A 72,089-nucleotide genomic window follows, 5' to 3' on the forward strand; every position below is an offset into this window, starting at 1 on the left:
ATTTAGAGGAGGAAGACCAAGAACGCGCACAAAATTCACAAAGTTCAATCTCGGGCCTTTCAATATTTTCATCGTTGGAATAACTATCCAACGGAAAAATATACAACTTGGATTATTGCGATCAAAAGAGGTCACATTCATACATTTTAAAAAATTGTCCTGAAGAAAAAAAGTTTAAATGTAAGATTTAATATTTATTTGTTAGTACGTCTTATAAATTAGCATTAAAGAGTATGTTATTTAATATTCAACACATGTGCAACAAGTATATGCAAGATTTCGATAACAATAAATCCCATGAAGAAACGTATGCCACCTATTTTAAGCATAGAGTGAGTAGATTCATAACCATATGTAATAAATTTATTTTGATCTTACAATTTACGAATGAATTTTTGGAATGTATATATAGGTCGCACAATTAGTAGAAGATAACGATATATCAAAAGACCTTAAGATCTTAGGCTCGGGTCCAACTATGTACTCATGTATGTATGCTTAATGTAAAATAAACGGATACAAATTCTATACAGAAAAACATGATGAAGGTTTGACCACTCAAAACAACGTAGTGGTTGTTGAAGGGTACAACGAGTCAAATACTATGTCATATTACGGAGTTTTAACGGACATAATCCTAGTATAATACTTTTCTCACAAACGAGTTGTCATTTTCAAGTGTAAGTGGTTTGATGCACATTTTGGGGAACGAGGAGTGAAAGTGGATAAATATGGCTTCGTAAGTATAAATATATATTGGATTTTGAAAACTCAAAGTCAGGAACCAAATATATTAGCGAGCCAAACAAAACAAGTATTATACGCACCTAATATGACATCATGACCCGGTTGGAAGATTATGACAAAAATATATCAACGGTTTATAAATATCTAGTTAAGATTAATTAGATTAATGTTTTTACTTAATTCTTCCCCAAATTATTAATGGTATGTATTTACAGGATGGATGGTCATCGCGGGGATAGTTTGATGAGTTTACGGAAAACTCCAAAGATACTAAAGAAGTCATTCCAAAACCTGCTTGCGCAGGAAGATGACCTTATAATCCAAGGAGACTCTTCTAGGGACAGAGTGTATGTTGTGGACCCGTTAGCTAGTGTTGGCCCAGCAGGTGGTACAAATAAGGATGAGGGTGAAGATTTTATTGAGAGTACACTTGCGGAGGTTGAGCATCAAGAGGATTAGGAGAATCTGGAGGATCGTGAGGATCAATAGCACCAATCCACTCAGGACAATAATGCATCAGCAGGTAACATTTTTACACATATTTATTGCTTATATTGATTTACACCTAATTTTGAATTTGCTACTTTTGCAGGTTCTTCCTCCAGTTAGAGACGGGGGAAGAACAAGAATATTGCCCTATCGAGGAGGCCACATGGATCGAAGATTTCTTTGAGTTTCAGAGATGTAGATGGGAGGCCAATTGGTGATTCTAGACGTTGGTGGTCTAGACATTTGGGGTCAGTGGCGCGAGACCCCGTAGCCATCTCACACCGTCAGCTTATATGGAAGGCATTAAGTTCTAATCAATTGGATCAACTTTGGTGTGCTATGACAGTGAATAAATTATTATACATTTAGCATTAAAATGAAATTTTATAACATTTGAATGTTTTAATTTTCAGGATCCATTCGAGAGTATAGATGGTTCTATCGATCAACATCGAGCAACCAAATTGGCACACGCCAGACAGATATGGGATATGTGACACTTCGATATGAACAAGGATTACATCCGGGTTCATCACGGAGATGAGGCAACGGTACTGGCTAATCTCCCACCGGGCTACGATCTAGACGATTGGGAGTTCGTGTGTAGACACCATTACTTCACTGATAAATTTAAGGTAATGTTTAATAATTAAAATAAAAACTGAAGACACTAGTTCTAACTTCATTTTTTATTTTAAATGTAGAAAAACAGTGGTATAAATGTTGAGAACATGAATAAATTGAAATTTTCGCACCATACGAGCAGTAAGCTTTTTTCATAAGTGGAGAAGATTTAGTATGTACATTATTTCAAATAAATTAATATGAAGAATGTTACTAATTTGATCAATCATTTATTTCAACAGGCGAGTGAAATAGGAAGGACAACCACTGTCATTGAATTTTTTAAGTGGACCCGTACCCCGAAAGCTACTAAAGAAAACCCCAACCTGATCCTAGACGTACGAGCACAAGAGAATATCGTAAGTGAAATGACTTTAAATAAAAATTTAATAAAACTATATAGCCTATATAAATGAAAATGAATTTAAAATGTGCAGATGAAGATGAAAGAAGTAAGAAGCAACTCACATTAACTATTACTCGTTTATTAATGCATTCAAATATTGTGAGAAATCTACCAAGTTTAAATATTCAGGTGGATTCTAAACAAATTCAAATAATTGAAGAACTAATTTAGTCAAATTGAAAAGTACTAAATTAAACAAAAATAATAATAAATTCATGGATTATAGTGCAGCAATTGAAAAAAATTAATATGAAAATTGATAAGAAAGAAAAAAAAAATCCAATGCTTCTTAATCCTCACTAAAGTACTAAATTAAACAAAAATAATAATAAATTCATGGATTATATTGCAGCAATTGAAAAAAATTAATATGAAAATTGATAAGAAAGAAAAAAAAATCCAATGCTTCTTAATCCTCACTATGATTCTTAAAAATCATTGGTTAGAATGTTAGTTTTTTTAATTTATAAAATTAAATATATTTTCTCTTCTTCTCAAGCTACCCTCTTCCTAATGATTTTTTCCTTGTTTTAGGTCAGTAAAAATGTTTTTATCTTACTTTTTCATCGAATTCTACTTTTGATCAAACTTATTTATTTATTTTTTTCACATTATATATGTTAAACTTAAGAAAAATATTATATTAAATTGTTATTCATGGTTATATAGATTATATTTATCATATAGACATTATATAATTGACATATAAGAAAACTAAATAATATAATATTGATATTATCACAATTTATAATATTGTGATAATAGCTTACAAATATATTATATTATACTCTAACATCCTCACTGAAACTCACGATGCAACAATAATAAGCATTGAGATTTTAACCGTCAGAAAACGAAAACGCGAATAATAAGAAGTTATACATTATTCTTAATCTTCTTCTCTTTATTCTCTTCTCTCTTTTGCTCAATCCATTGACTATCCACACAAAAAAACAGCTATTTTTCGATTCAAGCCAACCAAAATTAACAACCAAACTAAAACCAAGTTTCACAAACTCCTCCAAAAAAAACAAACTGAAATCAACAACTCACACCAATCAAACCAAACTTTACAAACTTATGAAAAAATCAAATCAAATTCAACTCTCTATTCTCAACAACAACCAAAACCAAAACCAATCAAACCAAGTTTCACAAACTTAGGGAAACACCAAACCAAAACCAATCAAACAAAAATCAATCTAACCAAGCTTAAAAAACTCACTTTCGATTTCCTCTTCTCCAAGACTAATAATAAAACATGTTGAGTTATGGAGCCTACACTTATAATAAACTCTACATTGTTAATTAGAGTTTATTGGGTTTATTTTTTTTTGTTTTGGGTTTGGGCTTGGGCTTGGGCCTGACCAAAGTTATTTAGGTTTATTATCTGAATGTTTACCCTATAAATATGTAATTATTAAGGGTTTACATTATATAGACTGAATTCTAGAGAGATAAAGTGTGAGGCAAAAAACTCTGTATTCATTCTTCTTCATAGTAAATCTGGTGGTGGTTGAAGTGGATGTAGCTCAATTTGAGTGAACCACTATAAATCTGTGTGTTCTTGTGTTCTTCTTTCTTGTGTTTTTACAGATTGTTTTCAAACAGGTCGGATTTGGGAGATACAAATCCTAACAACTAGTATCAGAGCAGCTGGTCTAGATCTGAGCATTGGAAACAATGGCAAGTGAGAACAATATAGGACATGGAATTGGAAGATTTGATGGGACAGATTATGCCTTTTGGAGAATGCAGATTGAAGATTATCTCTATGGAAAGAAGCTTCATGTTCCTTTGAGTGAAAACCAGAGAAGATGGATGGAGCTGAATGGAAACTCCTTGATAGACAGGTTTTGGGAGTTGTACGATTGACGCTAGCCAAGACAGTTGCTCACAATGTAGCAAAGGAGAAGACCACCATGGGTCTGATGAAAGCTCTTTCTGATATGTATGAGAAACCATCTGCTAACAACAAGGTACACTTAATGAAAAGACTCTTTTACTTAAGAATGGTTGATGGTACTTCTGTCACTACTCATTTGAATGAATTCAATACAATTGTGAATCAATTACTATCTGCTGAGATTGATTTTGGGGATGAAGTTAGTGTCCTGATTTTGTTAGCATCTCTACCAAATAGTTGGGAACCTATGAGGGCAGCAATTAGTAATTCAGTTGGAAATGCTAAACTGAAATTTGTTGAAGTTAGAGATCGTATTCTTGCTGAAGAGGTTCGTAAAATTGATTCTGGTGAAACATTCAAAGGTTCTGCTCTGAATGTGGAAAACAGGGGAAGAGGTAATGATAGAAATTTCAACCGAGGTAAGAGCAGATCTATGTCAAGGAGCAGGAGGAGTCAGTCCAAGTCTGGGCGGACATTTGAGTGTTGGAATTGCGGTAAACAAGGTCATTTAAAGAGGAACTGCAAAGCACCGAAGAAAAATGGTGATGATAAAAATGATGCAGCCAACGTTGTTTCAGAATATGTCACTGATGCGTTACTTCTGTCTGTTGATAGCCCGATAGATTCATGGGTTTTAGACTCAGGAGCGTCTTTCCACACCACTGCTCACAAAGAATTAATGGAGAATTATGTGGCTGGAAACTGTGGGAAAGTATATCTTGCAGATGGTGAGCCACTGAATATTGTTGGCATGGGGGACATCAAATTGAAGATGACAAATGGTTCTGTTTGGAAGATTAATAAGGTGAGACACATTCCAGGTTTAATGCGCAATTTGATCTCTGTTACACAACTTGATGAAGAAGGTCACAATTTCAGTTGTGGAAATGGTGCATGGAAGGTGACTAAAGGAGCAATTGTTGTTGCTCGAGGTCACAAAACTGGAATGTTATACACGACTTCAACTTGCAGAGAAACAGTTGTTGCTGTAGTTGATGACTCGAAGAACAATGAATTGTGGCATTGCAGGTTGGGCCATATGAGCGAAAAAGGGATGAAAATTCTTTTGAAGAATGGACAGATTCCAGAACTGAAGTCTGTTGAACATCAGTTATGTGAAAATTGCATTCTTGGAAAATAGAAATGGGTGAGTTTCTTAAAGATTGGGAAGGAGCTCAAGAAAGAAAAACTAGAGTTGGTACACACTGATGTGTGGGGACGTGCACCTGTTTCTTCTATTGGCGGATCATACTACTATGTGAATTTTATAGATGATTCAACAAGAAAAGTATGGGTTTATTTTATGAAGTACAAGTCTGAAGTATATGTTATTTTCAAGAAGTGGAAGGCTTTGGTTGAAAATAAAACAAATCAGAAAGTTAAGTGCTTGAGATCCGACAATGGAGGTGAATATATCAATCTAGATTTCAAAGAATATTGTGTTGTGAATGGGATCAGTATGGTGAAGACTATTCCCCGAACGCCTCAAGAGAATGGAGTAGCTGAACGAATGAATCGAACATTGAACGAGCGTGCTAGAAGCATGAGATTGCATGCAGGGCTGCCTAAAACCTTCTGGGCAGAAGCTATTAATATTGCTGCCTATTTGATAAACAGGGGACCCTCTGTTCCTCTTGAATTTAGAATTCCTGAAGAAGCTTGGAGCAATAAAAAAGTAAATCTTTCTTATTTGAAAGTGTTTGGTTGTTTATCATATGTTCATATTAATGAATGTGATAAGAGCAAGCTTGATCCAAAGTCTAATAAATGTTTTTTCATTGGTTATGGTGATATCGAGTTTGGCTATCGTTTCTGGGATAATCAAAATCTGAAGATCATTCGTAGCAGAAATGTTATCTTCAATGAACAGGTTCTCTACAAAGATTGTGTTGGGAATACATCAGATGGTGATTCCAAGTTGGAAGAGACTGGTACAGTCGATTTGAGAGAATTTTCAGCTGAATATATACCGGTTGTCGAAGAAGAACAATGTGTTGTTGAAGATGAAATCGTTGAGAACGTGGCCCCAGAGGTAAATCAGCAAACACCGGTTATACAGTTGAGAAGATCGTCAAAGAATCGAAAACCAGTTGAGAGGTGGTCTCCATCTCTAAACTATATCTTGTTGACAGATAGAGGTGAACATGAATGTTATGAGGAAGCAAAACAGTGTGATGAATCAGTTAAGTGGGAGTCTGCAATGAAGGATTTGGGTGCTGCAAAACAAATCATTGGGATGAGAATTTTCAGGGATGAAGAAGTTCTCAAGCTTTCACAAGAAGAATATGTGAAGAAAGTTCTTAGCAGGTTCAACTTGTATGATGCAAAACCAGTTACTACCCCCTTAGCTAGTCACTTCACACTATCTAAAGATCAGTCGCCTTCAACAGAGGAGGAGAAAAATTACATGGCAATTGTTCCGTATGCCTCTGTCATTGGTTGTATTATGTATGTGATGGTTTGCACAAGACCAGACATAACATATGCAGTGGGAGTTGTTAGCAGATTCATGAGCAATCCGGGTAGACAACATTGAGAAGCAGTAAAGTGGATACTACGATACTTAATAGGAAGTACGAGTCTTGCTTTGTGTTTTCAAAAGTCTAATATGGGTTTGGAAGGATATGTTGATGCTGACAATGGTGGTGATGTTGATAGTAGGAAGATCACAACAGGGTACATTTATACTCTGGGAGGTACTGCAATCAGTTGGGTTTCAAAATTACAGAATATTGTTGCTCTTTCTAGTTGTGAGGCAGAGTATGTTGCTGTGATAGAAGCTGCTAAGGAAATGATGTGGTTACAACCCTTTTTGCGAGAATTGGGTCAAGACTACGAGGGAAGTGTGTTGTGATACGACAGTCAGAGTTCCATTCATTTGGCAAAGAATCTTGTTTATCATGGCAGGACGAAGCATACACAGGTTCGTTATCATTTTATCCGGTCAGCTTTAGAAGATGGAGTATTAGCTCTTGAGAAGATTCCCGGAAGTGAGAATCCAGCTGATATGTTGATGAAAACTGTGACAAATGAGAAACTGAAGTTGTGTGCAACTTCAGTTGGTCTTCTTCGTTAAGAAACCGAATGAAAAGCCACTACCGATTGAGAGATGATGAAGTTAGTCTCCAAGTGGGAGATTGTTGAGTTATGGAGCCTACACTTATAATAAACTCTACATTGTTAATTAGAGTTTATTGGGTTGTAATTATTAAGGGTTTACATTATATAGACTGAATTCTAGAGAGATAAAGTGTGAGGCAAAAAACTCTGTATTCCTTCTTCTTCATAGTAAATCTGGTGGTGGTTGAAGTGGATGTAGCTCAATTTGAGTGAACCACTATAAATCTGTGTGTTCTTGTGTTCTTCTTTCTTGTGTTTTTACATTATTCTTAATCTTCTTCTCTTTATTCTCTTCTCTCCTTTGCTCAATCCATTGACTATCCACAAAAAAAACAGCTATTTTTCGATTCAAGCCAACCAAAATTAACAACCAAACTAAAACCAATAAAACCAAGTTTCACAAACTCCTCCAAAAAAAACAAACTGAAATCAACAACTCACACCAACCAAACCAAAACCAATCAAACCAAACTTTACAAACTTATGAAAAAATCAAACCAAATTCAACTCTCTATTCTCAACAACAACCAAAACCAAAACCAATCAAATCAAGTTTCACAAACTTAGGGAAACACCAAACCAAAACCAATCAAACAAAAATCAATCTAACCAATCTTCAAAAATTCACTTCCGATTTCCTCTTCTCCAAGACTAATAATAAAACCAACATTTTTCTAAACCAACTAATTCAACCAAATCAACCTTCAATTCCGTCCAAGTTACCCTCCTCACTTAAGAACAAAACAAACAAATCATTCTTCTAAACCAACTAATTCAACCAAATCAACCTTCGATCCGTCCAAGTTACCCTCCTAACTTAAGAACAACAACCAAACTCATTTCCACCAAGCTACCAAAATCCCTAATCCAACTAGACAAAAACAAATCTACTTAAATGAAATCCAAAACCCCAGATAAGCTGCTTAAAACCACCGACAAAAAATAATATTAATAATAAATTATTAGAGTTCTCCATCAATGGCTAAGGTAACCATTAACGGAAGCAACGAAGATTATCACTTGATTGTCTCAAGAACAATAATAAAACTCTAATACCATGTTCAATTTAAGAAAAAAAAAATTATATTAAATTGTTATTCATGATTACATATATTATATTTATTATATATACATTATAAAAAAATTAAATAATATAATATTTACAAATATATTATATTATAATGTAATAATATTATCTATAGCTCCTTATACTCATTTGGCTTCTCTTCTCTATATTATATAAGAAATTCATTGACAAATTAGAAGACGTGGCCCTGTATTATCTACTTTTGCGCTTCGAATTTTTCACTCAATCTCGCTTCGTAGGCCACAGATTTTCCGATCTCACAAGTTTGTTTCAATCAAAGGTACAGTCCATCGTCTGAGTTGATCTCTTCCTTTTCGCGCACTTCAGTTAATGTTTCTCTGCTAGATATCTAATATATGTATTTGTGTGTATATATATATATATATATATATATATCTTATGGTCGAACATGTCACATGATTTCATCGGCAGGTGTATATGAAATTATCATGGTTAGATCAGTAGATCTCAATAGTTGTTATTATCAAAAGCTGATGTATTGTTGAGCACGAAACACCTAGGGTTTGATTAGGGAGGAAACTAAAAAGATTGAAGAATTGTTTGTTTCAAATTAGATTTTCCTGTGTCTGCTGAAATTTCATACATCATTTAATGGTATGTTGTCCAATCCATAGCAAAAAGGATTGGCTTTATGGTTTCTATAAGTTATTGAAGCATTCAGAAACCCTTGGCTTCAATTTGTTTGTAGGTATTGAAGAATGGGTTATGCTTTTGTTACATGATTAGGGTATTTTTAGTAATAATCTATACTTGTGGGCTAAATATCATTAAGCCAAGCCTAATTGATGAATCAAAATGGGTCTTTCTTAATTTATCAAACTCTATTTATTATGTATACGATAATGTTGGTATTTCCATGGAAGGATTATCCTTTTTTGTGTACTTATGCTGATTGATATTCATGTCTCTTCTCAACATAGGTGGAGAGATGGCATCTGGAAGTAATATTGAAAAAGAACCACTAAGGCAAAAGTGGGAATCAGAAAAAGGGAATGGATTTGATTGCAACATTTGCCTTGACTCAGCAAATGAACCAGTAATCACCCTTTGTGGACATCTATATTGTTGGCCTTGCATTTACAAGTGGCTACATGTCCAAACCTCATCACCTGACCTAATTGAACTGCCCAAATGCCCAGTCTGTAAATCAGACATCTCTGAATCATCGTTAGTCCCATTATATGGGCGTGGCACTTCTTCCCCCAATTTCGACAGAAAAAGATCTCAAGCAGACCAGATCATACCTCGCCGGCCACAGGCAATTGGTACCCACAGCCTAATAACCCCTGCCCCAGTACCAAATCATGAGGCAGATACTTCCAACACTTTTCAATCTCGACATCAGCAGTTACATCATCACCAAGAATACTTACCCCATGCATACAGTCAGTTAGCATCTTCTGATTTTGGGCCACCAGCAATGGCTAGCTTCTTCAGCCCGACAGTTGGGATGTTCAGAGAGATGGTGTTAACTAGAATATTTGGGGGCTTAGATCATGTGAGTATGTTAGCCTACCATCACCCTAATTCTGTTGTTTTGGGCACACCAAGTCCGAGAATGAGGAGACATGAAATGCAGCTAGATAAGTCTCTTAACAGGGTATCCATCTTTCTATTCTGCTGCTTTATCTTGTGTCTTCTCCTGTTTTGAAAGATTCATATTTATCTCATTTGATATAAGGGGTGGATTTAGTTCTATAAATATTTTTTGTGTATAGTACATTGTGTTACATTGTGTATTCATGCATGTGAGGAACATACTTGAAAAACATATCCAATAAAGTTGCCAATGGATTGCTGTTTATGAGTTCTAATGATTTGCTATGTAAGCTGAAAATCAGCAGTATTTAAACCTTCATGGCTAATACTTTAGCTGATTTATGTTGATTTGAATGTACATTATCTTGCATTCTTTATACACTCCTGTCTTTCACTCATGGGAACATAGCAGGTTGGTAACCGACAATAGGAAACGCCTTGACGAGAAATTGATCTTGAGTACACAGAATCAAACTACCATAATTGATCATATGGGTGGTTTTGTATTGTCTCCCTTGAGATCTTCTATATGGGACCCAAATGCAATCCTGGAATCTTATGTTATCTAGCTTGATTGAGGTGAATTATTTAATATGGATTACACAGAATCAAACTATCAAATTGATCATATATGGGTGGTTTCCAATTGTCTTCCTTGAAATCCTCTATATGTTAGCAATTTCAGTCTTGAAATCATATGTTATTTAGATAGTCTCCCTTGAGATCCTCTATATAGGACCCAAATGCAATCTTGAAATCATATGTTATCTAGTTTGATTTATGTGAATTATTTAATGATAACCCATTATGGTACATTTTTTTATAAAAAAATTAATGTCATTTTAGGCTTTAAAAACTTATATAAATATTATTTGGGCTTAGTTTATTAATAAATTTTAACACATAATAATAATAATAATAAATAGTTTTGAATTATTTTCTAATTTTTTTTTTTAACAGAATGCACTAACAAAAGACCATTTTACAACGTACTAAACGAACATTTTCGAAAAGGATTTTCGATATTCTTGCCCAATAACTTATATTTGTCTTGAGTGAGAAAATGAACCAAATAATAGGCGCAACTAGAGTGTTCTCAAAGTCGTCAATTAATTTACTTCTCGAGAAATTATAAAAAAAATTATTTTGCGTATTCTTAGTTCGACGCTTGTTTACCCCTGAAAAAATAATAAAATGCATTGACGCTACATCTCATGTTCATTAATTGATTGTCTTTACTTCAACTTTTGATCATTTAAAATAACATTATTTTATTGTTTTATTTATTTATCATATTATAAATCATAAATCATGTTATTAAAGATAAATTTAAAAATAAACATGTAACTAAAATTATATTATTTTATTTATAAAACATGTGTTTAGGTTATAGTTACGTCATTGTGCAATTTTGCATCAAACAAAAATGAGAAATACAAACCCACTTGATATCAGAAATGCCAATAAACCTGTAATCTTGAATATGTGTTTCGGATAAAAATAAATTCCTAAGAATAATTGTTTATATTATTATTATTATTATTATTATTATTAGAAGGTAAAAAATAATAGTTTATATATCTATTTATACTTTTATAAAATAAACTTATTATATTAAATATTAATGAGTTGATATTTTTTTTTAATAAACATTTAATAATTGGTTAATAATTGGAATGTTTGTTTAATATAAAAAAAAAAAAAAAAAAAAAAAAAAAAAAAAAACTTTAATTTGAAATAAGAATAATACATTGAGGAACATTTAAATTCAAAATCAACTCACTTAATCTATTTAATCATTTAGTTACACATTCTAAATCACAAACTCATTTGTAGTTATTTTATATAAACCATTTTACACATCAACTTTACAAGTTACCAATATAATAAAAATAGATCCAAGAAAAATTATAAATAATAAGATCTTTTGGAAGCACAAATATATTTTAAGAAAAACATTTGGTAAATAAATGTTCTTAAAGGAAATCATTTTGAACTTAAAATTGTCAATATAATATCACCACACACAACTTCATAATGTAAATGTGTGATTTGTGGTCAATCTATGTAAGCAAATGTTGAGAAATTAAGGAATTGATGATTTTATTTACGAATGAAATCTCTAATTAAGATGTGTTTTGTTTATGAAAAATAAAACTATGATTAACTGAAAATTTTGTTCTCAAGTGAAGAAGAGTGAAATGAGATATTTACGTGATTATTACCATTTTTTATCATCATAAAAGAAAATGATTATCATCATATAAGGGTAACGATAGAAGCATAACCTTACATTATTATTGTTATTATATGTACTATTATATAAAAAAAAATGATAAATCAACAATGTCACGTAGACCTTTTGAGAAGTTAAAGAAAATCAAGTGCCGATCCCACGTTTCCGCTAGGCAAATATCCTTTTCATCTTCACAAAATACATGATCAAATAGTTGTTTGTTAACCCCTTCCACTGCGGCAACCAGCCAAAGTCAGAGACAAACCCACAGCCTCGATCTGACTAATCTAATATAATACAAAAAAAATAAGAATAAAATGACTGGGAAAGGAAAGTACGATTGGAGATAAAGTGTCGATCGTTTTTTATAGCTGCATCTCATTCATAGTCAGTTATTGAAGGATCAATTGAATTGTACCCTTTAAAATATAAAGGGCTTCTAACCACTCTTTACACAACCTAACAACAAATCACTAAAGATAAATCAATTTGACATTGATCTTAATTTCTATTGCCATGAGTTTGTCCTTATGTTATCTTATCCTCATGGAATATTAAAAAATATTTTAAAAAATGATCTATAGCAGAAACGAAAATGATTAAAAGAGATACTAGACTGAGATATCAACCGAAGATTCGATTTTATTTACTATCATAACCACATTCGATAATCATAATATGAACCATCGTTGAAATCGGAACAGAATATGCAAAAATATCAAACTAATCAATAATGGAGACAGTTAAGCAAAATGAAATATGAAAATCAATTGTATTGAGAATTAACAAATAAGGCTTGATTACATGACCATAAACCTCCAGCCAACCCTTGTCATTCTCTCCACTCTAAAAACGAAAAAGGCAAACACTCGGACCAATTCTTAATTCTCTCTTTCTCATTGTTAGAATATAAGATAATACCATGTTACAATCTTTTTTTCTGTTCTAACATAAATATTATGTTATATTTTAACACTTATCTTTGTGTAGACCTACCACCCAAAAAAAAAACTCACTTATTATTAAGAAGTTAAGTATTAAAAATTGGGTTAGTTGGCTTCTATCTTCTTTCTTTTTTTCATTTTCTTTTTCACTTAACCTACAAAAATACATTACAAAATTAATTTAATACATAAAATTCATCTTAAATCCATTTTAATTCATTCAATTTATTGGTACGGTTTATTTTATTAAAATAGTCCAAATTTTAATTATAAATATGGTGTAAAATATGAATATCTACAAAATGTCTCTTGTGAAAAAAGTTTAGAAATTACGATCGAGTTTTAATAAATGTATTTTCAAGTTTGATACTATACACACTAAATTTGCAAACAACTTAATTTATAATTTACTTAGACTCATTTAAATTTATTTAGATAAGCATTGAAAGGATGGAAAGATAAAACATTATTATCAAATGATCAATGATACCCTAACTTTGGTGTCTGTTGGGCGCCTTGTCATAAGATTCGGATAATGATAGATGTTCGTTTTCCTTCATCCTGAAATGTGATACAACTGGCTTTAACTTTGGCCAATGTGTGGTTGGTGACACTAGTGTCTCCTCCGGGCTTGAATATCGAAACATTACGAAACGATGTACGAGGTTTGCTTCAATGAAAATGACGTATTAATCTCATGCTACTATTGTCCAAGGACCATTTACGTGAGATAGCCAAAACATTTCCATTATTTTGCAGATCGATGAATGCGGTGTACTGATATCATGTTACTATAGTCCAAAGACTAGCCACATGAGATAATCAAATATTTTGCGTGCGGGTGGACATCTTACATACATTAATTTCATGTTTAAAATAATTCGAAGACCAACTACATGGAATAGCAAAGGGGTTTTGAATGGATTAAAAATTGTACATTATTCTCACGCTATTATAATTTGTAGACTGGATACGCGGATAATTAGAGTGTTGACGCCCTTCTTCAGGTAGACAACTACATCATCTTAATCTCACGATCATTCACTAATGAAAAAGGGACATTTACCAATAGAGTTTATCGAGAGTATTAAGGAACTTTCGGTATTGGTCCCGAGAGGAAGAAATCTTTCGTTATTAAAAATAAATTTCGAGAGTTGTGTAAAACCTTCGGTGATACAAGTTTTTACCTAAAATTTTCAAATAAACCTTCGGTTTTGACTCTTCCAAAAAACAAAAAATAATTCTTAGTGTTGGGAAGAAGGTAATTGCGAAGGTTTTTCAATAAACCTTCGGTTTTGACTTTCCCCAAATTGGTAATTGCAAATAGATTTCAATAACCTTCGGTTTTGACCATTCCCCAAAAATAATAGTATGTGTTAATTGCGAAAGTTTTCCAACAATCTTCGGTTTTAACTCTTTCCAAAAAAAACTGGAAGGGGTAATTGTGAAAGTTTTTAAATAAACCTTCGATTTTCTTGGGAAGGGTCAAAACCGAAAGTTATATAAAAACTTTCGGTAATGATCTTTTTAAATAAAAAAAACCCTACTTCATCTCTTCTTCTCTCCCCCGATTTATTTTCCCCTCTCTCTCCCCGATTCCTCCTTCTGCCCGTGCCGCCTCCCGCCCGCTGCCATCTGAAGACGTTTTTCGTTCTTCCGCCCGCGCCACCGACCGAACCCACCTTCGTCTCGCCTTCAACTACCGCCCCCGCCAATTCTAGGTTAGATTTTGTTTTATTTGGTTAGGTTAGAATCTTCGTTTAGTTATATGGTTAAATTTAGGTTTGTTATTGGTTAATTTTAGGTTTTATTTAGGTTAGTTTATATTATATTTTGTTTGATATATGTTTGGATTAGATTATAATTTGTTTGATATATTTAGGATTAGGTTATGGTGTTTGATTTAAGTTATATTACATTTGGATTAAGGTTGTTTCGTTTGATTTAAGTTTGATTAGTATGATTTATGTTAAATTTGGTTTGATATATATTATATTTGGATTAATGTTAAATTAAGTTTATTAATGTTATATATATTTTGGTTAGATTCATAAATTTATGAATGAAATGCATTCAGGATGAGTAATTGGAAGCGTATTCGGAACACACTAGAGAAATTGCCCCTGTCATTCCAGAACTTGCTAACACAATCAAATTATAATTCAGGGTCTGTAACGGCGAACCCAATGACTACTGTTGATGTTAAATGTGAGGAGGATGCGAGACACATAGCATTGACATTGGAACAAATTCAATTGAGGGATGCGAAAAGAGCTCAATTGATTACTGAAGAACAAGTTAAATTCTTCATGAGGCAGAATCAACCACCCTCTCCTCCACCTAACTACTAAGTAGATTAAAGTTTTCTCCCCCAACTATTAAGTAGATTAAAGTTTTTGAATAATTATTTGTAAACGTTTTCGTTCGACCGATAACATGTTTTTTAGTGTGTTTTAACTTTGGTTTAGAATTATGAATTATAATTATCTTTTGATTTATGAATGTAATTTATGAATGTAGTCCAAAGTGTGTATCTATTAATCTGAATGTACATGTCTAATTAGTCCAAGTCAATTTGGTAGATTCACATTTGTGAAGATTTACCGGTCTTGTGATTGCGTAGTTTGGTTTGGGTTGGGTTGAATCATTTATACTATTAGTAACTTAATACTTAATCTTTCTAACTAATTCATGCATCAGAGGGCATTTCTATGCAAATACATTTTTTATTGTTATTAGCATACAAAGCTCACAAAGGCCTACTGTTGATGTTAAATATGAGGAGGATGTGAGACACATAGCATTGACATTGGAACAAATTTAATTGAGAGATACAGAAAAAGCTCAATTGATTACTGAAATTAAAATGGTGAGCAAATGACACAAAAATTGGAGAATCTTGAACAACAAATTAAATTCTTCATGAGGCAGAATCAACCACCCCCTCCTCCCCCCAACTACTAATTAGATTAAAGTTTCCTCCCCCAACTATTAAGTAGATTAAAGTTTTCTCCCCCAACTATTAGGTAGATTAAAGTTTTTGAATAATTATTTGTAAACGTTTTCGTTCGACAGATAACATGTTTTTTAGTGTGTTTTGACTTGGTTTAGAATTATGAATTATAATTATGTTTTGATTATGAATTTAATTTATGAATGTAATCCAAAGTGTGTATCTATTAATCTGAATGTACATGTCTAATTAGTCCAAGTCAATTTGGTAGATTCACGTCTGTGAAGGTTTACCGGTCTTGTGATTGCGTAGTTTGGTTTGGGTTGAGTCATTTATACTATTAGTAACTTAATACTTAATCTTTCTAACTAATTCATGCATCAGAGGGCATTTCTGTGCAAATACATTTTTGATTGTTATTAGCATACAAAGCTCACAAAGGCCTACTGTTGATGTTAAATGTGAGGAGGATGTGAGACACATAACATTGACATTGGAACAAATTCAATTGAGGGATACAGAAAAAGCTCAATTGATTACTGAAATTAAATGGTGAGCAAATGACACAAAAATTGGAGAATCTTGAACAACAAATTAAATTTTTCATGAGGCAGAATCAACCACCCCCTCCTCCCCCTAACTACTAATTAGATTAAAGTTTTCTCTCCCAACTATTAAGTAGATTAAAGTTTTCTCCCCCAACTATTAGGTAGATTAAAGTTTTTGAATAATTATTTGTAAACGTTTTCGTTCGACCGATAACATGTTTTTTAGTGTGTTTTGACTTGGTTTAGAATTATTAATTATAATTATGTTTTGATTATGAATTTAATTTATGAATGTAGTCCAAAGTGTTTATCTATTAATCTGAATGTACATGTCTAATTAGTCCAAGTCAATTTGGTAGATTCACGTCTGTGAAGGTTTACCGGTCTTGTGATTGCGTAATTTGGTTTGGGTTGAGTCATTTATACTATTAGTAACTTAATACTTAATCTTTCTAACTAATTCATGCATCAGAGGGCATTTCTGTGCAAATACATTTGTGATTGTTATTAGCATACAAAGCTCACAAAGGCCTACTGTTGATGTTAAATGTGAGGAGGATGTGAGACACATAGCATTGACATTGGAACAAATTCAATTGAGGGATGCAGAAAAAGCTCAATTGATTACTGAAATTAAAACGATGAGCAAATGACACAAAAATTGGAGAATCTTGAACAACAAGTTAAATTCTTCATGAGGCAGAATCAACCACCCCCTACTCCCCCCAACTAGGGCTGAAAACGAGTCGAGTCGAGCTCGAGTAGAGGTCTACTAGAGCTCGAGCTCGAAAAAATTTCAACGGCTCGAACTCGAGCTCGAGCTCGATCGAGTATCAAAATTAAAGCTCGAGCTCGAACTCAAAACAAGTACTCAAGCTCGACTCGAACTCGACTCGATTAGCTTGAATTTTACCGAGCTCAAGAGCTCGGCTCGAGCTCGACTCGATTAGTTCGATTTATAGCTCGAGCTCGAGCTCGAACTCGACTCGAAACATACAAAATTAAAACATATCAACTAAATAGTTTCACACTTTCAATATATCAAAAGATCACAACAAAATAAATAAACATATAGAATTATTCATTTCACCTAAAACATAAACATTCCATCAAAATCAAATAGAACACACAACATTACACATTAAAACATTCAACTTAAAACATAACCATTCTAACTAAAAATATCTAAAATCCAAAGTCCAAACATACAATATATTAAATTAGTCCAACATAAAACAATTAAAGTATATTGGACTTTGGAGGAGAACTGGAGAAGAATGAAGAAGAGGGAGGGTGCCCGTTAGGGATTTAGCCATTTAAGGTATAAATTTATATTTTATATTTTAATACTCATATTTTATATTTAATTAAAGTATTACAATTTTTTATATTATAAAAAGTAAATATAAAATATAAAATATAAAATATAAAATATAAAATATAAAATATAAAATATAAAATATAAAATATAAAATATAAAATATAAAATATAAAATATAAAATATAAAATATAAAATATAAAATATAAAATATAAAATATAAAATATAAAATATAAAATATAAAATATAAAATATAAAATATAAAATATAAAATATAAAATATAAAATATAAAATATAAAATATAAAATAAAAAATATAAAATATAAATTAAAAAATATATATAAAATATAAATTATAAATTAAATATAAAATATATTAATATAAATTATATATATTCGAGTAGCTCGTCGAGTACTCGAGCCGAGTATATAACTACTCGAACTCGACTCGATTATATAACGAGTCGAGCTCGAGCATGCTCAAGCTCGAGTTTGACCGAGCTCGAGTCGAGCTTTGACCGAGCTACTCGCGAGCAGCTCACGAGCAGCTCGTCTCATTTTCAGCCCTACTCCCAACTACTAATTGGATTAAAGTTTTCTCCCCCAACTATTAGGTAGATTAAAGTTTTTGAATAATTATTTGTAAACGTTTTCGTTCGACCGATAACATGTTTTTTTAGTGTGTTTTGACTTGGTTTAGAATTATGAATTATAATTATGTTTTGATTATGAATTTAATTTATGAATGTAGTCTAAAGTGTGTATCTATTAATCTGAATGTACATGTCTAATTAGTCCAAGTCAATTTGGTAGATTCACGTCTGTGAAGTTTTACCGGTCTTGTGATTGCGTAGTTTGGTTTGGGTTGAGTCATTTATACTATTAGTAACTTAATACTTAATCTTTCTAACTAATTCATGCATCAGTGGGGGCATTTCTGTGCAAATACATTTTTGATTGTTATTAGCGTACAAAGCTCACAAAGGCCTGCTGCTGATGTTAAATGTGAAGAGCATGCAAGACACATAGCATTGACATTGGAACAAATTCAATTGAGGGTTACGGAAAGAGTTCAATTGATTACTGAAATTAAAACGATGAGCAAATGACACAAAAATTAGAAAATATTGAACAACAAGTTAAATTCTTCATAAGGCAGAATCAACCACCCCTCCTCCCCAAGTACAAGTAGATTTAAGTTTCCTCCCCCAACTATTAAATAGATTAAAGTTTCCTCCCCCCAACTACTAAGTAGATTAAAGTTTTTGAATAATTATTTGTAAACATTTTCGTTCGACCGATAACATGTTTTTTAGTGTGTTTTGACTTGGTTTAGAATTATGAATTATAATTATCTTTCGATTTATAAATGTAGTACAAAGTGTGTACCTAATCTGAAAGTACATGTATAATTAGTATGAATGTAGTCCAAAGTGTGCACCTATTAATCTGAAAGTACATGTCTAATTACCGGTCTTGTGATTGTGTAGTTTGGTTTGGGTTGAGTCATTTATACTATTAGTAACTTAACACTTAATCTTTCTAACTAATTCATGCATCAGTGGGGTATTTCTGTGCAAATACATTTTTGATTGTTATTAGATACAAAGCTCACAAAGGCCTACGTACAAATAAATAAGCTTAGACCAAATTAAAACCCAACTACAAATAAATAAAAATATTAAGAAGCTCAATCCACATTTACATGTTAGATAGTCTGATTTCTCTTCACAAATAAAGTTAGATTTTTTTTAAGTAATTATTCATTTTCTTGAAACTATTACATCAAGATTTTAGGTTTGCTACCTTGAAGCCTGACGAAAACACTGCCCATGTATTATTTCTGACCATGGTTTGTGTTGCAATTTTCATTAAAATGGGTGGTAAAAATGAAGTCAACTTAATAATAAAAACATAGAGAATTAAAGTGAAAAAACAATCATTTTGAATAATCAAAAACAATTTAATTTAGAACCATCAGAAACCAAAGTTTATCCGCAGCAGCCAATTAATGACTATACAGTCCGCATCATGGTACAGTCTGAAGAACAGACAGCATCATTTGATTCCAACTTCTAAATACCAAACATATTTTCAAAAACAAAACATTGAATTCAAAACAAATCATAATAAAGAAAGAACTTTGGTTGAAAAGGGGCTCAGAAACAATATGGGTAGAGTGTATTATCAGCATACTCACAAGAGTCAGAGTGGTGCATGACAAACATTTCTCATCACTGCCCAAAACAAGATTATTAAATCCTAAACCTCGGATAGTAGATCTGAAGAAATGTAATCGCACAAAACGGCTCCGTGGACGAACCAAGAACAATCGATCCACAGATTCCTATCAAGATACGAAACATGAAATTGATATTGGTCCAATATGACATCATCGGTCAATGCTCAATCAGCTACCGTAGACGTGGCATCGGACCTTCAAAAACTAAACAATCTACAGCAGAGACGGCAATATGAATCGATACAGATCGGCGATTCAAAGGACATGAGGAATAGCGAATCGGAATTCAGTCATCAATTATATAAAACAAAAGAACACTTTGAAGACGGGATGAGGTTGAAGATTAAAGAGGCGAGGGTTATTTATATATACAAATGAATTAGCCGCTGAAAGAAACCCTAATTTGATTAAGAAGATATTAAGGCAGAGGTTTCAATTTAATCCAGCAAAATTCAATTTTTTAAATCAACAATTTTATTATCAAATAAATCCTTTAAATTATTTTTTAAATACTAAAATACTTTTTTAATTTTAAATTTAATTTTTATACTATATATTTTAATATTAAATTATTATTTAAAATAAATATTTTCATTTAAATTATTTTTTACTCGTCCTAATTTGTCTTATATTTTACTATATTTATTATTTAAACAAATTATAATTTATTTATTTAGTATTTTTTTAATTATTATATTTGCTAAATAAATTAAAAATAAAACAAAGTCTTCCAAAAAAAAAGTCATAAAGAAATTATTTTAATTATTAAAAATTGTTCATTATTATTTTAAGTATTTAAATAATTTTATTTATTATATTTAATGAAATTTTGTTTTTATTTAAACATTAATTTTTTTTTTTATCAGAACAAGTTATAAAAAAATTATAAAAAGTTTTCATTCATTAATATAATCATAAATTTTTGTGATAATTTTATCTATCATTATTTTTTAGATAAAATTATGTAATTTTATATTGGTATAAACTAAAAATCTAAAAACACAATTTATAAAAATAAAATAATTATTTTAATTTATTTTCAAATAAATAAAATCAAAATAATTAACAAGTCCACAAACATAATTAATTAATTAAATTAGTTAATGTGGTAATTAAAACCTGGATAACTGTAAAATCAAGAAAACAAAATTATTTAAGATAAATATTTACTCAATTTATCTTAAATAATTTTAAAAAATTTAAAGGATTAAAAATAAATAATTTAGGATTAAATATAATACCCATTTCATTTCCAAAAATTATTTATTTAACTCAAAAAAAATTAATTGAAAAAATATTTGTTACATTTATTTTAACATTTTATGTATTTAAAATATTAAAATTAAAGGCAAAAGAGTGAAAAAAATTAATTTAAAATAAACCCTTAAAGTTTTAAATTAAAAAAATAAATTCGTAATCGGGTGTAGCCAAAATTATGTGAAAATGCTATAGTAGAAATCGCGTCCATCGAATAGGCACTAGATTTTTATCCAACGCCTTAGACGCGCCCGCTGCAACGGATGGAACGCGCACTCGCGTCACACCCTATCAATTAACACTCCGTGAGCTGAATAGCAAAGGAACGCCCAACGTTGGACGGAACATGTACGTAACGCTCTGTGTCCGTGTTTATACCCAAAACGATGTTGTTTTAAACCCTGATTGTCTTCTTCTTCGTGATCGCTATAGGATAAGAACGTGTTTCATCCTTGATTTCTCAAAGATGGAACTTTGCCTACAGACTACAGTCAACAATTTCGCTGATTCAAATGCTGAAATGATCACCCTACTTCAGTGATCATTTCCCCTACATCAATTGACATCAATTATGGATATTCCGGCAAGTTGGGTGAAGAACAACCAAAATACCATAAATGAATTTTGGCTAATTAAGTCCACTTGAAGCCCTCAACCGACTTTGGGAGGCTATAAATAGCCACCATCAACAATTCCAAAGCCAAGAGATAAGTCTCTAGCTTCCAATCGAAATTTTCAGAAAATTTGCCATTAAATTTTCAAGTTTTTGGATTTTTCGAAATCTTTGCATAAGGCCTTAAAATTTGAATCTGAACACTCTAAAGTTCCATAAGGTCTAAGGATTGTTCTCCAATCCTTGGTAAGGTTCCGAACATCCTTTAATTCATACTTTCAGTTTGAATTTGAAATTTTTATATTTTAGTTTTCATAAGTTTGTATGTTACCTAGTTGTTGAATATTTTGATTGGAAATTCATCCTAAGATTATTTATGAGCTTTCTGTGAAAGTCAAGATCGATCAATCGATCTAAAAAAACCCAAATTTGAATTTGGAAAATTGAAAAATTGAAAAATCGAGTTTTTTGTTCTTTAATAATCCTTAAGAATAACAACCCAAAAATCTTTCCAAAATGTTTCTAAAAATGTTGAACACTATTTGGATAATGTTTGATCCATCCCAATAATGTTTGAATAAAATCAAACTTTTCAAAATAATTGAAAATTTTGAGTTCTTGAATTGATCCAAATGAATAATTAGTGTTCATGTTTTGGTATCAGTTAAGTATATGAAGTGTAAAGAAGTTATTAGCAAGCTCATTACATTTCAATACAGCTTTAAAACCGAAAACCAGATTTTTTTGCTACAAACTGTTTTGAACAAATTGATCATCACCTAGGTCGATTGATATATTAGGATGATGTTCTAAATGTTTTGCGAGCTTTGTGAAGTTATCCATGACCTGGATCCATGAATCCAAGCCACCGTCAAAATTGCAAAACATGCAATTTTGATGTTATTGAGGACCAACAAGTCCGACCTAGGACCGAGAATCATCAGTCAGGACTGGGAGGTATGACCGAAAAATTCGAACCAGGACCGAAGGGTCCGACCGAAAATTTCAACTAGGACCGAGAAGTTCGACCGATTTCTTCAACTTTGACTAAGAGGTCCGACTGGTGTTCTTCACCTAGGACCGAGAGATTCAACCGAAGATTTTTAAATCCGACCGAGAAGTTAGACCTAAGATCGAGGAGTCTCACACCCGACCATGAACTCCCGAACCCAAACCGATGACTTTCACTTGGGACTGAGAATTCTCGAACCCGACCGAGAATTATAGCCAAGGACTGAGTGTCCTTAACACCCCGACCGAGGTTATTTAGCCAGGACCGATAGGTCCAACCGAGGGGCTTAAGCCCCGATCGATAAAAACAAACTCAGGACCTAGGACACTGGACCTAAGGCCTGTTTGGTTATCATTTTCAAAATCCAAAAATATTTTTATAATTTTTGAACCCCAAACCATTTAGAATCTTTATGAGCGGATTTCGAATTTCTTTGATTTAAGGAAGATGTGTTGATTGGTTGTCTTCGGAATGACATTATGGGATGTATTTATACTATTTTAAGGTCGAATAAAGCTCCTAGTGGCTTGAATCAGCCAAAAATCATTAATGGCTTTTGGTTGTTCTTGACAAATCGTCGTCGGAATAGCCCTTGACTGTCTACTCTTGTAGAGGAAATAATCATCATCTTAGGGTGATTATTTCAAGCTTTAAATGAGTTGATTTGGTGGACCAACGAGGGAGTTCCAAAAATCCAAAATCAACATGATTGTTCAAGTTTATCTAGACGGCGGTCGCGATGAAGACGAAGACTGGAGAAAAAACGATGTCATTTGATGGAATTTGGCGTTCCGTTGGAGTTCCTTTAGCGTTTTGTTGATGTTTCATTAGGAATAGGCATTCTGTTAGCGCTCCGACTAACGAGCGTCTCTTGATCTATTGCGATCTGGTCGCGATTCTACTCGACTACAACCGACTGTGTGGAAGCGTCGGGGAGTTGGATGACAATCCAATACGGATATGATGGATGCAATTCCTGATGCAGCGAATCCTCCGGATTTCGGCTGGACTGGATTATTGATTTTTTTATTAAAACCTTAAAAGTTTGTTTGAAATTAATTTATTAAAACATTAAAAGTTTGTTTGAAATTAATTTTTCTTTTATTCTTTTGATTCTAATTTTAATCTTTTTAAATACACAAAATATTAAAATAAATATAGTAATATTTTATCAATTTTTTTAATATTTTTAAAGTTTAAATAAAGAATTCTTTTTAGATAAAATAGATACAACAATTCATCAAAATTATTCATTTTTGTCTTTTAATTTTTTTTAAATTATTTTAAGAAAAAATAAGTACAACATTTATCCCAAATATTTTTTTTTTAACCTTTAATTAATTTGATTAATTAATACGATAATTAATCATAATTAATTGTTTTAAATTAGTTTTTGGTCACGTGGTTAATTATTTAATTTTATTTATTTAAAAATAAATCAAAATAATTATTTTAATATTATAAATTGGTTTATTAATTTTTAGTGCTTAAAATATATAACTATTTTTTATTTTGTTTTCGTTAAGTTTTGATTAGTTTTGATGTAATTAATAAATAAAATGTTTTTGGAGTATAAGACAAAGTCTATAGCTTTTCAACTTAGTCATTTCTTTTATTAAAACATTTGTTTAAATTAAAAAGTTAGTTAGTTTTCTTCTTTTGGAAAATTAGTTAACATTTCTTTAAAAAAAAATTAGTTAGATTAGTAAAAGTTAATTAGTTATATTCATTATTTTATCCTATTTTGTAGGTAAATAAAGGGAATAACCAAAAATTGTGAAGATGGTGAGGCTTCATGGGTAAATATTTATCAAAAACAAGTTCATGTCCATAAAAATTCTCCAAGAATGGGCCAAGTTCCACAAAGAAGGGTCAAGAACTTAAAAGAATAAACAGATCCATCAAGGGAAATGCCTAATTTTGAAATCAAGAGAGTCCAAGCCCATGTCAAGCTCAAGATCAAGGTGAAGATCGAGTCAAAGTCAAGTAGGCATAAGCCCAACCGAGGGAGGCCCAACCCGTGACCCGACCCAACATCCGACCTAAGAGCCATCCATGAAGAAGCATGTGGAACCTCCTAGAATCTTCTAATCATGTCATGACGAGTGACGAGAAGATAGGAATAACTTGGATATTGAAATTCAAATAAAAAGTTCATGAGGTGTAAACTAAGTGCATCAAGTCATGACATTAAGACCACAAATAATTTTAATTTTATTGCATGAAAATTGACATATCATTTCATTTAATGATATATCAAGAGGAGAAGGTGTCCACCTCATGATCATTACATCAAAAAGAGTACAGGGATTTTGAAAATTATACAAATGATCTGCACTTTTATTCATCAGCCCAATTTCTCAAATATAAATCTCGTTTTCCTTTAAAATTGGCTTGGACTTGCATCCAAGGTAATCGAACTATGATGAGTACTTAACGTGTCAAAACTTGAGCGATAAAATTTGAAAACAAATCCTTCCAACTATTTTAAAAAGAATTTTATCCATTGAGGGAATATTTGTTTGACCAAGTGAATTCAACCCTTTAAACTTAATTTTTAAAAAAAATAAACTTGTTCATAAATCAATAAAATGACATTCATTCTTCCTCCACCATATCTAATATTATTCAAAGAAAAATGATTGGAAGAGAAAATTTAAAAGAGGAAATTTGAAAAAAAAATTACGTGGCGTAATTTGATTTGCTAAAAAATTAATAATTTTTTCTCTCTTCTCTCTCCTCACCTTTTACGTGGTGAGAAAATTTTTCCAACCACACGTGATGACACGTCATTCTTTCCTTCATTTTTTTCCCTATCATTCCTCTTATTGAAATCGGTGAAACTACCACCTTCATTAAAATCCCTCATAATGATCCACGGGTCGTTATAACTCTTATATTTTTCAATTATAAAGTCTCATGGTATAAGGGGAGACTTAAATCAAAAATAAAAAGAAATTTATGCAATTTTCATTATTTATAATAAAACCATCACATTAGAATTGAGATGATATCTTAAAAACAAAAAAACTCTTTGATTTGAACACATACACCTTCTATGAGTGGAATACATATGATATTATTAAAACTTTCCTAATGAAATCACCACTCTGTCTTGTTTCATTAAGAGAAACAATATTATATTTGTGTTTACAAACTAGATTCATTATAATTATAATTGGAATTGTCCTGAAGGTTCTCAGCCCTTGACAATTCCAAACTAATGTCTTCATTTATAGACTTGGAGTTGTTTGAGAACAACCACCAAAATAATTTTAAAATCCTCATTTTAAATCTCCTCAATTCTATTTTCACTTGTCAAGCCACAATGTCATTTTTCTCCTCCCCAATCATAATTTTTTTTCCTTGAGCCTTCCTTGTGTATTTCTTGACTCTTCTCCAAGGCTCTAATAGAGAAATTCAAATCATTTTTAATTGACAATTATCTTCAAGTTTTTTAATTGTTCATCTCCTATTTGTCCAGATTTACTCAATTTTAAGTCAAAATGTGTTACTAAAACTTTTAAAAAAGATTTTTTTGAGTATATTCTCCTTGATTTGTGAAACATTCGTGCAAGGTTATACTCATATAGATGCCCCTATGTTAAAATTTTCCTACCTATTATTCTTTACCTCAATCGATCTCTCCACACCTGTTTGCCCTTACTTAAGTCTCTTTCCTTCTCAATTATCTTCTATACATTTAAGTTTTTTTACCCTTGCTATACTGCACTCTATTCGTTAACTCTATATATTTTACTCATCAATCACCATTATTGGAAGTTCAACTCCATATCGAAGATCAACTCACTCACTTGAGCATATTCAGGGGTAGACAATTTCTTCCTTGTCCTCAACAAAGGACCAAAAGGTAGCTCTCATCAACTCCATGTCTATTTGCCCATTTCCTTACCAAAAACATGTTTCCTTCACCATTCATGGTTGCCAGATTTCCTTGAGGGTTTTTTAGTGTGCTTCTACCTGAGCATGGGCCCTTACATGAAGGATAAACTCTCTCGCAAATCTATCTATCCGTTTGCATATAAAAAAAGAAATATGTTGTGTTCTCTAATCTTGTAGCTTTCATGATTTTGCATCATTTTCAACAAAATTCACTTAGCTGATATTATTTTCCTCAAGACCATAAATTATTTATCTTCACCACTTAGTCATCTTAGACATTTTTGGATCAATTAGAATAATCTAACTTAGGCCATCCACAAAAGGCAAAAAAAATTCTCACTTATTCAGAAAGAACAAATCTTCATTACGAGAACAGGATTTAGATGTAGTCTAGTTGGACTAAACGCCAAAGTCAAACTCAAGTGTAAAAAAATAAAAATATTAAGAAGCTCAATACATATTTACAACCCATATTTTGGGGGATGATTCAATATTTCTGATGTTTCTCTTCTCATGCTAATGATCTTCATGTTAGTTGGCTTGATCACTCTTAACATTGTACAAGCTAGCTAGTTTGATTTCTCTTAACAAATCAAGCTAATTTTTATTCAAGTAATTATTCATTTTCTTAGTTTTTTATTTATTACATCAAGATATCAAGTTTTCTATTATGCAAACGCACATCAATTGCAACCTGAAGCCTAACAAGAACATTGCCCATGTATTATTTCTGACAATGGTTTGTGTTACAATTTTCATTAAAATGGGTGGTAAAAATAAAGTCATCTTAATAATATTATCAAAGTAAAACATAAAGAATTATAGTGAAAAAACAATCATCTTGAATAATCAATAACAATTTAAGTTAGAACCATCAGAAACCAAAGTTTATCCGCAGCAGCCAATTAATGACTATACAGTCCGCATCATGGTACAGTCTGAAGAACAGACAGCATCATTTGGTTCCAACTTCTAAATACCAAACATGTTTTCAAATACAAAACATTGAATTCAACACAAATCATAATAAAGAAAGAAGTTTGGTTGAAAGAGGGCTCAGAAATAATATGGGTAGAGTGTATTATCAGCATACTAACAAGAGTAAGAGTGGTGCATGACAAACATTTCTCATCACTGCCCAAAACAAAAGTAATTAATCGTAAGCCTCATATAGTAGACCACATCATTTGGTTCCAATTTCAAAATACCAAACATATTTTCAAATATAAAACATTGAATTCAAAACAAATCTAAAGAAAGAATGAACTTTGGTTGAAAAAGGGCTCAGAAACAATATGGGTAGAGTGTATTATCAGCATACTCACAAGAGTCAGAGTGGTGCATGACAAACATTTCTCATCACTGCCCAAAACAAGATTAATAAATTGTAAACCTCGGATAGTAGATCTGACATCAAAGTTAACACATTGGCAATCTAGTATTTTTCACAACTAAGAAGAAATGTAATCGCATAAAACGGCTCCGTGGACGAACCAAGAACAATCGATCCACAGATTCCTATCAAGATGCGAAACATGAAATTGATGTTGGTCCAATCATAGCATCTCCGGTCAATGCTCTATTAGCTACCGTAGACGTGGCATCGGACCTTCAAAAACTAAACAATCTACGGAGGAGACGGCAATACGAATTGATACAGATCGGCGATCCAAAAGACATGAGGAATAGCGAATCGGAATTCACTTATGAATTATATAAAACAAAATTACAGTTAGAACACTTGTATCCCTATTGAGCAGCAGTGAAGACGGGATGAGGTTGAAGATTAAAGAGGCGAGGGTTATTTATATATACAAATGAATTAGCCGCTGAATGAAACCCTACTTTGATATAAGGCAGAGGTTTTAATTTAATCCAGCAAAATTCAATTTTTAAATCAACAATTTTATTATCAAATAAATCCTTTAAACTATTTTTTTTAAATACTAAAATACTTTTTTAATTTTAAATTTAACTTTTATACTATATATTTTAATTTTAAATTATTATTTAAAAAAATTCTTTTCATTCAAATTATATTTTACTAATCCTAATTTGTCTTATATTTTACTATATTTATTATTTAAATAAATTATAATTTATTTTTTTAGTATATTTTTTTAGTTATTATATTTGCTAAATAAATTAAAAATTAAACAAAGTCTTACAAACAAACAAAATTCATAAAGAAATAATTTTAATTATTAAAAATTGTTCATTATTATTTATTTTAAATAATTTTAGAAAAATTAAGGGATTAAAAATAAATAATTTAGGATTAAATATAATACTCATTTTATTTTCAAAAATTATTTATTTAACCCAAAAATATACCAAAAAAAAATTTAATTAAAAAAATATTTGTCACATTTATTTTAACATTTTTTGTATTTAAAATATTAAAATTAAAGGTAAAAAAATGGTGAAAAAAAAATCAATTTCAAATAAATCCTTAAAGTTTTAAATTAAAAAAATAAATTCGTAATCGTTAGTAGCCAAAATTATGTGAAAATGTTATAGTTGAAACCGCGTCCATCGAATAGGCACTAGATTTTTATCCAACACCTTAGACGCGCTCGCTGCAACGGATGGAACGCGCACTCGCGCCACACCCTATCAGTTAACGCTCCGTTAGCCGAATCACAAAGGAACGCCCAACGTTGGATGGAACACATACGTAACGCTCTGCGTCCGTTTTTATACCCAAAACGATGTCGTTTTGAACCCCGGTTGTCTTCTTCTTCGTGATCGTTGTAGGATAAAAAGGTATTTCATCCTTGATTTCTCAAAGATGGAACTTTGCCTACAGTCAACCATTTCGGCTGATTCAAATGCTGAAATGATCACCCTACTTCGGTGATCATTTCCCCTACATCAATTGACATCAATTATGGATATTCCGGCAAGTTGGGTAAAGAACATCCTTGGTAAGGTTCTGAACATCCTTTAATTCATACTTTCAGTTTGAATTTGAAATTTTTATATTTTAGTTTTCATAAGTTTGTATGTTACCTAGTTGTTGAATATTTTGATTGGAAATTGATCCTAAGATTATTTATGAGCTTTCTGTGGAAGTCAAGATCGATAAATCGATCTAAAAAAACCCAAATTTGAATTTGAAAAATTGAAAAATTGAGTTTTCTATTCTTTAATAATCCTAAGAATAACAACCCAAAAATCTTTACAACAAGTTTCTAAAGATGTTGAACACTATTTGGATAATGTTTGATCCATCCCGATCACGTTTGATCAAAATCAAACTTTTCAAAATAATTGAAAATTTTGAGTTCTTGAAATTGTCCAAATGAATAATTAGTGTTCATGTTTTGGTACCAATCAAGTATATGAAGTGTAAGGAAACTATTAGAGAGCTCATTATATTTATAAACAACTTTAAAACCGAAAACCAAAATTTTTACTACAAACTGTTTTGAACAAATTGATCATCACCTGGGTCGATTAATATATTGGGATGATGTTCTAAATGTTTTGCGAGCTTTGTGAAGTTATCCACGACCTGGATCCATGAATCCAAGCCTCTGTCAAAATTGCAAAACATGCAATTTTGATATTCTTGAGGACCAACAAGTCCGACCTAGGACCGAGAATCATTAGTCTTGACTAGGAGGTTTGACCAGAAAAGTCCAACTAGGACCGATAGGTCCGATCGAAAATTTCAACTAGGACCAAGAAGTCCGACCGATGTTCTTCAACTATGACTGAGAGGTCCGACCAGTATTCTTCACCTAAGATCGAAAGATTCAACCGAAGATTTTTACTTCCGACCGAGAAGTCAGACCTAGGATCGAGGAGTCTCACACCCGACCATGAACTCCCGAACCCAAGTCGATGACTTTCACCTAGGACTGAGAATTCTCAAACCCGATCGAGAATTATAGCCAAGGACCGAGTGTCCTTAACACCCCGACTAAGGTTATTCAGCCATGATCAATAGGTCTGACCGAGGGCCTTAAGCCCAGATCGATAAAAACAAACTCAGGACCTAGGACACTAGACCTAAGGCATGTTTGGTTATCATTTTCAAAATCCAAAAATATTTTTATAATCTTGGAACCCCAAACTATTTTGAAGCTTTATAAGCGAATTTCGAATTTCTTTGATTTAAGGGAGATGTGTTGATTGATTGTCTTCGGAATGACATTATGGGATGTATTTATACTATTTTAAGGTCGGTTGAAGCTCCTAGTGGCTTGAATCAGCCAAAAATCATTAATGGCTTTTGGTTGTTCTTGACAAATCGTCGTCGGAATAGCCTTGACTGTCTACTCTTGTAGGGGAAATAATCATCATCTTAGGGTGATCATTTCAAGCTTTAAATGAGTTGATTTGGTGGACCAACGAGGGAGTTCCAAAAATCCAAAATTAACATGACTGTTCAAGCTTATCTAGACGACAGTCGCGATGAAGACGAAGTCTGGAGCCAAAAACGGTGTCATTTGATGGCATTTGGCGTTCCGTTGAATTCCTTTAGCGTTTTGTTGATGTTTCATTAGGAATAGGCATTCCGTTAGCGCTCCGACTAACGATAGTCTATTGATCTATTACGATCTGGTCGCACTTCTACTCGGCTACAACCGGCTGCGTGGAAGCGCTTGGGGAGTTGGATGACAATCCAATCCGGATATGATGGATGCAATTCCTGCTGCAGCGAATCCTCCGGATTTCGGCTAGACTAGTTTATTAATTTTTTTTATTAAAACCTTAAAAGTTTGTTTGAAATTAATTTTTCTTTCACCCTTTTGACTCTAATTTTAATCTTTTTAAATACACAAAATATTAAAATAAATATAGTAAATATTTTATCAATTTTTTTTTATATTTTTAAGGTTTAAATAAAGAATTCTTTTTAGATAAAATAGATACAACAGTTCATCAAAATTATTCATTTTTGTCTTTTAATTTTTTTTAAATTATTTTAAGATAAAATAAGTACAAAATTTATCCCAAATATTTTTTTTGGCTTTAAACTTTAATTAATTTGATTAATTAATACGATAATTAATCATAATTAATTATTTTAAATTAGTATTTGGTCACGTGGTTAATAATTTTGATTTTATTTATTTAATAATAAATTAAAATAATTATTTTAATATTATAAATTGGGTTGTTGATTTTTAGTGCTTACAATATATAACTATTTTTTAATTTAGTTTATGTTAAATTTTGATTAATTTTGATGTAATTAATAAATAAAATATTTTTGGAGTATAAGACTAAGTCTATTGCTTTTCAACTTAGTCATTTCTTTTATTAAAACATTTGTTTAAATTAGAAAGTTAGTTAGTTTTCTTCTTTTAAAAAATTAGTTAACATTTTTTTTTAAAAAGTAGTTAGATTAGTAAAAGCTAGTTAGTTATATTCATTATTTTATTTTATTTTATTTTATTCTATTTTGTAGGTAAATAAAGGGAATAACAAAAAAATTGTGAAGATTGTGAGGCTTCATGGGTAAATATTTATCAAAAACAAGTTAATGTCCATAAAAATTCTCCAAAAATGGGCCAAGTTCCACAAAGAAGGGTCAAGAACTTAAAAGAATACACAGATCCATCAAGGGGAATGCCTAATTTTGAAATCAAGAGAGTCCAAGTCCATGTGAAGCTCAAGATCAAGGTGAAGATCAAGTCAAAGTCAAGTAAGCATGAGCTCAACCGAGGGAGGCCCAACCTGTGACCCGGCCCAACATCCGACCCAAGATCCAACCATGAAGAAGCATGTGGAACCCCCAGAATCTTCTAATCATGTCATGACGAGAAGAGAGGGAAGACTTGGATATTGAAATTCAAATAAAAAGTTCAGGTGTAAACTAAGTGCATCAAGTCATGACATTAAGACCTGATAAAGTATTAAATAAATAAGAGAAATTATTTATTTATCTCCTATATTAATTAGGCTAAATATAATAACCAAATCCTATATTTTATCTCCTATTAATTAGGCTAAATATAATAACCAAATCCTATATTTTCTTAATTTAGTTATTTCTCTATTACTATTATAAATAGATAAACTATTGTAAAGATTATTCATTCAATCAATAATATTATTTCAATCTTTCTCTTCAAGAACTCAATCAAATAGTTCTTGTTTATTTTATCAATTCAAGAAATCTAACTTGGTATCAGAGCGTATAAGGGTTTCCCCCCGAAAACGATTTCAATGGAAGAACAATATCACTCCTCAATTCTACCAATAATATCTGGAAGCGTAAAGCTTGATAAATATAATTATATCTATTGGAAATCACAAGTTACTCCAATCATGATAGGTTATGATTTTATGGATATAGTAGAAGGAAATCTTGAAACTCCTCCCAAATTTCTTCAAGAAACAGATGGTCAAAATAATACAATTCAAATCAAGAATCCAAAGTTTAAACAATGGCGTATCCAAGATCAAAGGGTACTTGCATGGCTCTTTTCAACATTGACCGACGAGATTCGTCAACAAGTCTCAAAATCATCTTCGGCACAAGAACTTTGGAAAACCTTAGAGAAAATTTATGTTTCTCAATCAAAGAGCCGACTATTTGAGTTACGGAGTCAACTCCTAAACGCACACAAAGGTAGTGGTTCTCTTCTTAACTTCATTCAACACATCAAAAATCTATCAGATGCACTTATCGCTGCCGGACAATATGTTTCTGATCAAGATCTGCAACTAACTCTACTCAACGGGCTTGGAGACGAGTTTGAGCCGATGATATGTGCTCTAACTTCCGGACAAGATCTATTGTTTAATGAGATGACAGACATCCTTCTAAATTATGAACAACGACTCATATTCAAGAAAAGAAAATTCCATTATAAAAATATTTCGCGCTCAAACGTTTCAGCGAATGTTGCTTATATTTAAAGGCATGGAGGCGGAAAGAACCAAAGACAGAACCGAGACAATAATCGTCCGCAATGTAATTTTTGTCATAAAATTGGTCATCGCTCCGAAAGTTGTTTTTATAATCCATCTTGTCAAATATGTAATGTACAAGGACATAGTGCTCTCGAGTGCCCTCGTTTTAATCCTTCTACAAATTCTACGACAATGTTAGTTACATCGTCTACTATTGTAAACCAAAGACAGAATCGAGACAATAATCGTCCGCAATGTAATTTTTGTCATAAAATTGGTCATCGCTCCGAAAGTTGTTTTTATAATCCATCTTGTCAAATATGTAATGTACAAGGACATAGTGCTCTCGAGTGCCCTCGTTTTAATCCTTCTACAAATCCTACGACAATGTTAGTTACATCGTCTACTATTGTAGATCCCACTTTGTGTCCAGATTCAGGTGTTACCGACCATATTACTTCCGATCTTAATAATCTACATGTACATGCTCCTTATACAGACACTCAAACTATCAAAGTCGGAAACGACCGAGATACGAAGATAGTGCTTCTTAAAGGATTACTCAAGGACGGACTTTATTGCATTGAACCTACTGAAAGTTCGTTTTCAACATGTTCTAATAAACAAGCATTTATTGGTATTAGATCTCCGGCTCAAATTTGGCATTCACGACTTGGACATCCTTCTAGCGCTACTACATCTTTAGTTATATCACACTTTAAATTACCAGTTTCAGGTAGTAATACTATTTCTTTTTGTGGATCATGTCAATATGGGAAAGCACATAAACTCCCTTTTTTTAGCTTCAAAATCTACATCTATGGCTCCTTTAAACCTAATTCATTTAGATGTTTGGGGACCTGCTCCTGAATTTTCATCTAATGGTCGTTATTTCGTACATTTTGTGGATGATTTTAGCAAATTCACGTGGATATATCCGCTAAAGAAAAAGTCGGATGTCTTGAATACGTTTATCAACTTTCTTCGACTTATTGAAAATTTATTTAGTCGTAAAATCAAAATATTGCAAACTGATTGGGGAGGAAAATATAGAAATTTCAAATCATTAACAGATAATCATGGTATTTTACATCGTTTATCTTGCCCACATACTAGTGAGCAAAATGGCATTGCTGAACGAAAAATTCGTCATATTACGGAAACTGGTCTCACTTTATTGGCTCATGCATCTATGCCACTACATTATTGGAGTGAAGCTTTTGAAACAGCCACATATCTAGTACTGAATCTGAATATTGTGCTCTTGCATATACAATTGCTGATCTTTGTTGGATTTAATCTCTATGGTGTGATTAGTGAACTTCGAGTTTCACTTTCTTCTTCTCCGGTTCTATGATGTGATAATATTGGTGCCGCATTCTTATCAGCACACCCGGTATTTCATGCTCGCACAAAACATATTGAAATCGATTTTCACTTTGTTCGGGAAAAAGTTGCTCGTAAACAACTACTCATCCAATATATTCCTACTGAAGATCAAGTGGCTGATATCTTCACCAAAGGTCTTTCTTCTCATCGATTTGCTCTTTTACGTAGCAAGCTCACGGTTTGTGTCTCACCTTTTCGCTTGAAGGGGATGATAAAGTATTAAATAAATAAGAGAAATTATTTATTTATCTCCTATTAATTAGGCTAAATATAATAACCAAATCCTATATTTTATCTCCTATTAATTAGGCTAAATATAATAACCAAATCCTATATTTTCTTAATTTAGTTATTTCTCTATTACTATTATAAATATTATAAATAGATAAACTATTGTAAAGATTATTCATTCAATCAATAATATTATTTCAATCTTTCTCTTCAAGAACTCAATCAAATAGTTCTTATTTATTTTATCAATTCAAGAAATCTAACTAGACCATAAATAGTTTTCATTTTATTGCATGAAAATTGACATATCATTTCATTTAATGATATATCAAGGGGAGAAGGAGAAGGTGTCCACCTCATGATCATTACATCAAAAAGAAGTGATTTTGAAAATTATACAAATGATCTGCACTTTTATTCATCAGCCAAATTTCTCAAAAATAAATCTTGTTTTCCTTTAAAATTGGCTTGGCCTTGTATCCAAGGTAATCGAACTATGATTAGTACTTAAGTGTCAAAACTTGAGCGATAAAATTTGGAAACAAACCCTTCCAACTATTTTAAAAAGAATTTTATCCATTGACGGAATATTTGTTTGACCAAGTGAATTCAACCCTTTAAACTTAATTTCAAAAAAATTACACTCGTTCATAAATGAATAAAATGACATTCATTCTTCCTCCACCAATTCTTTTATTATCAGGACCACCGGCCATGAAAACCCTGAAATTTTGGGGCCCTATCCAAATTTAAATTTTGGGACCCTAAAATAGTAATTTTTTTTAATTTTAATTAATAAAATAAAATATAAATAATTAATATATTATAATACGAGACTAAAAAGAAGATAAAAAAAATTATTTTTATAATATATATTTAATATTAAAGGAGAAAAAAAGAAAAAAAATAATATTAATAATATAATATTATTAAATATAAAAAAATGGGGCCCTATAAAAGTGGGGGCCCCTATGCAAATGCATTGGTTGTCTTACCTTAGGGTCGGTTCTTTATATTATTTAAAAGAAATGATTTGAAAAAAGAATTTAGAAAAGAAAATTTGAAAGAAAAATTATGTGGCGCAATTTCAATTTGATTCGCTAAAAATTTAATAAATTTTTTTCTTTTCTCTCTCCTCACCTTTTATGTGGTGATGAAATTTTTCCAACCAGTGATGTGTTGACACGTCATTCATTCCTTCATTCTCTGTCTCTATCAATCCTCTTATTCAAATCGGTGAAACTAGCACCTTCATTAAACTCTTATATTTTTCAATTATAAAGTCTCATGGTATAAGGGGAGACTTAAATTAAAAATAAAAAGAAATTTATGCAATTTTCATTATTTATAATAAAACCATCACATTAGAATTGAGATGATATCTTACAAACAAAAGAAACTCTTTGATTTGAACACATACATCTTCTATGAGTGGAATACATAAGATATTAATATATTATTAAAACTTTCCTAATGAAATCATCACTCTGTCTTGTTTCATTAAGAGAAACAATATTATATTTGTGTTTACAAACTAGATTCATTATAATTGGAATTGTCATGAAGGTTTTCAGCCTTGACAATTCCAAACTAATGTCTTCATTTATAGACTTGAGTTGTTTGGGAACAAACACCAAAATAATTTTAAAATCTCATTTTAAACCTCCTCAATTCTATTTTCACTTGTCAAGCCACAATGTCATTTCTTTCCTCCCCAATTATAATTTTTTTTTCCTTAAGCCTTCCTTGTGTATTTCTTGACACTTTTCTCCAAGGCTCTAATTGAGAAATTCAAATCATTTTTGCTTGACAATTATCTTCAAGTTTTTTTATTGTTCATCTCCTATTTGTCCAAGTCTACTCAATTTTAAGTCAAAATGTGTTAAAACTCTTAAAAAAGATCTTTTTCAGTATATTCTCCTTGATTCGTGAAACATTCTTTTGAGTGCAAGGTTATACTCATATAGATGCACCTATGTTAAAATTTTCCTACCTACCTATTATTCTTTACCACAATCGATCTCTCGACATCTGTTTGCCCTTACTTAATTAAGTCTATTTCCTTCTCAATTATCTTCTATACATTTCTTCACTCATAAGATTTTATACCCTATGAAAGATCAACTCACATTTGAGCATATTTTGGGATCGCCAATTTCTTCATTGTCCTCAACACTGGTAAATTTTATCTCATCACCTCCATGTCTATTAGCCCATTTCTTTACCAAAAACATTTTCAATGATCCATTCAAGGTCTTTCCATTTGCCAGATTAGAGTCCAGGAGGGTTTTTTAGTGCGCTTATCTGAGCTTGGGCCCTTACATGAAGGATAAACTCTCCCAAGTTTATCAGTTTGCATATAAAAAAACAAATGTTTAAGATAGAACCATCAGAAACCAAAGTTTATCCCCAGCAGCCAATTAATGACTATACAGTCCGCATCATGGTACAGTCTGAAGAACAGACAGCATCATTTGGTTCCAATTTGTAAATACCAAACATGTTTTCAAATACAAAACATTGAATTCAAAACAAATCATAATAAAGAAAGAACTTTGATCGAAAAGGGGCTCAGAAACAATATGGGTAGAGTGTATTATCAGCATACTCACAAGAGTAAGAGTGGTGCATGACAAACATTTCTCATCACTGCCCAAAACAAGATTATTAAATCGTAAACCACAGATGGTAGATCTGAAGAAATGTAATCGCATAAAACGGCTCCGTGGACGAACCAAGAACAATCGATCCACAGATTCCTATCAAGATGCGAAACATGAAATTGATAATGGTCCAATATGACATCATCGGTCAATGCTCAATTAGCTACCGTAGACGTGGCATCGGACCTTCAAAAACTAAACAATCTACAGCAGAGACGGCAATATGAATCGATACAGATCGGCGATTCAAAGGACATGAGGAATAGCGAATCGGAATTCACTTATCAATTATATAAAACAAAAGAACAATTAGAACACTATTGAGCAACAGCGAAGACGGTATGAGGTTGAAGACGGAAACGAGGGTTATGTATATATATAAATGAACTAGCCGCTGAAAGAAACCCTAGTTTGATTAAGAAGATAATAAGGTCCCTGAACCTCTACCGAGTATTCATATTGTTCATTAAATTTAGCTTTTCAAGAGAGGTTTTAATTTAATCCAACAAAATTCAATTTTCAAAACAATATTTTTATTATCAATCACGATACTTTTTTAATTTTTATACTATATATTTTAATATTAAATTATCAATAAAAACAATTATTTTCATTCAAATTAAATTTTACTAATCCTAATTTGTCTTAAATTTTAAGAGAGTGGTACCTGAGTTCAATGAGGTCTAAGTAAAAAAAATAAAATAAAAAATGAATTATTTTGTTGTAGTAAAGTTCAATATGAAAAAAAAAAAATATATATATATATATATATAATAAAAAGACAAAAGTTAACAATATTTAAATAACTAAAATAAAAATCACTCGTATAATAATTTTAAAGGCAAAATATTGATCAAATATGTATAATCTAATTGGCGGACTATTTCTTTCTCAATCGACAACATTGCTAGCCCATTTAGTCTATTATGTGACAGTGTTGATCGAAGATAATTTTTAATTAACTTTAACTTCGAGAAACTTTTTTCTACCGATGCAACTGTTACTGGTATGGTTAAGAAAAATCTTATATGTAATGTAAGTATTTGGGAATAAACAATTCAGTTTTGTCAAACATTGTAGCATATCAATTGCTCTTTTTTTATTTGTTAAATAGCATTTCATGATCAATAACTTTGAATACAATTTATCACCATTAATGTTTGAACTTCGGTCGTGACAAAAAATTGTTGAAGCTCTGTACAAGACTTCATCAAGCTAATTAAAGGCTCATGTTTTAACTTCTCCAAATTCAATAAAACCCAAATATTTCCTTATATTATTTAAATTGTTCAAACCGAACTTGAAGCGAAGATCGAGCTTGATCAATTATAAACCAAAAAAATATTCAACTATAAAAGACTCCTCACGATATCGTGTCACATCATCATTGCCACTTTCATAAAATTGTTTTTTCTTCGAATGATGTGTTTTTCTCGAAATTTAAGTTCAATCCTCATTTCACATGCCATTTGTATAGCTTCATTGCAAATTCATCTTCTTTAAACTCATCAATAAGTTGATGAAATCTTTGTAAAAGGTTGATTGCAATATCAATATCTTCAGATTGGATAAACTTACTCGCAACATTTATTGCGTGTAACAAGATATACCATATTACCATTCCAAACATATTTCTTCCAACACGAAAGTGAAAGATAACAAACTCGTCTTTCCAACACATCATGTCACATACTTGTAAGCATGAAAATTTGTCTTACCCTATTTGAAAAATAATATTACTATGTTTAATAATATTGAAATAATATTTTGAATTTTTATATTCAAAATAACTTGAAAGAAGGAATTAAAACCTAATTAAGGATTAATTATTGTGATAATTAAACCTTAATTAAAGAAACTTTCCAAAATTCCAAAAATAATTTGAGGATAAAATATTTGTATATATTTTACCCAAATTAGACCAAGGAAGGGGTTAAAAATATTTAATTAGGATTTATTCATGATTTATGCTTAATAATGACTTAAACCAATTAAATAAAATACCTCAAAATTCGCAAAAATTCCCCAAAAAATAAAATATTATCATAACTGTTATTATGAATTTAGAAATATTTTTTGTGAAATTATTGGTGAAAAAATAGATTTAAAAGGAATTAAATTTGTTTTTTAATAACCTTTTAAATAAAATTAAAATTGCATAATCCTGTGTGGCTGATTTTATGTTTAAACTTTGCAGCAGGATCCTGGACCATCAGATGAGCGCCCAGATCTCATCCGACAGCCCAGAGCGCGCCAGAAATCCAGCTATAGCAGAACCATGAGCGCGCCCGCACCGGATCAACTAACGGGACAAACTGACCCCATTAGTCAAACAGGCTGACCGCTGACGGAACCAGATGGAACTTAGCGTTCCGTTACTCAAAACGACGTCGTTTTGTTCATCTTCTCCGCTGGGACGCAGGGATCGCCAAAATCGTGACCTCGCCGACGAGTTTCTTCTAGAAGCTCTAACTTCGGCTACAGGTGATCAAATCCGTTGATTTTTTCGCCCACGTGATCCGCTCGTCAGTGCCTACGTTTCCCCCTTATCTAGAAGCCTTGTCTTCCCCGGGATAAGACTGCCACGAATTAGGGATAAGAACGTCAGCGATCAAAGACAACTCAAATTGGCCTTCTACAGCCGACCTTTCACCCTATAAATACTCTCCTACCATCCTAATACCAATCCATCAAACAATAACCAAGAATTACACAACAAGTCGCCTCAATCGAAGACCTGCAATTTTCGGCCAAGAACAGTTTTCTGCAGAACTTTCTCTGGTGAGCCAAGCTTCGATCCAGGCTTCTAGATCACCTCCAACACTGCACAGGAACATTTTCTAACTGTTGGTATGATTCAAGAAACCTTGATTTTCGATTTGTAATTCAAAATTTTAAAATTCTTCAAATTTTCTTGTTTGATCACTTTGGTCGTGTTCTTAGGCTTGATTGTGTGATTTCTTTGTATAAAATCATTATATATATCATGTGTAAGCTTTTTGTTGAAAGAAAACCGATCAAATCAACCTAGAACAGAATTTTGCAAAAATCAGTTTGAAAATTTGATTTTTTTGAAATGTTGTGTTCTTGGTTTAAATCTGGATTTTTTGGTCTAGATTGTTGCTATACATGTTTATAAACATGTTTGAATCATTTCCAAATAACTGTAATCAAGTTTTGATCATGTTTGATCAAAATTGAAATTTGAGAAAAAAAACTTGAAAATTTGAATTTTAAAAATTGTGTTCTTGCTTTTAATCTGATTTTGTTGGTTCAATTAGTTGTATTACATGTTTGTATACATTGTTGGATGATTTCTAAGTAGCTGTAATCATGTTTTAATTAGGTTTGATCAAATTGAAATTTTGGGAAAAAAGGTTAAAAATCTGGATTTTTGAAATTTCATATTCTTGCTTCTAAGTTGGATTTATTGATTCAATTAGTAACTATACATGATTCTTAACATGTAGGGATGAATTCCATGTAACTGTTTCACCCTTTTGATCATGTTTGATCAAATTTAGTTTTTTGAAAAAAGTTAGATTTTGATTCAATTTTCAAAAACTATTTTAATGGTGTAATGATGTTCTTGTTTTGTTATGGATTTACTATATTCATCATTTCAAAGCTAATGGAACAAAAATGAGGCCTTGAAATGGTCTAATTTAAAAGATCCCAAAATGTGACCTAGAAGTGGTGTTTAAAAATTGATCCCCTTATGATTTTAAAAATTGTGATTTATGTTAAGGCTTTTATTCTTCATGATCATATGAACCTACGACAACTTACGGATTGTGATTTGGATATCCCAATCAAAAGTTATAGTGTTTTGAAGTTTCGGACCAAAACAAGAACATCCGACCGAGGAAATTGCCCACGACCAAGAGAGTTAGCTTAGGGCTAACAAAACTAGCCTAGACCTAATTAACCTAGAACAAACCTTGCCACTTGACCTAGGATTGACCATGACACCTAACCTAGAACTAACAACTAAACCTAGCCTCATCTTAGCCTAAGCCAAACCCTAGCCCTAGCCTAGTATCAAACCCCCACTTAACCTAAGACCGTTATAGCCCTAGGCCTAAGTCCGAACCCTTACCTAAAATTAAACATCTCAAACCTTACTAAGCCCAAATTGACAAGATCGGACTCGAACCTAGGGTTTAATCCTTAGGCCCGTTTGGTTCAACTTTAAAAAAAAAACTATTCTAGAACCAAAACCCCATTTTCTAAAAAATGGCATTCTCAAGGTCATGAAGTAACTCTCAAGATTCCTTGGGATGTTCCCCAAAACAATTTTCTTTGCTAGGTCTTGTTTGATTATACTCTCTAACATCTTTTTATAATGTTTTCAGGTTTTGTTAAATCTGAACCCCAACGCAACAGGTACACACCTTCTTTAAATGATTTTGTACAATTATTTAAAGTCTGTCCTCATTTAGGACCCCTAGACTACTAATTAAAGATAATAAATGATATAATTAGATTTATAGAAGCCAGACTTTGTCTATTTTAGAAGGATTTTGAAAACCGTCCTTAGGCGGGCGCAAAGGACATAGCGCGAAAGCCATTTCCCGAGCGTAAACAGACAACGAACCACTTTTTTTCAGAAACTCTGGTATAAATACGTTTGTACACGTATCATTTTATTGATTTTCATAAAATCTCTTGGCGACTCTGATTTTCAAATGAATAATCTTTAAATTGATTATGTTTAATTGATTTAAATCGGGCCAAGTTAAATTGTTATTCAGCCTCCTAGATTATTAATGTTTGAACAAAAAATTAATTATTTTACATAATTAATTTATTACTGCTCCAGGTTTTCTCAAAATCTTTTAAAAATTAAATGTTTCATTTTAAAAGATGCCTGGTACGTAAACCAGGGTTGAAATCATTGAACCTCGAGCTATCTCACGGTAGTCCTTCATTATTGCCACGTGTCTCACAAATACGTGATAAGCTATGGAATGGGAAATAGACCGGGGGGATAAAACGGTGTTACAATACTCAATGGTGGTTTGAGCCAAAAGTTATGGACATTAGAAGTTTTGGTTGATCCAAGTTGACATAACACCGAAACCAGTAAAAGCCTAATTTAAAAATGTGTAACTTGGTCCACACTTGACCATTTGGATCAAAAAAAGTCTCAAAGTGTATCTTGACCGGTTACCTACAAGAAAAAATTAAACCCATGTACGGTTTAAGGGAAATTTAAGTCAGTTGAACTCGAAGAAGAAGTTGCCGGTTTTTTTGAAATTACAATCCCTAAGTTACCCTTGCCCAAGGGTAAGAAGATTGCCTCATTTGGGGCAAATAGTTACAAGTCACGACCATAGGTATTCCATTAAGTAAGAGAGAGAGAGAGATTTAAGAGCAAAATAACCAAAAGAAGAACATAAGGAAGGTGTTTTCGGTGAGCATCATCTTATTCGACGAACTAGTTTCCATTTCAGTTTCTTCTTTTCTTTTGTTGCTTCAGGTAGGCCTCCTTAATCTCTTGTCATTGTAATCTATATAGGACGTCAGTTTTGTACACTAACGTCGACGCTTTGTTGATTCTTTTCAATTTGATCAATTTAATTTATGTTTGATTTTAATCGATGAATTTTTGTTTGAATGTTTCTTGAATGATTGGTTAACGTAACTTCTAGAGTGTTAGGTTAGATTGAGTCTTAGTTAGTTGACTCTAAAATTGGTAAACGCATAGAATGAGAGAAAATCTCGCGTACATAAAACCTTTCTCGAACGTTGCGAGGTTAAGAAGAGAAAAAGGGAATTTCATGAGGAACAAATTAAAATGCGTAAACTTTTGGTTTTAGTAATTCTTTATTTACATTTGGTATCATAGCACTAGGTTGAGGTATTTTAAGAGAGAGAAAATTCACAATACAGAAGAGAAAATCCTAGAATTAAGCCACGATCAGAGAAAATGGGCGAGGAAAGAAAATATCTATCCAATAATATGACATTCAACGATCAGTACTGTGACCATTTGAGTAAAATGATGGAGATTATTTTTAGGTCAAAAGGGTTGTGAAACCTGATTGATAAAGGTATTGAACAATCAGATGAAGAAGATACTTTCGATCAACAACAATAGACAAACCTAGAAGAAGCAAAAACAAAGGATTACAAGGTAAAACACTACCTATTTTTAGCTTTAAATAGTGCTACATTTGAGCAGGTGTTGGATAAAAGTTCAACAAAAGTTATTTGAGAATCTCTTATAACTAAGTATGGAGGGAATGATAGAGTAAAAAGATCGTTTCTCAATACTTTAAGAAGAGAATTAGAGATTTTGGAAATGAAGAATAGTGAGACCATTAAAGAGTATTTCTCTAAGGTTATGGGTATTGCTAACAGAATGCGGAGCAATGGAGAAAAAATTGGTGATTTTGTAATTGTAATAAAGGCTATTAGAACCCTAATAAATAGATTCGCTTATGTGGTGGTATCTATTAAAGAGGTCGGAGACACTAAAATAATGAGTGTGGATGAACTACAAAACTCTTTACAGATTCATGAACATAAAATTCCTAAAGACTAAAGAAGAACAAGAAGTTTTAAGATCGGATGTGGACAGTAGAGGTATATGAATAAATACAGGTCCTAGAAGAGGAAGAGGAAGAGGAAGAGAAAGAGGAAGAGGAAGAGGAAGAGGAAGAGGAAGAGGAAGAGGAAGAGGAAGAGGAAGAGGAAGAGGAAGAGGAAGAGGAAGAGGAAGAGGAAGAGGAAGAGGAAGAGGAAGAGGAAGAGGAAGAGGAAGAGGAAGAGGTAGAGGAAGACTATATGATAAAGCTTTAGTTGAATGTTATAATTGCCATCAATTAGGGCACTGTCGGTTAGAATGTTCCAAATGAGAAGAAAATATTAATTATACAGAAGAGGAGAAAGAATATATCTTGTTGATGGTTTTAACAAAACCAAAGACTTGGTAAGGGAGTAGAGTTTGGTACATAGACTTTGGCTATTCCAATCACATGTGTGGTGATAAAGGGTGGTTTTAATAACTTGATCAAAACTTTGAAGACATTATTCGATTAAGAAACAATGCGGAGCTAGAAGTTAAAGGATGAGGAAATGTGAGAATGGATATTGAAGATACAAATAATTTTATCTCAAATGTCTATTATGTTCTGGAGATGATAAATCATCTACTAAGTGTGGGGAAATTCAAGAAAAGGGGATACGTTTGTTGTTTGAGAAATATCAATGCAAGGTGTATAGTCGTCAACGTGGACTAATTATGTCTACTAAAATTATGAGAAACATGTTATTCAGTTTTTCAGCTACACAAATAACATGATCTTCATCACCTCTTCTATCTTAGCGGTAACAAAAAGTGATATTCTCAGCATCCTTGAGAGGTCCTAGGTACGAGTCCGTCAAACGATAAATATTGTGGCTAGTTAAATGATTAAGTATGTTTGCAGGCTATGTGTTTAATCTTCTTGTTGCCACATTTTTAATCCCCCAAAAATAACATGATTTTCCTATTATGGTTTAGATATATCATATTTTCAGACTGCCTCATAATTTTTTGTCAACTATGCTCCAAAAAAACACTTGTTAACTATGCTCTAAAAGATCAAATGTCAACTATGCTCTAAAAAGATTTTCTAAAAATAATTCATACTTATGGCACTATAGGTATGAACATCTGAATTACAACCGTCTTTAGAAAATGCATTCAAGAAATATGGTTAATGGCCTACCAACCATTATAACACTAGAAAGGAGACGTGGATATTGTTTTGTGGGAAAATAACATTGAGACAAGATGATAAAAAAACTACATTGAGGAATAATAGAATATTGCAACTAGTTCACACTGATATGTGTGGGCCTATAAATCCAGTCTCTACAAATGGAATAAGGTACTTACTTTATTTTATAAATGATTATAGTAAAAAAATGTGGTTTTATTTTTTAAGTGAAAAATCTGAAGTATTTGAAACATTTAAGAATTTCATAGCTTATATTGAAAGGGAATGTACATATAATGTAGCATGTTTAAGAAGTGATAGAGGAGGTGAGTTCAAATCAAGAAATTTGAAACCTTTTGTGAGACAAAAGAAATTAAGAGACAACTCACAACTTCATTCACTCTACAACAGAATGAGGGTAGTTGAAAGAAGAAATTGTACTATAACGAATGGTGTATGAAGCATGCTCTCTAATAAGAATATGTCAAGCAAGTTTTGGCCATAGGTAGTGCAATGTAATGTCCATGTGATCAATCGAAATTACACAACAGTTCTAGAAAACAAGACACATAAAGAGGTATGTAGTGGTTCTAAACCATCAGTAGAGCACTTTAGTATATTTAGATGTTTAGGTCATGTACACATACCTGACTAAAGAAGGAAAACATTGGATGATAAGAGTCATATATGTGTATTAATTGGTCTAAGCAAAGTGTCCAAATACTATAAGTTATATGATCATATTTCTGAAAAGGTGATAGTAAGTACAGATGTAGTATTTAAAGAAGATGCTGCTGATATTGAAAAGAAGATGAGGTTGACAAAATTCAAGAACTGGAATGGAAATATTACTATTTAAGTGATGATAGTAAAAATGAAGAAGAAACCACAATTTTAGATGCTCCACAATTAGAAGCATCAATACCTAACCATGAAGAGAATGAAGAATCTGATGAACTATCTAACATCAATACTCTAGTAGTTAGAAGAACTAGAAGACTAAAATGAATGCCTCATAATTTGTTGAGAGATTATGTGACTTGTGATTGTGAAATAGATGACGATGAAGAAGATATTGTCATGTATGCTAACACATATCTAGTTCATTTGAAGAAGTGGTTGAGAACTCAAAATGGATGGAAGCTATGCGAGAGAAAATAACTTCAATTGACAAAAATAATACTTGGACATTGATGGACATACCTAAATGAGATAAAAGTATTGGTGTCAAGTGGATTTTTAATATAAAGTTGAATGAATATGGTGACATTGAAAAATTCAAGGCCAAACTTATGGTGAAAGGATATTCTCAATAATATGACATGGATTATACTAAAGTATTTGCCACGATAGCAAGATGAGACACAATTAGGATGATAATAGCAATGGCAACACAAGATACTTGTTTTTTTCAAATGAATGTGAAAAGTGATTTTCTCAATGACAATTTAAATGAAGAAGTATATGTCGAACAACCCAAAATATTCAAAAGGAAAAGAGAAGAAGAAATGACACGAACGACACGATCGGCACAATCTGCACAAACGACACAATCAGCACAATCGGCATGCACGGCACAATCGACACGATTTGAACGGTATCAAGGTCGCGGTTCACTAATTGTGATCACGTTGTTAGTTGTTTAGTGTCGCTTGTCAAACGTGCGCACGATCGGCACAATCAGCACAATCGGTACACTCGACGCAATTGGCACGAACGACACAGTATCGACTATAATTGCTAGGTAGATCATTCATCTACAAGCTTGGTTAGAAGGTTAGGGTTTCTAGTTTACCCTGTTTTGTATAACTAGGGTTTCTGGTGTACCATATTCTGTAATTGTTCTTCTTTGTTGTTTTGTTTTGTTTTTCATTAAAATGGGAAGAAAGAAAAACAATAAATATAAGGAAGTCAAATAATTCGTGATGGAAGGTTTAAGAGAGGTAGCTGAAAAGAAAATTGATATGATTGCTGAAGAAATAATTCAGAAAAAACGGGAATGCAACAAAGGTAAGGAACCAATTACTGTTACAAATTCTGAAGAAAATGCTGCAGGAAAACAGGGAAAGAAAGAAGTAATTTGGAATGTTGGTTATAATGAAAGAGCCAACCTGTTTGGTCTTAAAAACTTGATTACCAAACTTCTAATGCATGCTAAGAAGGGTGAAATCATAATTAGTAAAGAGAAAGCTCAACAAATAACAGTCCAACTCAATATTCATTATATCCAGGACTAGAATTTACTGAAAAAAACAGAATATGAGGAAATAATTAAATGGTCAGTTGATGTAATAAAGGAGCTGATGAAGGCTCCCAAAACCAAGACCTACACTATCAGGAGTAATTCAACATGGAAAGTCAACGAGGTATGGAAGAATAAAGTAGGAAAGAAATTTGAAGATCATGCCTACAAAGAAAAAATATACTTGGGAGATATCCAAACAAAGGTAGAGGTACTCAATTCTCATTTTGAATTCAAACTACCTTCTAAAGTAGAGGAGAAATGTATTGAAGACTGGGAGTTTGTAGTGGTTGGAAACTTTACTGGGAAAAATAGAGTATCATTCAAACTACCAAAGAGACTCTAATTAAACAGTGGAGAGAAAAGGGACTTGGAAAAGTTTCTGCAAATATACATGATTTCTATTTCCTGCAGTTCAAAAAGGGCTCAAATTTGAAATTTTTTTGGAGAAAGGGCATACTTACATAGGATCAAATTGCATGAAGCTGGAAAAGTGGTCAGAAGAGATCAATCTACAAAAAAAACCAAAAGAAACAACCCAGATTTGGTTCAAGCTTTAGAACACTCCAGCCCACATGTACAATGCTGAAGCAATTAGTCATTTTGCAGGTACAATTGGGAAACCATTATATATGGACCCAATACCTGAAGGAGGAGAGCACTTGTCCTTTGCTAGAATTAGCATTGAAGTGCATCCTAAGAGGTATTATGCCAATGAAATTGGCAGTTGTGTTGTTGACAGAAAAGGAAAACACAATGTCATAGAAATCTCTTATGAATGGAAACCAAAAAGGTGTGCTTTCTGTAACACTTTTCTGCACAATAAATGTGATACAGTTAAAGAAGAAGAGCAGAAAAACCAGGAAATAGAAAAGAAAAAGAAGGAAATAGAGGAGGTTAAACTCAAAGATCAAACATTTGTAGAAGAAAGCAAGAAGGATTATGAGAAAATGGAAAAGCAACGAAAGAAAAAAAGTAAAGGGAATCAAGGTGAAGAGGAATTTTTTTTCCTGTAATGCAAAGGATTATGCCTAAAATAGAAGATGAACCTCAAGTTGTTGTTGAGGAAACTCAAGATGAAAATACCAAGAATTTCAAAGCTGAAATAGAGAATTCTAAAGCCGATAAAGAAGATTCCAAAACCAATGTGGAGTCTTATTATTACAAACAAATGGTTGGTAGTCTTATATACTTAATCGCCACAAATTTAACATTTTATATGTAGTTGGTATTATTAGTAGATATATGAAACCTTCCATTAAATTCCTGCATCATTTATGTATATAATTTTTAATTTTTTTTATAAATATTTTTAATATTAAAATTAATAAAAACAATTTAACTTAATTAATTAATTATTTTCTTTATAAATATTATAGATTGCATCACTATAAACCTACCTTATATTACTCAAGTTTCATTCCCAAACAGATCTGAAGAAAAAATTGATAAAAATAAATACTAATCAAAATCATATCATAACACACTCAATTATTAAAAATACATGGACTTAAATGGTTAAAATAAGATGAATTAAAATTAATTATGATTATTCATGATGACTATATTAAAGTATCAGTATAATCAGAAAATAATTTTGGAACAATACTGAATACTCAGGTACAAGTTCTAGGACCTTATTATGTTCTTAGGCCTTATTTGATCTTTGGGTTAGTGGGTTTTATTCTGATTTTATCCTAAATAATCTTGTTTGATGAAATTAGGAAAAAAATCAGATTTTTATTTTTTATTACCAATAATACCTTTACCTCTCTTCTCCTCCCTCACTCTTTGAATACATTTTAAAAATATATTAATTTAATTTATATTTAAATAAAATTTAAAATATAATATAATAAAATAAATATTAAAAATTATAAATATATTAATATTAACTTTTATTAATTCATCAATTAAAATTTAAATAAATATTAATTTTATAATTATAATTTAAATATTATATAAAATAATATAGTATATTATAATTTTATTTATATTGTGTATTTATTTTTATTTAATATAATAATATAAAATTTTAAATGAAATAATTTTTATAATATAATAACCAAAAATCAAATAAATCTATTATAGTATTTATTTAAAAATATAATTTAAAGTTAGTTTATAAAAAAATAAATAATGATAATAAATTTCTTTATAAATTTTTAATTTAAATGAGATATATTTATAAATTAATTAATATTTTTTTATTTAAATATATTTAACTTTATTTTCTAATATAATTATTTATTAAAATAAATTTAAATTTTAAATGATATATTAGATAATATAGTTGGTTAGAATTTTATTTATATTTTGAATTTATTTATATTTACTCTTATATTTAATATAATTAATATAATTTTTTAAATGAAATAATTTATTAATTTAAATTATATGAAAATAAATTTTATAATGTAATAAATAAATATAAGATATATTTATTAATATTATTTTTTAATAATATAAAATAAAATATTTAATTAAATGATAATTTTGATATTTTAATTTATAAAATGATTGATTTGATTTTGTAATGGTTGAGTTTTTGGATAAAACCTCCCAATAACCAAAGATCAAACGAGGCCTTAATCAAACTAGGGAACTAGGGTTTCTTTCAGCAGCAAATTCATTTGTATATATACATTACCCTCGTCTCCTTCATCTTCAATCTCATCCGTCTTAGCTGGTGCTCAATAGGGATACAAGTTTGTTAATTGCTGCTTTCTTTCTCTTCTTTTAATGTTCTATCTGTTCCTTTGTTTTGTTTAAATCATCATGTCTTTTGAATCGCGGATCTGGATCGATTCATATTGCCGTCTCTGCTGTAGATTGTTTAGTTTTTGAAGGTCCGATGCCACGTCTACGGTAGCTAATTGAGCATTGACCGATGATGTCATATTGGACCAATATCAATTTCATGTTTCGCATCTTGATAGGAATCTGTGGATCGATTGTTCTTGGTTCGTCCACGGAGCCGTTTTATGCGATTACATTTCTTCTTAGTTGTGAAAAATACTAGATTGCCAATGAGTTAACTTTGATGTCAGATCTACTATCTGAGGTTTACGATTTATTAACCTTGTTTTGGGCAGTGATGATAAATGTTTGTCATGCACCACTCTTACTCTTTTGAGTATGCTGATAATACACTCTACCCATATTGTTTCTGAGCCCCTTTTCAACAAAAGTTCTTTCTTTATTATGATTTGTTTTTGAATTCAATGTTTTGTATTTGAAAACATGTTTGGTATTTACAAATTGGAACCAAATGATGCTGTCTGTTCTTCAGACTGTACCATGATGCGGACTGTATAGCCATTAATTGGTTGCTGCGGATAAACTTTGGTTTCTGATGGTTCCATCAATCATTCAAGATGATTGTTTCTGAGCCCTTTTTCAACCAAAGTTCATTCTTTCTTTAGATTTGTTTTGAATTCAATGTTTTATATTTGAAAATATATTTGGTATTTAAAAATTTGAACCAAATGATGTGGTCTACTATTTGAGGCTTAAGATTAATTAATCTTGTTTTGGGCAGTGATGAGAAATGTTTGTCATGCACCACTCTTACTCTTGTGAGTATGCTGATAATACACTCTACCCATATTGTTTCTGAGCCCTCTTTCAATCAAAGTTCTTTTTTTCTTTATGATTTGTTTTGAATTCAATGTATTGTATATGAAAATATGTTTGGTATTTGGAAATTGGAACCAAATGATGTGGTCTGTTCTTCAGACTGTACCATGATGCGGACTGTATAGTCATTAATTGGCTGCTGCGGATAAACTTTGGTTTCTGATGGTTCTAACTTAAATTGTTTTTGATTATTCAAAATGATTGTTTTTTCACTTTAATTCTCCATGTTGATGCTAGGCACCATTGAGGATCTTCAACTCCAAAAATTCACTTAGATCTCTGTTCTTAATGGTTTTAGATGATCTTGAATTTTTAGGAAAGCTTGAAGAGTTTTTTACAAGGCCTATTTGAATTATAATTCGTGTCCAAGCTCTTATTCACAAGAACTTTGTGGTGCAAGGCAATGCTACTAGAATACGATCAAACATGACATTCTTATAGGTAAAAATTCATAACTTCAGTTATAAGGCTTTAAAATTGGATTTTTACCTACGGGTGGAAAACTAAAGCTAAAACACATTTGTGTATCAATCGCAACCCAATAAAATGATGCAAGTGCATCAACTTCAATCCAGCATGATGCAAGTGCATCAACTTCAATCCTAGAGCGTGTAAATGAATTACCATTGGAAAAATCTTTAAGTTAAATTTATATTGATAACAAACAACACTCCTGGTTTGACCTAATTAACGTTCCACACTAGATGTCATGGGTTGTGCGGTACTTATTAACTCGATGTGATTGGATACTTAGTGATTTACAAAGGAATATCTCAGCTATTATATTAATTACATAACATCCAATTATCTCATTAATAGTGTGCTAGCCAACTATCTCATTGATGGTTTACTACTTAACTACCACTTTAATAGCTTACTAACTAACCATCACATTAAATGACACATTAATGTAAGACATGATTTCTTACAAGGTTTTTAGAATGTTCTTTGGGTTGGGCCTTTATGGATGATTAAGTCTCTTGGATTAGGAAGACAAGGGTTGTCCGTACGCTAAACTGTTCATTTCAAGAACAATGATGTGCTATCGCGAATTGCATAGACCTGCAGCCTTTTTCGGATTTCTTGGGAAAATGAAAATTTTAGCCAACTTTAATACATTTCCAATGCACGCTAGCTCAGCCTCAATGGTGATCTTAATTAAAAGTTATATAGATTTGAAGTATCGGTTAAGATAGTTGAAAACCAAGACATGAAAATGTTTTTGACTTTAAAAATTTGTAACCTACACTTGACTATTTGGTTTGATTCAAGGCTAAATGTTGAGCATGGCCGATTACCTATAACTTAGAACACAGCCAAGTCGACTCGACCGAGTGGAGAAATATGTCGGTCGAACTCATTTAATTAGTTATCAGTTCCTGAATTTAAACATTCCAAGTATGACCTTGCCAAAGGGTATTTAAAGACTTTACCTCATTCATTTGAGGCATCGTTAGCATTTGGAAAGTTTACTAGTTAACCTAAAGAGAGATCACACTTGAGAGAAAATGAACCAATTGAAGAACAGTTGCAAGGTAATTCCGACAAGAACTTCAACATCTTTGGCGAACTCCTCTTCTCCATTTATTATGTCTTCTTCAACATTTCAAGTGGACCTCTCTAAGTTCTACATTTGGTAATACAATCCATATGTCGATTCTGTACATCAACGTTGGTTCTATTCATAGTTAATGTAATTCAATTATTAAATTTATCAATTTGTGTGTTGATTGTTCGATTTAATTTCTGAATTTATTTGTTATGTTAGCTGCTAAAGTCCTATGATAAATTGAGTTTTAGTCTAGGAAGAGGTTAGGTCAGGACTAGCCTCGAACCTTAAACACTGATCGTCACTGGAATCTTCAAAGATTAGTCGCTGAAAAAGAAATGTCGAACATTTTTCTACATAAATATTGATCTTCAACTTTACTTTAATATCAAAATATTATTTTTTTCATCATTTTTTATATTCAATCTTTAAACTTTTTCCAATTTTCATTCTATTTTTTTCAATGTAGTTTATCATTTTCAAGATTTACTAAATAAATATGTAAGTAAATAATGTTTTTATTTGTATTTTTAATATTTCGATATTACTAATTTTAAAATTATTTATTATAATTATATTTTTTTCTTAAATATTTATAATCTCATAATTAATTTTTAATCGGGTAATAGGGTACCCATTGTGGATCGGGTACCCATTGTGGATCGGGTACCCGACGAATAGGAGATAGAGATAGTAGTAGAGATACTCATTGAGTTCAGGGTCGGATAGTAAAATGTATATCGGGTTTAGGGATGTGTACATTATCTGACGGGTAGAGTACCCATTGCCATCGAACCATTTCCTGTTCTACCCACCTTTCAAACAAATTTTCCCAAACTACCCACCTTTTCATTCACATTCCCAAACTACCCACCTTTCTCTCTCTAAATCATTAATCAACCCATTAATTAATTCACTCTCTATCTTAACCCACTAATTAACTCTCTCTCTCTCAACCCATTAATTAACTCCTCTCTCTCTTTCAACTATTAATTAATATCATCACTTTTAAACTATTAATTAATTCAATTAAAATATATTATATAAATATTAAAATAAAATAACACATATATTTTATTTTTATTTAAATCTATAAATATAATATATATAGTTCAAATTAAATACACTAAATTAAATAATTTAAATAGCTATTATAAATTAAAATAAAATAGAATACATTACATAAAGGGAACTTGAAATAAAATATATTACATACATTAAAATAAAATACATTACATCACAATAAAATACATAACATAAACATTACAATAAAATAAAATACATAATAAATATTAATCACGTTCAATATACAATAAAATGCATATTTTATCTTTATAATTCAATTTTGTTTTATATTTGAAACTGCGACGTTTAATGACCTTCAAAATGGTCAAACTTATTGTCAAAGGTCAAGAGAATTATTTGAAACTGTTGAGAAAAAAGCATCATCACACAAGGTTATTGCATACAATGAACAAAGAGAAGTCTTCGAAATCGTTACTGCACAATACAGAACCATAAATGGATATTGGAAGGGTGGTAACAAACATAATGTGGATTTATATAGAGGTTTTTGCTCTTGTGGAAAATGGAGTAGATATCATAAAATTGAATTATAAAGATAAAATATGCATTCTATTGTATATTGAACGCGATTAATATTTATTATGTATTTTATTTTATTGTAATGTTTATGTTATGTATTTTACTGTGATGTAATGTATTTTATTTTAATGTTTATGTAATATATTTTATTTCAAGTTTTCGTTTATGTAATGTATTCTATTTTATTTTAATTTATAATAGCTATTTAAATTATTTAATTTAGTGTATTTAATTTGAACTATATATATTATATTTATAGATTTAAATAAAAATAAAACATGTGTTATTTTATTTTAATATTTATATAATATATTTTAATTGAATTAATTAATAGTTTAAAAGTGAGATATTAATTAATAGTTGAAAGAGAGAGAGGAGTTAATTAATGGGTTTAGAGAGAGAGAGTTAATTAGTGGGTTAAAGATAGAGAGTGAGTTAATTAATGGGTTAATTAATATTGTAGAGAGAGAAGGTGGGTAGTTTGGGAATGAGAATGAAAATGTGGGTAGTTTGGGAAAATTTGTTGTTTATCATTTTCAAGATTTACTAAATAAATATGTAAGTAAATAATGTTTTTATTTGTATTTTTAATATTTCGATATTACTAATTTTAAAATTATTTATTATAATTATATTTTTTTCTTAAATATTTATAATCTCATAATTAATTTTTAATCGGGTAATAGGGTACCCATTGTGGATCGGGTACCCGACGAATAGGAGATAGAGATAGTAGTAGAGATACTCATTGAGTTCAGGGTCGGATAGTAAAATGTATATCGGGTTTAGGGATGTGTACTTCATTATCTGACGGGTAAAGTACCCATTGCCATCCTTAGGAGATATTGATGTCCACATTAATAATGCACAATAAATATAGACTCCTTATAAGAGTGAAACCAATAAACTATAGATACCTTATGAGTAACTTTTGAGCTTGGTTGTGGTGGCCTAGTGGTTTGTTTGATGATATTTATAATCTATTTACTAATGGGTAAGGGTACCTGAATTCGGAGATTTACATGTGAAAACATAGTCGACCCGGCAATAGGACAAAGTATCATAGGAGATCACCTCTTGAATTATACGGGAACAAAGTATCACATGAGTCACTTTCTAGAGTCTTAATAGCGGAGGTCTCCGAAAACCGTCGTGGGTGGTGATGCATGGAGGCCGATAGTAGGGAGGAGCAAGCTGAATCGGGTTAACTAGGGCGAATCAAACCCGGGTTGGTCTTGATCAACCTGTGGATAGGGCACTTGGTGGGAATTCTATGTGCATGCATTCACATGCATGCTTTTGTCTTTAACATTTTTTCTCCAATGTCGCAATTCTGGCATTGTTCTTCAGCAACAAGCTTAACTATAGGCGGTCTGTAACATCTTCCTAAGGTGAAAACAACTCTAACCACTTTCATTCATTGGACCAATATAGACACTTCATTTTTACACCTAAAATTAAAATAAAATTTTCCGACCTAGTATGATGATCATACTTGATTATTGGACCGTGATAACAAAAATTAAAAATATTTTTCAGAAATATCTTAAAATTACCCTTGAAAAGTGGTTTAAATGTCAACTTTCAAAGATATTTAAACTTCAGATAATCCAACACCGTCAGATTGACTAGTTTGGAAACTCATGAACTTTGAGTATAATATTGTTATTGGGTAAAATGTATTGAACACCTATTTTTAAGGTTATTTTTACATTCAAACACCATTTTTCATAATAAGTCAGAATTTGGGAGATCTAATATGTTCAGATTAACCAATTCGAAAAATTATGAAATTTAAGTATAATATAGTCAAAACTAAGTCAACCCGACCAGGTCAAGACCAAGTCAACAAACGTCAACACAAGGAACTCCCGTGTGTCCAAGTTTCTTTCAAATGACCAGATGATGCCAAGCGTGCCTTATTTGAAAAAAGCCCAAAATGCCCCCATTTTGACATTGTTTTGTTGAAGGAAGACCAACGAGAATCTTCAAATTAAAAAATTCATCAAAATCTCTATACTTAATGGATTTAGGTGATCCTTGATGTTTTGGAAAGCTTGAAGAGTCCTCTACAAGAAATGTTTGAATCCTAATTCTGCGGTGTAAGATAATTATACCAAAGTAGGATCAAACCGGACATGCTTACGAGTAAAAATTCATAACTTGAGTCAGAAGTCCTCAAAATTTGATTTCAACATACTATTAAAAAACTAAGACACAACTCGTTTAAATGGTAACGGTCCCGAGTCTCCATTCGACGGTCAAGGTGGCCTATGCAACCCGAAACATGATGCAAGTGCACCAACTTCAATCATAGAGCGAACTAAAGCTTGATGTTACTTTGAAAATTCATATATTTTGATTCATTTGACCATTTAGTTCAAGTGAGCTACCATTGGAAAAATCTTTGAGTTGAATTTCTATTGATAGCAAGGAACACTCACGGCTTGTCCTATAGTCCACACTAGGTCGCCCGTACGCCAAACTGTTCATTTCAATACCAATGATGTGGCATCACGAATTGCATGGACGTGCGACCTATCTCAGACTTCTTGAGAAAACAAAAAATTTTCCAACCTTAATACCTCTCCAATGCACCCTGGCTCAGCCTTAATGGTGATCTTAATCAAAATTTATAGTCATTTGAAGTCTCGGTTTGGACAAGACAACTAAAAACCAAGACAAGAAAATGTTTGACTTTAAAAATGTTTAACTTGGCCTACACTTGACCATTTGGCTTGATTTAAGGCTCAATGTGTAGCATGACCGGTTACTTACAAGTTAGAACTCAGCCAAGACTCAACTAAGTGGATAAATAGGTCGGTCTAACTCATTTAATGAGTTACTGGTTCCTGAATTTCAACATTCCAAAAATTTCCTTACCTAAGGGTATTTAAAAACTTTACCTCATTCATTTGAGGCATAGTTAGCCATTTGTAAAGTTTACTAGTTAACCTAAAGAGAGATCACACTTGAGAGAAAATGAACCAATTCAAGAACAATTGCAAGGTGATTTCGACGAGAACTTCAACTTCTTCGGCGAATTCCTCCTCTCCGTTTGTTCTTTCTTCTTCAGCTCTTCAAGTAGGCTTCTCTAAGTTCTACATTGTGTAATATATTCCATTCGTCGATTCTGTACATCAACGTTGGTTCTATTCATAATTCATGTAATTCAATTATTTAATTTATCAAATTGTGTGTTGATTGTTTAATTATTGAATTGCTTGGATATCTTAATTAGTTGCTAGAGTCCTATGATAGATTGAGTTTTAGTCTAGGAAGAGACTAGGTCATGACTAGCCTCGAAACTTAAACATTAATCGTCACTGGAATCTTCAAAGATTAGTCACTAGAGAAGAAATGTTGAACGCTTCTTTGAACAAGTTTTAGAGTTTCTTTGGGCTTATGTAGAACTATTTTTGAAGCTTAGTGACGCAATGAAATGGACAATAAAATGCATGAGAAGATGTCTCGGAAAACGATGAACCGCATACGTGAATCATATTTATAGGATATTTTTAGCTCCGCGGGAGTATCCCTCTTCAATTCCTTTGCTTCTCATTCAAGTGAACCTTGACCACAATTGAGGATGCACCTAACATCGGAGAATACTTGAGGAAACGAACTCCGCGGCCTAAAGCAATGGAAGGATGAGGCAAGACTCCTTTTGGAAAAATGAATTATAGATCGGAAAACATAGCCTCCTTATGTTCATCAATATCGAATTCTTGTGTTGTTCACCGAATGCTAGACGATGAGGAAGACGATTCCGAGCAGACCTCTGAGAAGACGAAGCTCATCGAATCTCTAGTCAAGGGTCTGGCGCCGGGAACTAGCGAAAACGGAAAAAGACGCGAAGAAGAAGACAAAGTTCATCAAACAACTTTTCTAGATTTTAAGCTTTCTGAAATCTTGAATTTCTGAGGCATGTTAACTTTGACTCTTGGAGTTCTAATTCTCTTAAAATCGCCTAGGAACTTTAATTTAAAATTAAATTAGCCCATAAACTTTATGTCGATGTGCAATTGGACCCGTGGACTCTTTCAACGTGCAATTTTCACCCCCAATTTACAATTTCAGATTATTTTAAATAATTTCGAATTATTTCGACCCTTAGACTACTTGTTCATGTCAATTCGACCCTCCAACTTTATATATGTTCAATTTTGACTATAAAGTTCTAATTTCAACATTTTTGAAATTCCTTTGGTTCCATTTTCACACCAAACAACTTTATATCATCAATTGAAGCCTCTAATCATTTTAGAACAAATTCAAAAATTCATGGATGGTTAAAGATATTATTTTCTACAAAAATATTATTTTCCACAATTTTTAGGTCCTATTTAAAAAATGGCCTAATTTGAAACATTCATATCTTGAGTTCTACAACTCAGAAAATTACAAAACATTTACAACAGGTACAAAAAATTATTTTTGATATCCACGATTTTTTCAGAATTTTCGAAGTATTTTGGAAAAACAATCATTTTAATAGTGTCATATCAAGAGTTCTATAACTCTGAAAATTCCAAACTCGAATGTTGAGTGCTCCTAAATATATGGCCGACATGCACAATGACTTTCAAAAAAATTCGACACTTTTGAAAAAATTATTGATTTTGATTGTATCATAAACGGGGCTCCAATTCCCATTCAAATTCTTAAACCACGTCCTTCTATACTCATGAACTCCTTTCCTATAAGGATTCACAGTTTGAACTCAACAAGCAAGCTCTTAAGCAATATATAAATGAGCGAATTCATATTATGTTTACATGTGCCCGATGAGCAATCAAAGTTTCATTATATTGTCTTTTGTCTATGGAAAACCTAACGAGAGTTTAAAGTCATCTTTGAACTAAGAATATGGTTATTCCTCCAATTAGACTCAAGATATGATAATAAACACTTAGAGAATTCTAAATAGTTTAATATTAACCTTTGTATAAATCTAATTGAAGTTTAGAGTCATCTTTAAGCATTTAATATGGTTAATCCCTTAGATTAGACGCAATATTAAGATATACACAAACAAAAGAATTTTGTACTCAAAATACAACGTGTAACGAACCTTCACAAACAACTACCCAATTACATTCGAGTAGAGACTATCTTTTAGAATTGGCGTGTAGGACATAACGTTACAGTCCTTTCCTAATACGTAACCAAACTCCGGACCTTTAATTTGTGAATACTCTAATTTTATTTCCTTTAATATCTTTGTGAAATAAACTAAAGTGACGACTCTTGTAGACATCGACTTTTTACCCCCCCAAATATTAAATAAATAAAATACTTATATATCATATTAATAATATCATAAAAAATAACTAGAGGCAACTTTTCAAACAAACGAGCCTTTGAAAATTTTAGACCCTTTGTGTCATCCAAGCCAAAAAATTGTGAATATTTAGTATAATATTGAATTTTTGCATTTCTTCCAAAAAAACTCTTCGGCTGCTAAAAGAAGAAAAATAAAAACAAACGACACGTCCCGACATGAAAATTCTGTAGGGATAAAAAGCCAGCGACATTTTCTTCAAAATGAGATTCTTTGGGGAGATTTTTAGAGAGAATTTCCGATCATTTGGAGAAGGGCTGAGAGCACAAAGTAGACTAGGACATTTTCCGGTCATCTCCTTCAAGAATTTTGCAAAAAAATCTTCGAATCTTCCTTTTTTTACTTTGAGCTTCGATCTCCACTTGTAAAACTTGATTATACTATAAGTTAACTATCCAAATTGAATTCATACTTTAACTTAAACTCTAAACTAGGTTTTGAGGTTGAACATGCATTTTCTGCATTTTCAGTGATGATCGATGATCTTCTACCTGATTGTCAGATGTTGTTACTCAAATCAAACCTATAGATGATGTATGAACTAATGCAACAAACTAGAGCGTCTGAGATAACTTAAAGCAAAATCCCCTAAATATTTACTTAAAAAACTGAAAATCTGATTTCGTTTGGTTATGGCTTCCTGTCATGAATTGTGATTGCCTATAACTCCTAATATGTATTGTTGTGCGGAATGCAAGAAAATGATGAACAATGAAGTGTGGAAATTAAACAGATGAAGAGAGATTTCTAATTGTCAAAAGATAAAGATAAAACAGATTATAACTATTGAAAAAGAATTGCAGCTATCTAAAGTCAGAAAAGAAATAAAACGTAAAACACCTAACTTAATAAGCATAACTGAATAAATGTGAAATAACTGAAATTATTAATTCCTATACTAAAGGCAAAACGTTACAAATCTCCACCTTGCCTTAGTATCACCCAACAAGAAAAGCCTTATCAGGCTACTTCCAACTGTCAACATTTAGCAAATCCAAACAATGAGTGAATTTGCTAAGTGGGACCGGCTTCGTGAACATGTCAGCAGGATTGTGATGTGTGCTGATCTTCTTCACTTTGATTCTCCTCTCAGTACGAAGAAAATGATAACGAACATCAATATGCTTGGTTCTATCATGATGCACTTGATCTTTGGCCAAACAAATAGCACTTAAGCTATCACAAAAAACAATTGCCTGATCATGATGGATACCAAGGTCACTGATTAATCCTTTCAACCATATACCTTCCTTGGCTGCTTCAGTTAGCGCCATATACTCAGCCTCGGTAGTGGACAACGTCACCGTCGACTGTAATGTTGCCTTCCAACTAACCACAGAGTCACCAAGGGTGTAAACATAACCAGTCATTGATCTTCTACCATCGATATCTGCAGCATAATCTGAGTCAGAATAACCAGTTACGAGACACTGGTTATTACTCCCATAAATAAGACCAACATCGGATGTGCCTCTCAGATAGCGAAATATTCGCTTTACCGCTTGCCAGTGTTCCTTACCAGGTCGAGACATAAACCTGCTAACAACACTAACTGAATACGCAATATCAGGTCTAGTGCATACCATGGCATACATTAAACTACCCACCGCACTAGCATACGGTACATTAGACATGTATAACTTCTCAGCTTCAGACTGGGGTGCGAATGCAGACAAATGATCAGTAACAGCAGCAGGAGTATTGAGAGCCTTTGCTGTACTCATCCCAAAACGAGACAACATTTTCAAAATATAACTCTTCTGTGAAAGAAATAGCTTCTTTTGAACTCGATCTCTTACTATTTCCATGCCCAAAATTTTTCGTGCTCCACCTAGATCTTTCATATCAAACTCAGAACTAAGAAGGTCTTTCAGCTTTTGAATCTCCGACATCTTCTTGGCTGCGATTAACATGTCGTCTACATACAGGAGTAAATAAATCAAAGAACCATCACTGACTTTGTTGTGATAGACACAACAATCATATGCACTCCTATTGTAACCATGTTCAATCATGAAATTGTCAAACCGCTTATACCACTGTCGAGGAGACTGTTTAAGTCCATACAAAGACTTCTTCAGACTACAAACATGTGTTTCCTTACCAGGAACAAGAAATCCTTCAGGCTGACTCACCAGTATATCCTCTTCAATCTCACCATGTAAGAAAGCCGTCTTCACGTCTAATTGCTCGAGTTCCAGATTCTGATGTGCTACTATAGCTAGTAGTACCCTGATAGAAGTGTGTCGTACTACAGGTGAGAATATCTCATTGTAGTCTACGCCTTCCTTTTGACTGAATCCCTTTGCAACTAATCGTGCTTTATATCTGGTCCCTTCAGCACTAGAGGTTCCATCTTTCCTTTTGAAAATCCATTTACACCCAATGACTCTTCTTCCCTTAGGTAAAGTAACCAGCTCCCATGTATTATTCTTGTGAAGTGATTCCATCTCCTCACACATGGCAGCAATCCATTGCGCAGAATCAGCACCATTAACAGCTTCATTGTAAGAAGATGGCTCGTTATGTATGACATCTTCAGCTACCTGAAGTGCATAACTTACCATTTCTTCAGTATCATTTATAGAGGGACTGATTGTCCTACTTCCAGGACCAGTTGAGATTTTTCTTCCCTCGATTGAATGAATTAACCTGTCAGGAGCTTTAATTTGCCTTCTAGGTCGTGTTGCAATGTCAGATTGACTTTCAGGTGCTCCAAATTGATAAACTTCCTCAGATGGCTTATCAGTATCGTGTGTCATGTCAGTTGTCCCTTAAACTGGAGCCACCTCAAGCTCCACCTGTTTCTCGGTATTAATATTTTCTCCAGAAAGTGATGGCTTGATAGAGGAGTTAAGTATAAACTTCTCATTAAAGGTGACATCCCTGCTGAGGATTACTCTACCTTCAGAAGATGACCAGATTCTATATCCCTTGACTCCATCTCCATAGCCCATGAAAATACCCTGTTTTGCCCTTGATTCCAACTTTCCTTCATTAACATGATAGTAAGATGTGCACCCAAAGACTTTCAAATGAGAATAATCAACGACATTACCAGACCATACCTCGTAAGGGATTCTGCAATCAATCCCAGTGTGTGGTGCACGATTTATCAGATAGCAAGCTGTTAAGACAGCCTCGCTCCAGTACTTTCTAGTCAATCCCGCATTAGAGAGCATGCTTCTAACTCTCTCTAACAATGTTTGATTCACCCTTTCTGCTACACCATTCTGCTGTGGTGTACCTCGGACAGTGTGATGTCTTGCAATCCCCATATCCCTGCAGAACTCATTAAACTCAGATGAACAGAATTCAAGCCCATTATCTGTTCGCAGCCTCTTAACCTTCTTTCCAGTTTGATTCTCCACCAGTGCCTTCCAATGTTTGAAGGTCTTAAATACCTCGCTCTTATGTCTCAGAAGATACAACCAGGTCATCCTTGAGTAATCATCTATGAATGTTACAAAATAGCTATAACCTCCTATACCTTCAACTTGAGCAGGACCCCAGCAATCAGAGTGGATATAATCCAGTGTGCCCTTAGTTTTGTGAACTCCCTTACTGAACTTGCGGCGATGTTTTTTCCCGAAAATGCAGTGTTCACACAACTCAAGGTTGGTAACCTTGTGGCCAGATAGAAGATCTCGTTTGGACAGAATTTGCATCCCCCTCTCCCCCATATGTCCAAGTCGCATATGCCACAACTTGGTTACATCAGGGTGCCGATTCACAGATTTGGATGCGACCGCAGCGGAACCTGTCAGCGTCTTACCTTGTAGTATATACAAGGTATTCTGTTTAATACCTTTCAGTATTATTTTTGAACCTTTACTAATGCACAAGGTTCCTTCTTCACCGCTAAACTTGAAACCTTTAGCATCTAAAATGCCTAAAGATATTAAGTTCTTCTTCAGTTGAGGAACATGCCGAACGCCAGTTAGGGTCCGTATCTTACCATCATCAGTCAGAATTTTGATAGTCCCAATACCCACCGTTTTACATATGGCATCATTTCCCATGACAACGTTTCCACCATCATAATCTTCATAGGTATCGAACCATTCTTTGTTCGGACTCATATGATATGAACACTCTGAATCCAACACCCACGTATCAATAGGGTGTAGAGAAGCGTTAGCTACAAGGGCAATGTCCTCCTCCGAGTCGGTGTCTCTGTCTTTATGTGCTATCGCAGCCGTAGAATATTTGCCCCTTTTCTTAGGACAATTATTCTTCCAGTGACCAGGTTCTTTACAATAATTGCAGATGTCTTTAGCATTAGGGCCCTTAGCTTTGTATTTCTGATCCTTCTTCTTTCCAGACCCTTTGTAGTTGACTGTGCTGACAATCAACCCAGATGCTTGATTGTCTACAATTTCACCGCTCGCCTTATGACGCAGTTCTCTAGTATGAAGTGCTGACCGAACTTCCTCTAGAGTTACAGAGTCTTTACCCACAACGAACGATTGAACAAAATTTTCAAACGAGTTGGGTAAAGATACCAACAGAATTAATGCAGCATCTTCATCTTCGATCTTAACATCTATATTTCTCAATTCAAGTAATATAGTGTTTAACTTATCAAGATGTTCACGAAGAGACTTACCTTCAAGCATACGAAGACTGAACAGACGTTGTTTCAATAACAACTTGTTAGTCAGTGACTTTGTCATGTACAAAGCCTCTAACTTCGACCACAGACCGATTGCGGTATCTTCATCTGATACCTCAGTAATCACTTCATCAGCCAGACAGAGTAAAATTGTTGAGTGCGCCTTCTCTTCCAAGACCTCAAGCTCAGCAGTGATTTTACCAGAGGAAGACTCCTTTGCAGGACCTGCAACTATCTTCGCCTTTTCCTTCGACAATGGTGCCCAGACGCCTTGTTGTTTAAGCAAGGCTCGCATTTTGATCTGCCATAGACCAAAACTGTTTCGCCCTGTGAATTTTTCGATTTTCAGATTCATTGAAGACATTCTCTCGCCAGAAAACAAAAGTGATAATCTGATCGGATCTAACCCGCTCTGATACCAATTGTTGTGCGGAATGCAAGAAAATGATGAACAATGAAGTGTGGAAATTAAACAGATGAAGAGAGATTTCTAATTGTCAAAAGATAAAGATAAAACAGATTATAACTATTGAAAAAGAATTGCAGCTATCTAAAGTCAGAAAAGAAATAAAACGTAAAACACCTAACTTAATAAGCATAACTGAATAAATGTGAAATAACTGAAATTATTAATTCCTATACTAAAGGCAAAACGTTACATGTATAAATAATAAATTAGCATTGGATTTACAGATCAGTGTTTGAATTTAGAGAATTTCATAAAAAACTTTGCTTAATCCTTTGAAACTAGGGTTCTAGAAATGGCTAAGATGATTTTTAATGAGCCTTGATGATAGTTTGTGGTTTAGAAAAAATTTAGGTCTTAGTTGGATATTGTTGGAAGTGTCAAACCTAAATCAAGGAGTCAGAAACTCCGAAATCAAGTTTCTGAGTTCTTCTTTCGGTATGTTACTGTTTGATCAGCGTGGCTCTTCCTCCGTTGGAATTCAGTATCACGGACCTGCGTAGAGTTAAAGATAAGTTCAATGTGGTTCCATAGAACTTGGAATCACTAGATTTGGTGAAGAATTCACGAAAATATCTTCATTTGATTCTCATCTTGCAAACTGGCGAAAAATGAAGAACATCCAATTTTTCCAAAAATTATATTTTTTTATTAGGTTTTCTCTGTCAAAAATATCCTATGTCTAGTGTAAATTGAAGTCACGGATTGGTTCCTTCTTCTAACTAGTATCACCATGAATCCATAGCCTCCGATCTTGCTCATTTCCATCTGATATCATCCTTTGATTCATTGATTATATCTGAATTATCACTCTTTATCTGTTTTAGGAATTATTTGGATTTCTCCATTCTTATAAATTATATCTCCAATGTATAATTTCACTTTATTTTTATTTGTCATCTATCTATTATTTAGAATTTGACAGGATATCCTAAATCATGGTTCCCTGGATGAGATATTTGATTCTCACAAACTATAACTTCTCCCAAGATTGATTAGATAATTAAACTTTTCAAAACAATTAAATGTAATCTTTCATAGTTTCAAACTGGCCAACTGTTACGTAGGAGAGACCGTCTTTTAGGATGGGTGTGCTGGACATATCGCCAAGGTCATTTCTAGCACATCACCAAAGCACCGAACATTTCAAAACGAATCTCTTTATTTTCTTTCCTAATTTCTTTAATAAGTAAATTAGGTGGCGACTCTTAATTGAGCCAACTATGTTTTGTACCATTGAATCATAATACGGTTCCTCATATCATATTCGAGTGAGACTGCCATTGAAAGGGTGGTGTTCTCACTAATTTTTACGAGATTCAAGAGGTAGGTAAGCTAAGGGATTTAATAATACAAAATCAGAAAATTTTAATTTCATAACGTTTTCGAGAAAATCCGGGCTATGCTTACTATCCAAACCCCTCATCCCTGCTCCGGGACTCGAGTGGGAGGTAAGGCATGGAGATAGTTAATTATGGTATTCGACGACTCTTAAGGGCAGAGCAAATGTACTTAACATTGTAGTATTAACGGTTTTCCAAAACCGGAACCCTTTTAAAAGAAGGGTCTTCCTTTCTCGAAACCAGAAGGCGTTTAGCCAATGATTTAATTTTTTTTGCCGGTTCCTGAAAATAACCATTTCAGGAGCGTACAGAAAACTTGTGACTCTATTAGAGATCTTTGATGCTTACCTCGAAACTAACGGTTGGTTACTATTTAAAACTATGAACATTTATATTGTTTTTAAAAAAAATCTAATTAGTAGGGTACATAACATGATCCTTAGATATGAACTTTGAGTATGTATCTTGTTTATGTGTTATGTGGGATAATTAAATCCAACTCGCTTATGTATTTGAAAAGACTGTACGAAGGAAAAGGGCAAAACTCGGGACTTTCTCTTTTACATTCTATTAAAATTATATGTCGAGGTACATCACCTCTAAGTGATGACCAATTGGAAAAGAAACGGATCAAAACAAAATAGAAAGGTGTTCGAGAATGAAGTAGGAGCACCCGGAGACAAAATTGAATACCGATCCCGTGTAGATGCTCTTACATGACTAAGTGTTAACCTAGGGATATGAACTAATAGTTTATAACCTGATTAGGCCTAGGCTAGAGAGTTAGTTAGGTAAATGCAGTCCCTGATTTCTTTTTATTTTTTGTTTTAATTTATGTTTCGTTTTGAGATGAGCACTTGATACATGTTTATGTTTTGATTATCCTCAATCAAAATATACATGCTATCTATCTTACATTATTATCCATATATGCATGCATCTGCTATGATTATCCTCAGTCAAAATATACATGTTATTTATCTTACGTTATCATCCATGATATGTATGTCCCTGTTTTGGTTATCCTCAATCAAAATATACAGGTTATCTATCTCATGTTGTTATACATGATATGTATGTCTTTGTTTTGGTTATTCTCAATGGTATTTCTTGAGCATACAACTTCATACCATTGGACTATGTTGGGTTTCCATTGAATTTCTTCCCTTACATTTTGATTGATTTCTTTTTTGACTACATTAGGTTTAAAATTAAGAAATAGATTTTCATCTCTTTTAGATTGATTCTGCCCTTAGCCGCGTTTTATTTTGTTTCTCGTTGTTTTAATCTTTCGCTTAAATGACTCGTGCAAGGGATCCCAAGACAGGGAGATTTATCAAAAAAAACCTTCTATGATGACTGAATTCTCAAGCCCAAATGATGATTAACTTAAAACTTAGATGTCTGAAATGAAGGTAATATTAGAGAAAATGATGGGGCAGATGGCCTCGCTTTCAAGTGATGTACATGCTATGACGACAAGCAAGGTTGTCTTTGATCAAACACTACATTAGACACCGATGCCTAATCTGAATGCTGAAATAAATCAGTATCCAAAATATGTTGTTCAACTAAAGACAACCAAAGCACCATCGGTCCAAGAGCCTGAACTAATGTATGAATCAAAGAAGGAGGACACTTGGGTAGGCGATTCAGATGAGACTCTTCGTCGTTGATGAAGATTTGATCAGAACCCCTCATATTAAGTTGGTCTCTAGCGAAAACACTCGTCTTAAATTTCCTAAGGCTCCTCTGACACATGCTCAAACCTATGAATATGACTGAATGATTAAAAGTCTAGAATTCACCCAGAAAGAAATGAACATCTAGCTTAAACAAATGGACATGGGAAAGAGTCAAAAGGTCTCTCACGACTTTGAGAAAGGGCTTCACGAAGCTGAAAAGCGTATATTCCTCATCGCCTCCATATGCTAGATATCAACAACGCTAGGAATGAGGACCCAATACTCTTCATAGAGGGGTATCTTCTAGCCATGGGTCCGCTGAGGCTAAGCGATGATACTCTGTTAAGAATTTCCCCAAGTATCTAACTGACATTGCTCATACTTGGTATCTGAAGAATGCAATCTCAAGCATTCCAACAATTCAAAAGATGGATGATGCTTTCATGGAACGCTTTGGGATGTATATTCGAATTGACCGTCCAAAGAAGAAACTAAGGCATATTATTCAAGGGGTAGATGAAAAGTTTAAATCATTTTCCAACTAATGGAAGGATGCTCAAGCTATAATGGATTCTACTCCCAATGAGGCGCAACAAGTTGAAATGATGATTGAAAATCTCAATGCAAGATACATCATAGCGATAGCAGGGAACACCTTTTTGAAGATGACAAAACTAACTAAAACTGGGCTTTTTTTGATGAAGCATTTGATAAGGAGAAGATGTTGGCTGGGCCAACTCCGTCGTATGCTCCGAGAAAGTCATTTGTACCACGTAAGAAGAAGACATAAATCAATTATGTTGCCAACACAAATGTGTCCATCTATGAGTTATTCATGCACTCCATTGAGCATCAATAAGCCGTATTGAATGAATTATCGTAATCCATTATATCAGTGAACACTTCTCTAGAGCAGTTAGTAAACATAGTATACGGTATAATAATGAAATCTAAGGCCTTACATTTTTGTGAGCATGGAAGGTAAAATTATTCTAATGGAGTTGGTAGATAATAGTTTATCGTTGAACATTTGTCCATAGAGGACATTAGAGAATAAAGGCATACCTAAAGAGAAGGTGATGACATTTAACTTATGTGTTCACAGTTTTGATACCTTGAAGATTGACGTCATGGGATTTTAAGACAATGGTATAGATATTTGGGGTTTCATTAGAGGTTGAATTCATCTTGATTGGCATGAATCCATTGTACAACATGATTCTAGGTAGACCTTGGTTGCATCTGAGCATTTGCGTCAAACCTAACTTAGAAGGTCCATTTTGTGTCTCAAGGAGAGTTGATCACGGTAAATGGGAAGTCATATATCATGGTATATCATGGTAGGCACGAGCTTGACACATGTTACATATGAAGAAGTTCACCTTAATGATCTTACAATTGGTATGGTCTTAGACATATGTAACAATTCATAAAAGATATTGGTGTTTGATTACTTTTTAACTCCTACATTTCATATGATGAACAAGATGGATTACTTTTTGAGTTTTAGTTTAGGTCCTCGATCTATAGGAATACCGGGGCTAGTATAGATAGTTGGAAACAAATGTCCTCGCGATATGGGTTATAAGCCATTTGGGATTAATGAGGAATCAAGAGGTAAAATAGTTAATGATTATATTACGAACCCACCTACCCTAAACGAACAATTCGTGAAGGAAAGAGAAACCCTTCCTTACTTTGAATTCTCAAAATATATCACCCATCCAAACTCCAAGCGTAGATTTCCATGTTTGGAAATCTTTTTTGATTATTTTCTTACACATACACCTTTATCTTATGTGATCATAGGAATTGAATGATTGAAAAGACATGCTAGAGGGAATGCACGAGTTTTTCTAAGAACGAGAACCAGCTAAAAACAACTCTAAAGATGGTGCATACACAAACCCTTCTAAGCCATCCAGTCCAGAAGAATTAATCCAGTCAGTTTCGGAGTACGATGATGCTACTAAAAACGAGGAAGACGATACATATCTAATGAAGCAATCAATAGGCATTAAGTGCACATTATACGCTAAAAACAATCCTAATCTAAAAGCAATTATCTTTAAAACTATCATTGAAAAAACATGTATGCATGCTGACACTTTATTTAATAATTCTGAGTCGATTAACATTTTGAATAACACTATAAATAATGAAGAGGAAGTTTTTTATTACACAACCTCTAACAAAGCTTTTGAGTTAGAAATGACTTACGAAATGAAATACTATCTAGATAAGTAGGAGGAGGATATTATGCTTTCATATCACACAAAGAGGAACTGAAGTGAATCCAAAAAGATAGAAGCGATCACGATCATGTTAGCTCCTCGAAGTGAGAAAGAACTACAAGGATTTTTGGGTAAAATCCAGTACATAAGTTGTTTCATAAACAAGTTGACTATGACATGCAATCCTTTGTTCAAACTTTTAAGGAAGAACAAAAGATTTTTATGGGACGATGCTTTTCATAATGCCTTCGAGAAGATCAATGAGTACCTCAAGAACCCTATTATGCCTCCAAGGTCATGTGATCCTCTAATTCTTTATCTAACGGTGACAGAAACTACAATGGGAAATCTACACGCCCAAGAGAACAAATAGAAGATAAAAGTCACAGTCGTTTCCCGACGACGAAGTGATGACCATAAATCCTACAACATAGAAGTTACTATTCAATCTTGATCTAGAATTCTACTCATAGATCATGTAGGGACATACAATCTGATATTAGTCAAGCTTAAGTATCCTTTGACGAACAATGAAGTTGAGTACGAATCATGCATCTATGGCATGAATATAACTCACGAGATAGGAGCTAGACACTTAGAAGTGGTGGGAGACTCTAACTTGGTCATTTCACAAGATAAATGTGAATGACAAGTAAAAGGAGAAAAACTCAAACCCTATCACCAACACTTATCCATTTTGATAGTTAAGTTTGAACATCTAACGTTCATGCATGCTTCAAAGAGTTAGAATCGATTCGTAGATACTTTGGCGACATTAACAACCATGACACAAATTCCGGAAGTAATCAAGATCAAGCCCTTAAAGATTTGACATAAGTAAAGATGAGACTTCGAGAAGAAGACATTAGCCAACACTAAAGTGGCGCTTAAAGCATGGTTTGAACCTCTACAAAAGTACGTCAAACATGGTGAATACCCTCAATATTTCTAGAAAAGAGAGAGGAGAGTATTGCGTCAATACGCAACCAACTACGTGTTACTTGTAGGAAAACTATATAGACAATTCTTTGATGGTCAAACCATGTTGTGCATCGACCAACCTCAAGAATCCAAGATTATGGAGGAAGTACACGTAGGAACATGTGGACCACACATGAGAGGATCAACATTTTCTAAGAAGATCCTTCATTTTGGCTACTACTACTAGAACATGGAGCAAGAATGTGTAGATTATGTCAAAAAGTGTCATCAATGTTAAGTCTATGCTAACTTGAAGCACACTCCATCATCTTTGCTATACAACTTGAAGTCACCATGGAAATTTTCAACTTGGGGGATAGATATCATTGGGACGATCTATCCTCACGCTTTAAACGAACATTAGTTGTCTTTTTAGCCATCGACTAATTCACCAAGTGGGTCGAAGCTCAATAATACAAGGTTCATAAGTCATCGCACGTTACTTATTTTATATGCAACAACATCAATGCACGCTACAGGGTTCCTCAAGCCTTGATCTTAGATAATGGGGGACACTTCCGAGGAGAAGTGCTCAAATTACTAGATGAATACAA

General features: G+C 32.5%; 1 protein-coding gene and 10 non-coding genes across 11 annotated transcripts; 4 read left to right on the top strand and 7 right to left on the bottom strand.

The window, feature by feature from the left end:
* The first annotated feature begins 9,294 nt into the window (after window positions 1–9,294).
* Window positions 9,295–10,202, top strand: LOC124941580 (E3 ubiquitin-protein ligase RMA3-like). The gene has a single exon (XM_047481922.1). It carries the CDS (start codon window positions 9,302–9,304, stop codon window positions 10,049–10,051), a length of 750 nt encoding a protein of 249 aa, XP_047337878.1. The 5' UTR covers window positions 9,295–9,301; the 3' UTR covers window positions 10,052–10,202.
* A 9,893-nt stretch (window positions 10,203–20,095) lies between these two features.
* Window positions 20,096–20,183, bottom strand: LOC124944240. The gene has a single exon (XR_007099879.1). It is a non-coding gene; the product is annotated as a small nucleolar RNA Z221/R21b (small nucleolar RNA).
* A 45-nt stretch (window positions 20,184–20,228) lies between these two features.
* LOC124944190 lies at window positions 20,229–20,378 on the bottom strand. Its single transcript, XR_007099838.1, has one exon. It is a non-coding gene; the product is annotated as a small nucleolar RNA snoR2/U65 (small nucleolar RNA).
* Window positions 20,379–28,019: 7,641 nt separating this feature from the next.
* On the bottom strand, window positions 28,020–28,107 carry LOC124944243. The gene has a single exon (XR_007099882.1). It is a non-coding gene; the product is annotated as a small nucleolar RNA Z221/R21b (small nucleolar RNA).
* Window positions 28,108–28,247: 140 nt separating this feature from the next.
* LOC124944241 lies at window positions 28,248–28,335 on the bottom strand. The gene has a single exon (XR_007099880.1). It is a non-coding gene; the product is annotated as a small nucleolar RNA Z221/R21b (small nucleolar RNA).
* A 91-nt stretch (window positions 28,336–28,426) lies between these two features.
* Window positions 28,427–28,577, bottom strand: LOC124944186. The gene has a single exon (XR_007099834.1). It is a non-coding gene; the product is annotated as a small nucleolar RNA snoR2/U65 (small nucleolar RNA).
* A 9,450-nt stretch (window positions 28,578–38,027) lies between these two features.
* LOC124944244 lies at window positions 38,028–38,115 on the bottom strand. Its single transcript, XR_007099883.1, has one exon. It is a non-coding gene; the product is annotated as a small nucleolar RNA Z221/R21b (small nucleolar RNA).
* Window positions 38,116–38,160: 45 nt separating this feature from the next.
* LOC124944189 lies at window positions 38,161–38,310 on the bottom strand. Its single transcript, XR_007099837.1, has one exon. It is a non-coding gene; the product is annotated as a small nucleolar RNA snoR2/U65 (small nucleolar RNA).
* A 12,612-nt stretch (window positions 38,311–50,922) lies between these two features.
* On the top strand, window positions 50,923–51,072 carry LOC124944187. The gene has a single exon (XR_007099835.1). It is a non-coding gene; the product is annotated as a small nucleolar RNA snoR2/U65 (small nucleolar RNA).
* Window positions 51,073–51,163: 91 nt separating this feature from the next.
* LOC124944242 lies at window positions 51,164–51,251 on the top strand. Its single transcript, XR_007099881.1, has one exon. It is a non-coding gene; the product is annotated as a small nucleolar RNA Z221/R21b (small nucleolar RNA).
* A 358-nt stretch (window positions 51,252–51,609) lies between these two features.
* Window positions 51,610–51,697, top strand: LOC124944245. Its single transcript, XR_007099884.1, has one exon. It is a non-coding gene; the product is annotated as a small nucleolar RNA Z221/R21b (small nucleolar RNA).
* Window positions 51,698–72,089: the final 20,392 nt, after the last annotated feature.

Source organism: Impatiens glandulifera, chromosome 6 (genome assembly GCF_907164915.1).
Source record: "Impatiens glandulifera chromosome 6, dImpGla2.1, whole genome shotgun sequence".
Taxonomy (NCBI): domain Eukaryota; kingdom Viridiplantae; phylum Streptophyta; class Magnoliopsida; order Ericales; family Balsaminaceae; genus Impatiens; species Impatiens glandulifera.

Bases quoted from the DNA above. Each gene is read 5' to 3' on its own strand.
- LOC124941580 (XM_047481922.1), top strand. From the start codon at position 9,302: ATGTCTCTTCTCAACATAGGTGGAGAGATGGCATCTGGAAGTAATATT.